The 71,859-nt window shown below is 44.6% G+C and overlaps 4 protein-coding genes across 5 annotated transcripts; 3 read left to right on the top strand and 1 right to left on the bottom strand.

Annotated features, from left to right (window-relative positions):
* Positions 1 to 31,674: 31,674 nt before the first annotated feature.
* On the top strand, positions 31,675 to 34,209 carry LOC123074780 (protein NRT1/ PTR FAMILY 1.2). Its single transcript, XM_044497532.1, has 3 exons — positions 31,675 to 32,158; positions 32,265 to 32,482; positions 32,568 to 34,209. The coding sequence occupies exons 1-3, from the start codon at positions 32,065 to 32,067 to the stop codon at positions 34,020 to 34,022; spliced, it is 1,767 nt and encodes a 588-aa protein (XP_044353467.1). The 5' UTR covers positions 31,675 to 32,064; the 3' UTR covers positions 34,023 to 34,209.
* Positions 34,210 to 43,325: 9,116 nt separating this feature from the next.
* On the top strand, positions 43,326 to 45,874 carry LOC123079243 (protein NRT1/ PTR FAMILY 1.1). The gene is made up of 4 exons (XM_044501973.1): positions 43,326 to 43,686; positions 43,944 to 44,161; positions 44,237 to 44,793; positions 44,878 to 45,874. Exons 1-4 carry the CDS (start codon positions 43,593 to 43,595, stop codon positions 45,761 to 45,763), a joined length of 1,755 nt encoding a protein of 584 aa, XP_044357908.1. The 5' UTR covers positions 43,326 to 43,592; the 3' UTR covers positions 45,764 to 45,874.
* A 519-nt stretch (positions 45,875 to 46,393) lies between these two features.
* Positions 46,394 to 54,550, bottom strand: LOC123079242 (probable CoA ligase CCL8). The gene is made up of 17 exons (XM_044501972.1): positions 54,228 to 54,550; positions 53,001 to 53,173; positions 52,057 to 52,236; positions 51,538 to 51,739; positions 51,236 to 51,324; positions 50,970 to 51,039; positions 50,515 to 50,567; positions 50,129 to 50,236; positions 49,949 to 50,047; positions 48,901 to 48,993; positions 48,728 to 48,805; positions 48,538 to 48,639; positions 47,793 to 47,883; positions 47,592 to 47,665; positions 47,135 to 47,314; positions 46,714 to 46,767; positions 46,394 to 46,633 (listed from the first exon to the last, which is right to left on the bottom strand). The coding sequence occupies exons 1-17, from the start codon at positions 54,421 to 54,423 to the stop codon at positions 46,595 to 46,597; spliced, it is 1,881 nt and encodes a 626-aa protein (XP_044357907.1). The 5' UTR covers positions 54,424 to 54,550; the 3' UTR covers positions 46,394 to 46,594.
* A 9,241-nt stretch (positions 54,551 to 63,791) lies between these two features.
* On the top strand, positions 63,792 to 66,468 carry LOC123079241 (pentatricopeptide repeat-containing protein At2g33760). Of its 2 annotated transcripts, none has more exons than XM_044501971.1 (2): positions 63,792 to 65,738; positions 65,834 to 66,468. In XM_044501971.1, exon 1 carries the CDS (start codon positions 63,856 to 63,858, stop codon positions 65,596 to 65,598), a length of 1,743 nt encoding a protein of 580 aa, XP_044357906.1. In that variant the 5' UTR covers positions 63,792 to 63,855; the 3' UTR covers positions 65,599 to 65,738; positions 65,834 to 66,468. The 2 variants fall into 2 exon arrangements, with proteins under 2 accessions (XP_044357906.1, XP_044357905.1); XM_044501970.1 differs by having other exon boundaries at positions 63,792 to 65,988; positions 66,076 to 66,468.
* The last annotated feature ends 5,391 nt before the right edge of the window (positions 66,469 to 71,859 follow it).

Below are 71,859 nucleotides of genomic sequence, written 5' to 3'. Positions count from 1 at the left end.
GATCTACCACGAGATCGTAATGGCTAAACCCTAGAAGTCTAGCCTGTATGATTTATCATTGCCTCTACGGACTAAACCCTCCGGTTTATATAGACACTGGAGGGGCCTAGGGTTATACAGAGTCGGTTTACAGGGAAAGGAATCTTCGTATCCGAACGCCAAGCTTGCCATCCACGCAAAGGAGAGTCCCATCCAGACACGGGAGGAAGTCTTCTATCTTGTATCTTCATGGCCCATCAGTCCGACCCATATCACACAGACCGGACGCCTGAGGACACCTCAATCTAGGACTCCCTCAGTAGGTCTGTCACCTAGCGGTGCATCAAGGACATAATTATTTTGTGCAGCAATGAGGATAATCCTCAAGTTATGGACCCAGTCCATGTAGTTTCTACCAGTATCTTTCAACTTAGCATTCTCTAGGAACGCATTAAAATTCAAGGAAACGGTAGCACGGGCCATTGATCTACAACGTAGATATGCAAAAACTATTAAGACTAAATTAATGATAAATTTTAGTTCAAATAATCAAATTACTAATGAAATCCCACTTAAATCAACATCCCTCAAGTTGCCTAAGTGATACATGATCCAAATCAACTAACCCATGTCCGATCATCATGTGAGATGAGGTAGTCTTCAATGGTGAACATCTCTATGTTGATCATATCTACTATATGACTCACGTTCAACCTTTCGGTCTCTAGTGTTCCGAGACCATGTCTGTACATGCTAGGCTCGTCAAGTTTAACCCAAGTATTTTGCATGTGCAAAACTGGCTTACATCCGTTGTATGTGAATGTAGAGTCTGTCACACCCGATCATCAAAGGTGCTTCGAAACGACGAACTTTAGCAACGGTGCATACTCGGGGAGAACACTTTTATCTTGAAATTAAATGGAGAGATCATCTTATAATGCTATTGTCGTTCTAAGTAAAATAAGATGCATAAAGGATAAACATCACATGCAATCAAAATATGTGACATGATATGGCCATCATCATCTTGTGCTTTTGATCTCCATCTCCAAAGCATCGGCATGATCTCCATCGTCACCAGCACGACACCTTGATCTCCATCATTGTGTCGGGGTCATCTCACCAACTGTTGCTTCTACAACTATTGCTAACACATAGTGATAAACTAAAGCAATTACATGGCGCTTAAGTGATTGACAAGCAGGTCATACAATAATTAAAGACAACCCTAAGGCTCCTGCTGGTTGTTGTACTCATCGACATGCAAGTCGTGAACTTATTACAAAACATGATCATCTCATACATCAACATATATCACATTACATCTTGACCATATCACATCACAACATGCCCTGCAAAAACAAGTTAGACATCCTCTACTTTGTTGTTGCAAGTTTTACATGGCTGGTACGGGCAACTAGCAAGAACCGTTCTTACCTACGCAAAACCACAACGGTGATTATCAAGTTGCTATTTAACCTTCTACAAGGACCGTCATAGTCAAATCCGATTCAACTAAAGTAGGAGAAACAGACACCCGACAGCCACCTTTATGCAAAATAAGTTGCATGTCAGTCGGTGGAACCGATCTCATGTGCGTGGACATGTAAGGTTGGTCCGGACCGCTTCATCCCACAATGCCGCCGAATCAAAATAAGACATTGGTGGGAAGCAATATGAACCTCACTGCCCACAACTCTTTTGTGTTCTACTCGTGCATATCATCTATGCATAGACCTGGCTCATGATGCCACTGTTGGGGAACGTTGCATGGAAAACAACAGATTTATACGCACACGCAAGATCTATCCATGAAGATTCATAGCTACGAGAGGGGGAGAGCACCGATGTAGCCTTGTAGATCGCTAAGCAGAAGCGTTTATCAATGCGGTTGATGTAGTCGTACACCTTCACGATCCGTCCCGATCAAGTACCAAAGGTACGGCACCTCCGCGTTCAGCACACATTCAGCTCGATGACGTCCTCGCCTTCTCAATCCAGAAAGAGAGGCGAAGTAGTAGATTAGTTCCGGCAGCATGACGATGTGGTGACGGTGGTGGTGAAACTATCCGCAGGGCTTCGCCAAGCACAACGGACATGGACGGAGGAGGAGCTAGAACTAGAAGGAGAGGGGGCGCCGCACATGGCTTGGGATCGTGGTGTGTGTTGCCCCTCTCCCTCCTCACACATATATATATAGGTGGAGGGGGGAGGAGGCAGCCCTTGGGGCGCCCCCAAGGGGGCCAGCGGCCGCCCTCGGCTCCTGCGCTGGCCGCCCCCTTCCTTCTTAGGCGCGTGGGGGGGGGCAGGAGGGGAGGCGCCCCCCTTTCCTTTACCTGCATGTGGAAGAGAAGGAAAGAGGGGGCTGGCCCTCTCCCCTACTTCCCTAGGGCTGGCGCCATGAGGTGGGGCACACCAGCCCCATGTGGGCCGGTGTGCTCTCCCTCGTTGGCCCGTTTGGCCCAATATTCTCCCGTGGCCTCCCGGAACCCCTTCCAGTGATCCGATAAATACCCCATGCATTCTGAAACCTTTCCAGAGACCACATACTATCATCCTATATATCAATCTTTACCTCCGGACCATTCCGGAGCTCCTCGTCATGTCCGTGATCTCATACGGGACTCCAAACAACATTCGGTCACCAAGTCACATAACTCATATAATACTATATCGTCAACGAACGTTAAGCGTGCGGACCCTACTGGTTCGAGAATGATGTAGGCATGACGAGACGCTTCTCCAGTCAATAACCAATAGCAGGACCTGGATGCCCATATTGTTTCCTACATATTCTACGAAGATCTTTATCGGTCGAACCTTTATGACAACATACGTAGTTCCCTTTGTCTGTCGGTATGTTACTTGCCCGAGATTCGATCGTCGGTATCTCCATACCTAGTTCAATCTCGTTACCGGAAAGTCTCTTTACTCGTTCCGTAATACATCATCTCGTAACTAACTCCTTAGTCACTTTGCTTGCAAGCTTCTTGTGATGTTGTATTATCGAGAGGGCCCAGAGATACCTCTCCGTCACACGGAGTGACAAATCACAATCTCAATCCATGCCAACTCAACAGACACCTTCGGAGATACCTGTAGAGCATCTTTATGATCACCCAGTTACGTTGTGACGTTTGATAGCACACAAGGTATTCTTCTGGTATTCGGGAGTTGCATGATCTCATGGTCGAAGGAATATGTATTTGACATTAAGAAAGCAGTAGCAATAAACTGAATGAGCATATGCTATGCTAACGGATGGGTCTTGTCCATCATATCATTTTCCTAATGATGTGATCCCATCATCAAGTGACAACACATGTCTATGGTTAGGAAACGTTAACCATCTTTTGATCAACGAGCTAGTCTAGTAGAGGCTTATTAGGGATACGGTATTTGTTTATGTATCCACACATGTATTTAAGTTTTCAGTCAATACAATTCTAGCATGAATAATAAACCTTTATCATGATTAAGGAAATATAATCATAACCACTTTATTATTGCCTCTCGGGCATATTTCCAACGCATACATGCTTGGCCTAACAGTTGGAGTCAATGTCTCTTGCTTGTGGAATTTTAGTACAATTCAAGCTACCATTCGATGCTCAACACCTCTCCATTTTCCGCCCTCTATGACCACGACCCTAGGCATCGGGAAATTGAGGCGACATCCACATTGACCCTTCACTCAAGGAATGGCTCGAGGAACGCAAGCTGATGCAACAAATTCTCACAAAACATCTCTACTGAGCTTACCACATCATGAAGGTGCAAGTAGACAAGCGGTGCACGTAACGTACCTTTGCCCATGGAGACTCCATCTTCGTCAAGTTGCAGCTTTATCCAGACATCGGTTGAGAAGCGCTCCAATCACAAGTTCTCGTTCCGTTACTTCGGCCCCGTCAAGATCCTATACACCGTCAATCTAGTCATTTATGGTATTTGCAAAAAAAAATCTAGTCACTTATGAACTCGAGCTCTCCGACAACTCCAAGGTGCACCCGGTGTTCCAAGTCTCGTAGCTGCGCAAGGCCCTCGCCCTGGGAACTACTCCTGCCACGGATCTCCTCGTACCAACCACTGAACCCACGATTTCAATCGAGATCCTCAATAGCAGATGGTGCCACACTCCTTCCGGCAGGCACGAGCAACTCCTCGTACGGTGGCCCGACTCATATGTCCTCGATGCCACCTGGGAAGACGCTGCCAGCATCCGCGAGCGCTACCCGGCGCTCCTAGCTTGGGGACATGCCAATTCTCAAGGAGGAGGGGATGTCGGCAGCACTAGACACTACCATGGCAATGAAAGCGACTGAATGAGCAACAAGAAGCGCTACCATGGCAGGATCCCACACACGGGGACCAACCAGCGAGAAGGGTGTGTCATCGCAAAGCCAGCCCAAATCGTGCGACCTAACAGGCGATACAAATTGGCCCTAACTGGGTTAATCACACTACGACTCGACCCGGCACATCATCCACAGCTATATAAGGGAGAGGCCACAAAGGGATGGGCATTCAGTAGAGCATGAAGGGCACGGCGGCGACATTTCGCTTTTTTTTTTCCTTCTTTCTTCCTTCCCAAGAACAAACCGCCCTCTATATAATCGGTATGAACTAGTGAGTGTATCTCGGAGTGAGTAAATCAATCGGGAACCTAATAGGAGATATCACCGAAATCTTGAAAATAACATCTTGAGGCAAATCTTGGGGCGGTGACTGGGAGACCCCGTTGCTCGCTTACATATCTTCATGGCTTAAAAATGGACCATCTTCGGAAAAAGAGTACTTTTTTTTCTTTTTTCTTTTTTGCGGGTGGGAAAAGGAGTACCTTTCTAGCTCAAGATGCGTAGATCTCGTTAACTTGTAGTAGGATTGCAACAATTTTGTGCTAAGCACACCTGCACAAAGTAGACGCCTCTTAACAACCACGCGCGTCACCACTGGCCAAAAGAAGAAGCGAGTTCAGCTACTATAGAGCGGCACAACTGAGTGGTACGGACGGAAGTGCCATCGAAAACAGCAAATTCAAATCCTGCCCGCAGTAGCCAAACGCCCAGGATAAGGCAGACACACATCAGCTCGGCTGATACGTCGAGCTCCTGCCCATATAATTCCACGACGAGGGGCGCGGACGCGTGCGCCGATCGAGGAAACCTGGACAGGACATGGATGGAGCCGTACCCCGTACGTGTGTGCATCATCGCCTGGCCCGGCGCGAGCACCGCACCGGAGGCGTGGGCGGCACGGGCGCTGCGGTTTGTTACGGGGTCGGTCGATGGCCTGGCCGCCGCATGACCGCACCGGCAGCGCGCACGCCGGGCATGCACGTGGTACCTCGAGCGGGATGGATAGATAGATGGAAAGACATCTCTCCTGGCATGGCCGAGTCAAAGAGGAGTCGCGCTCACACACACACACACACCGAGTCGTACGTGTTGGGATTGGCTGGCTGCAGCTGCATGCCAGCGGAAACGGCCGTCCGTACATACCGACGCGAGCGAGCGATGCTGTTTTGGATGCTGCAATCATACGGACAACGGCTGATCGGTGCCGTTTTGTGCCCAAACGCTTGCATGCATCACTCGATCGGTCGGATGGCCAATCGCACCACGATGCACGTGGTTGTATTGGAGTACTACCAGCAAAAGAGCCCGTGCGTTGTAATGGAAGAAAAAAATGACACACGCGCTTGACACAATAACTGTCACTCAAGACCATAATAGATCCACGTCCTTTAGTTTAATGGGGCATCATATTTGTTTTGCCACCTATCCTCCTTCTCACCCTCGCCAAACCAAAAAATATATTAGCAATTGTAAAAAATGTTTAATATTTTTCAAAAAGGTTGAAAATCTGAAGCTTTTTGAAAATAAACTTGACCTATTATTGTACCCATATAAAAAATATCGTCAATGGAAAACTTCCGGGGAAAAATATTTTTTTAGGACAAAAACCGTGAATAGTAACTTGTACTCCCTCGGTTTCATAATGTAGTGCATGTAGATTTTTTTTGAAAAGTCAAACATCACAAACTTTGAACAAGTTTGTGAAAAGAAAAATATTTACATCTTACATCTTGAATGCCAAACATATGTCATTAGATCCATGATAACATGTAGTTTCATATTTTATACATTTGAAGTTTCTCTATGAACTTAGTCAAAGTTTGACTTATCAAAAAATCTATGCGCACTACATTAGAGAACAGAGGGAGTATATAGTGTTGAATTTACTTTTTTTTCGCCCACAATAACAGACTTATTCCTCGGTGAATTTTTTAACACGAGTGCACCACTTGGTCATGTTTGTTGCCAAAAAGTTTCATGATCTTTTGACTTTTTTGCAGTTACTATTTAAAAATGAAAATCCGATGCACTGGCACCCAAGAGCCAAACATCTACCTCCAATCCTAGGAGGACTATTTGGAAACCGGAAATCACATAGAGTGAATGTTTTCTGGAGTGGTTTTTTGAGAGAACATTGCGTGATGCGTGTGATCCCATGCACGAATCTCAAAGCGGTGACATGTGGCAATTCCCGTCGGCACACCATTCACTCTCATGCACCCTCCCGAGAAAACGACGCAAGCGTTCCCTCCCACGCACCACCCCGAGAGAACGATGCAAGCGTTCCCTCCCACGCACCATCCCGAGTGAACAACCCGTGTTTAGCACGACATTCTCATATGATGTAGCATGACAATTACTGGAAGCATGTATGCCATCTTCTTTGCGTAGCATGGCTATTCGCCCTGCTGCATCATGGCAAATCCTAGATATGTGGGCAACTTCTCCTTTTTCTTCAACATGGCAAATCCCTCAAATGCATGGCAATTTTCTGTGTTGTAGTACAATAATTTTTTTCTGCTGTAGCACTGCAATTATTTCTTCTCAGCATGACTAATCTCTCTGTTATAACATGACCGCTATCTCTGTTATAGCATGAAAATTGCTGAACTGTTCCCTAGGAGAGGTTTTTCAAGGCAACACTCTATGGTGGCACCGTTCGCTCGAATGAGACACCCTAGAGCGAACAATCGTTTGCACCATGAATACAAAGGGAGGGGGCGTTCTCTCCCTATTAGGAGGGCTTTCTTGTCGCTGAATGAACTTTAGCTTTTCTAAATGAAAAATATGTGGAAGGTTTATTAGCAGGGCCTTCTTCCCTCAACTGCAGGGGGTGGGAGGCGAGCAGGTGCTAGGTTTGCTAACCGTCTTCCCTCGAGCATGTGACTTAGCTTCACTAGCTTCCATACGAGTGTCTTTGGATACTTCTAGTTAACTACAGTTTGGAGCTCTAAAGGCTGCCTAATGCTAGTGTTAAATCATTACAGATGCAATCTTAGAACTACGGAGAACTCAAGTTTTCAACTTGCAAGAGGAATTGTTGGCAACTAAAATGAAAAACTCTCACAGCTACAAAGTGATGATAGGAGCATTATATTTCATACCAGTTGAGCTTCAACTAATCTTCCTCATGGATGAACTGGTACCCATGGAACGACTCCATCTCATCCTCAGTTAGTCCATGTACACTACTGCAGGATGCTGCTAACGCGACACTACGATCAGAGACCCTTCAAGAAACTGTGTGTGATGCCATAATCGCAAGCGGTGCTGTATGAAAACCGTCAGAAATGTGTAAAACGTTTGCGATGACGGATGCATCAAACACGGTTCAGGTTTTAGTTGCGTGTGCGATGAAGGGTATACGGTTCAATTCAGTGAACTGTTTGCGATGAGGAGGAACAAAAGAAACGGGCAGCCAGATGGAGGCGTGTGCGATACACAACATACGGTTCACTCGGATGAACTGTTTGTGATTAGGCAACACAAAAGAAACGGTTAGCCAGATCAAAGGTGTGTGTGATATACGGCATGCCATTCACTCGGATGAACTGTTTGCGTTGAGACATGAGAACAGAAACGGTTCAACTTAACAAGATGTGTGTGATACGCGGCAAACATGTCTGTAATCAGAAATGTGTCTAAAGACCGATAAGAACACAGACGGTTGCTGCTAATAAGACGTGTGTGTCGTGCGATGGGATTGCATACAGAACAACAACATATATATATATACACACACACACTTATAAGGACATGCTTGCATAACCAAATTAAACATCCACTTACATAGGTGGCTACTACAACCATGGCATTTGCACACACCAAAGTAACTATTACATGCATAATTACATAGGTGGCTACTACACACATGACATTTCCACACACACCAATAAAGTAAACTATATATTACATGCATGATTAACTAGCATAAACGATCATTTGATCATCATCTACTTCTTGTGACGCTTGCTCTTCTTGTGGCTCGATCCGGGCTCGTCAATTTGGGTAACGAGGCACTTCCTCATGTCAACGATCCTCCTGTGCATCTCGTAGCATGTGTACACGCTCTTGGCCGCGAACCTGAGGTGGGGTTCATCCAGTTGCCGCATCCAGGCCTTGTGCAAGGATACGGGACTTGTTCTCTGGGCATCCTGCTTCATATTTTCGTAGTAGGGGTCGATGATGGCCGAGGTGAGTTCGACCAGGGAGTCCTACTTCGTGCTGCCCCAGTCCCTGTAGTGGTCACGGATTTCGACAAGGTTCTTGCAGGCCAAGCCCGTAACACTGAGCGCTTTTACATCGTCTTTGGTATTCACCGTGGCGAACTTGTAGGCGGTGCTGTTGACAAACCTGTTGAAATGGTCGCAAGGCTCTGTGGCCATGCAGTAGTGGTAGATGAGGACATGATGGCGCACGCACAACTAGGCGACGGCAACCTTCTGATCTATGCTGGGACGACTGGCGGTGTACTGGAGGTCGATGCCAATCACCTTGTACTTGTCTCCAGCAAGCAACTGCTCAACGCTGTTGATGTAGTCGTCCACCACGGCCGGGTCGATGGTGTACACCACCGAGAGATCTGTCTCCCTCGCGTGGGTCTCCACTCTATGCTCGCCGAACTCCATTGGAGCGCCGCCGGACATCCCCTCTCTATGTGTCATTGTGGGTGTGCTTGTTGTGTTGTGGGGCGCGATCGAAAGGTTGAAGAGACTAAGGTTATAACGGCCGCGGGAATTAAAGGAGAAGCCGGACGGCCAGGAATATCACCAGGCCCTGATGGCAGTTCTAATTTGCAGCGCGTAACTCCAGCGTGCCGCACGTAACTGCATCGTGTGGCAACACACGCGGCGCAACCGCATGCATATGGGCCCCCGACGTGATCGTGCGCACGCCCAACCGCTGGCAGAGCGCGCGCGAAGGGACGCGAGCAGAGCACTGTACAGTCGCCTCAAGGAAAAGCTGTCCACAAGTCGAGCGCGCCGACGGACGTGAGCAGAGCGCGCCAACGGACGCGATAGAGCGCGTCGCGGAGCCTAACGGTGAGCACAGCGTGCTGCGGCGCCTAACGGCGAGCAGAGCTTGCCGAGGGACGCGAGCAGAGGATGACACAGTGATACGTGGCAAATAAGACGAACTGTGCGAGCGATGTCGGAGACATCAAGCACGAATCATATTAGAGTTGCGTGTGCGATACGTGGCAGACAGTTGATCCATCAGAGCTGTTTGTGATGGAATAAGCCGTGTGTGTTGCGGGCAAACGCCTGCTGGTGTATAACCTTAAATTTAACCAAAAAAGTGTTAATGCATGTTACAAAAATTGTATAGCTGGAAACTATGTTCAAATACAACTCCAACGATATAATCTATGGCGACATGCATTCGTATTTTATTAGTTAAATCCGACTTATAAATCAGGACAGGGTATAGTAGGTAACTAAATCGCAAACGTTTTTTATTAACTGTATGTGGACGTGTCCTCACGTCCTCCTCTCGCACGTCTTGTCACCCCTTTGCGCAGACGGCTTACAGCGCAAGTTTGCGTAGCGCGCGGGGGCGTTCTTTTGGCCAAACGGTGGCGCCAATGAATCGTCGGTGAGCCCGTTCCCGCGCAAACTTCCCGCCCGACTCGGTGAAATCCCCCAAAATCCCAATGCTTACCGGCCTGCCATAAAAACCCTCACGGTCGGCGAGTCATGCGTCGCATTTTTCCCTCCCTCCATGTAGCTTATCTCGTCTGCTTCTCCCGCAATCGCCAATGGCACCGGTCCATCGTCGTCGCTCAGCCACTCTGCCGTCATCAGAGGACAGTGATGTCTACTATGCAACCTTCTTCTTGTAGACGTTGTTGGGCCTCCAAGTGCAGAGGTTTGTAGGACAGTAGCAAATTTCCCTCAAGTGGATGACCTAAGGTTTACCAATCCGTGGGAGGCGTAGGATGAAGATGGTCTCTCTCAAGCAACCCTGCAACCAAATAACAAAGAGTCTCTTGTGTCCCCAACACACCCAATACAATGGTAAATTGTATAGGTGCACTAGTTCGGCGAAGAGATGGTAATACAAGTGCAATGTGGATGGTAGATATAGGTTTTTGTAATCTGAAAATATAAAAACAGCAAGGTAACTAATGATAAAAGTGAGCGTAAACGGTATTGCAATGCTTTGAAACAAGGCCTAGGGTTCATACTTTCACTAGTGCAAGTTCTCTCAACAATAATAACATAATTGGATCATATAAATATCCCTCAACATGCAACAAAGAGTCACCCCAAAGTCACTAATAGCGGAGAACAAACGAAGAGATTATGGTAGGGTACGAAACCACCTCAAAGTTATTCTTTCGGATCGATCTATTCAAGAGTCCGTAGTAAAATAACACGAACCTATTCTTTCTGTTCGATCTATCATAGAGTTCGTACTAGAATAACACCTTAAGACACAAATCAACCAAAACCCTAATGTCACCTAGATACTCCAATGTCACCTCAAGTATCCGTGGGTATGATTATACGATATGCATCACACAATCTCAGATTCATCTATTCAACCAACACAAAGAACTTCAAAGAGTGCCCCAAAGTTTCTACCGGAGAGTCAAGATGAAAACATGTGCCAACCCCTATGAATAAGTTCACAAGGTCACTGAACCCGCAAGTTGATCACCAAAACATACATCAAGTAGATCACGTGATATCCCATTGTCACCACAGATACGCACATGCAAGACATACATAAAGTGTTCTTAAATCCTTAAAGACTCAATCCGATAAGATAACTTCGAAGGGAAAACTCAATCCATTACAAGAGAGTAGAGGGGGAGAAACATCATAAGATCCAACTATAATAGCAAAGCTCGCGATACATCAAGATCGTACCACCTCAACAACACGAGAGAGAGAGAGAGAGAGATCAAACACATAGCTACTGGTACATACCCTCAGCCCCGAGGGTGAACTACTCCCTCCTCGTCATGGAGAGCGCCGGGATGATGAAGATGGCCACCGGTGAGGGATCCCCCCTCCGGCAGGGTGCCGGAACAAGGTCCCAATTGGTTTTTGGTGGCTACAGAGGCTTGCGGCGGCGGAACTCCCGATCTATTCTGTTCTCCGAAGGTTTTAGGATATATTGGTATATATAGGAGGAAGAAATACATCAGGGGAGCCACGAGGGGCCCACGAGGGTGGAGGGCGCGCCCAGGGGGTGGGCGCGCCCCCCTGCCCCGTGCCTTCCTCGTTTATTCCCTGACGTGCACTCCAAGTCCCCTGGATTGCTTCCGTTCCAAAAATCACGTTCCCGCAGGTTTCATTCCGTTTGGACTCCGTTTGATATTCCTTTTCTGCGAAACACTGAAACAAGGGGAAAAACAGAAACTGGCACTGGGCTCTGGGTCAATAGGTTAGTCCCGAAAGTAATATAAAAGTGCATAGTAAAGCCCATAAAACATCCAAGATGGATAATATAATAGCATGGAACAATCCAAAATTGTAGATACATTGGAGACGTATCAGCATCCCCAAGCTTAATTTCTGCTCGTCCTCGTGTAGGTAAATGATAAAAACAGAATTTTTGATGTGAAATGCTACTTGGCATAATTTCAATGTAATTCTTCTTAATTGTGGTATGAATATTCAGATCCGAAAGATTCAAGATAAAAGTTCATATTGACATAAAAGTAATAATACTTCAAGCATACTAACTAAGCAATTAATATCCTCTCAAAATAACATGGCCAAAGAAAGTTCATCCCTACAAAATCATATAGTTTAGTCATGCTCCATTTTCGTCACACAAGAATGCTCTCATCATGCACAACCCCGATGACAAGCCAAGCAATTATTTCATACTTTAGTAATCTCAAACTTTTTCAACCTTCACGCAATACATGAGCGTGAGCCATGGATATAGCACTATGGGTGGAATAGAATATGATGATGGGGGTTATGTGGGGAAGACAAAAACGGAGAAAGTCTCACATCAGCGAGGCTAATCAATGAGCTATGGAGATGTCCATCGGTTGATGTTAATGCAAGGAGTAGGGATTGCCATGCAACGGATGCACTAGAGCTATAAATATATGAAAGCTCAACAAAAGAAACTAAGTGGGTGTGCATCCAACTTGCTTGCTCACGAAGACCTAGGGCACTTGAGGAGGCCCATTGTTGGAACATACAAGCCAAGTTCTATAATGAAAAATTCCCACTAGTATATGAAAGTGACAAAACAAGAGACTCTCTATCATGAAGATTATGGTGCTACTTTGAAGCACAAGTGTGGTAAAAGGATAGTAACATTGTCCCTTCTCTTTTTTTCTCTCATTTTTTTGGGCCTTTTTTTTATTCCTCACTTGGGACAATGCTCTAGAAAATGATGATCATCACACTTCTATTTATTTACAACTCAATGATTACAACTCGACACTAGAACAAAGTATGACTCTATATGAATGCCTCCGGCGGTGTACCGGGATATGCAATGAACCAAGAGTGACATGTATGAAAGAATTATGAACGGTGGCTTTGCCACAAATACTATTTCAACTACATGATCATGCAAAGCAATATGACAATGATGAACGTGTCATGATAAACGGAATGGTGGAAAGTTGCATGGCAATATATCTCGGAATGGCTATGGAAATGCCATAATAGGTAGGTATGGTGGCTGTTTTGAGGAAGATATAAGGAGGTTTATGTGTGAAAGAGCGTATCATATCACGGGGTTTGGATGCACCGACGAAGTTTGCACCAACTCTCAATGTGAGAAAGGGCAATGCACGGTACCGAAGAGGCTAGCAATGATGGAAGGGTAAGAGTGCGTATAATCCATGGACTCAACATTAGTCATAAAGAACTCACTTACTTATTGCAAAAATCTATAAGTCATCAAAAACCAAGCACTATGCGCATGCTCCTAGGGGGATAGATTGGTAGTAAAAGACCATCGCTCGTCCCCGACCGCCACTCATAAGGAGGACAATCAAAGAACACCTCATGTTTCAAATTTGTTACATAACGTTTACCATACGTGCATGCTACGGGACTTGCAAACTTCAACACAAGTATTTCTCAAATTCACAACTACTAAACTAGCACAACTTTAATATCACTACCTCCATATCTCAAAACAATCATCAAGCATCAAACTTCTCTTAGTATTCAACACACTCATAAGAAAGTTTTTACTAGTCTTGAATACCTAGCATATTAGGATTAAGCAAATTACCATGCTGTTTAAGACTCTCAAAATAATATAAGTGAAGCATGAGCGTTCATCTATTTCTTCAAAATAAAACCACCATTGTTCTCTAAAAGATATAAGTGAAGCACTAGAGCAAACGACAGACTACCCCGAAAGATATAAGTGAAGACCAATGAGTAGTTGAATAATTATGCAATTATGTGAAGACTCTCTAACATTTAAGGATTTCAGATCTTGGTACTTTATTCAAACAGCAAGCAAAGCTAAAGAAAATAAAATGACGCTCCAAGCAAAACACATATCATGTGGTGAATAAAAATATAGCTCCAAGTAAAGTTACTGATGAACGAAGACGAAAGAGGGGATGCCATCCGGGGCATCCCCAAGCTTAGGCTCTTGGTTGTCCTTGAATATTACCTTGGGGTGTCTTGGGCATCCCAAAGCTTAGGCTCTTGCCACTCCTTATTCCGTAGTCCATCAAATCTTTACCCAAAACTTGAAAACTTCACAACACAAAACTTAACAGAAAATCTCGTGAGCTCCGTTAGCGAAAGAAAAAAAACACCACTTCAAGGTACTGTAATGAACTCATTCTTTATTTTTATTGTTGTTAAATCTACTGTATTCCAACTTCGCTATGGTTTATAAACTATTTTACTAGCCATAGAGTCATCAAAATAAGCAAACAACACACGAAAAACAGAATCTGACAAAAATAGAACAGTCTGTAGTAATCTGTAACTAACGCAAACTTCTGGAACTTAGAAAATTCTACCAAAATAGGACGACCTAGATAATTTGATTATTGATCTGCTGCAATTGGAATCAGTATTTTATCATGTTCTGGTGATTTTAAACAATTGTTTTCGTGAACAGAAAGTTTCTGGAATTTTCAGCAAGATCAAATAACTATCATCCAAGAAGATCCTATAGGTGTTACTTGGCACAAACACTAACTAAAACATATAACCAGATGCTAGATGATTTATTTATTACTAAACAGAACCAAAAAGCAAGAAACTAAAATAAAATTGGGTTGCCTCCCAACAAGCGCTATCGTTTAACGCCCCTAGCTAGGCATGATGATTTCAATGATGCTCACAAAAAGATAAGAATTGAAACATAAAGAAAGCATCATGAAGAATATGACTAGCACATTTAAGTCTAACCCTCTTCCTATGCATAGGGATTTTGTGAGCAAACAACTTATGGGAACAAGAATCATCTAGCATAGGAAGGAAAAACAAGCATAGCTTCAAGATTTTCAACACACAGAGAGGAAAGATGGTATTATTGCAATATGTAGAAGCATATGATCCTCTCTCATAATAATGTTCAGTAGCATCATGAATGAATTCAACAATATAAACAGCATCTAAAGCATTCTTTTCATGATCTACAAGCATAGAAATTTTATTACTCTCCACATAAGCAAAATTCTTCTCATGAACAATAGTGGGAGCAAACTCAACAAAATAACTATCATGTGATTGAAAATTAAGATCAAGATGACAAGTTTCATGGTTATCATTATTCTTTAAAGCATACGTGTCATCACAATAATCATCATAGATAGGAGGCATGCTTTCATCATAGTAAATTTGCTCATCAAAGCTTGGGGGACAAAAAATATCATCTTCACCAAACATAGCTTCCCCAAGCTTGTGGCTTTGCATATCATTAGCATCATGGATATTCAAGGAATTCATACTAACAACATTGCAATCATGCTCATCATTTAAAGATTTAGTGCCAAACATTTTAATGCATTTTTCTTCTAACACTTTGGCACAATTTTCCTTTCCATCATACTCACGAAATATATTAAAAAGATGAAGCATATGAGGCAAACTCAATTCCATTTTTTTTGTAGTTTTCTTTTATAAACTAAACTAGTGCTAAATCAAGAAACAAAAAGATTCGATTGCAAGATCTAAAGATATACCTTCAAGCACTCACCTCCCCGGCAACGGCGCCAGAAAAGAGCTTGATGTCTACTACGCAACCTTCTTCTTGTAGACGTTGTTGGGCCTCCAAGTGTAGAGGTTTGTAGGACAGTAGCAAATTTCCCTCAAGTGGATGATCTAAGATTTATCAATCCGTGGGAGGCGTAGGATGAAGATGGTCTCTCTCAAGCAACCCTGCAACCAAATAACAAAGAGTCTCTTGTGTCCCCAACACACCCAATACAATGATAAATTGTATAGGTGCACTAATTCGGCGAAGAGATGGTAATACAAGTGCAATGTGGATGGTAGATATAGGTTTTTGTAATCTGAAAATATAAAAACAGCAAGGTAACTAATGATAAAAGTGAGCGTAAACGGTATTGCAATGCTTTGAAACAAGGCCTAGGGTTCATACTTTCACTAGTGCAAGTTCTCTCAACAATAATAACATAATTGGATCATATAAATATCCCTCAACATGCAACAAAGAGTCACCCCAAAGTCACTAATAGCGGAGAACAAACGAAGAGATTATGGTAGGGTACGAAACCACCTCAAAGTTATTCTTTCGGATCGATCTACTCAAGAGTCCGTAATAAAATAACACGAAGCTATTCTTTCCGTTCGATCTATCATAGAGTTCGTACTAGAATAACACCTTAAGACACAAATCAACCAAAACCCTAATGTCACCTAGATACTCCAATGTCACCTCAAGTATCTGTGGGTATGATTATACGATATGCATCACACAATCTCATATTCATCTATTCAACCAACACAAAGAACTTCAAAGAGTGCCCCAAAGTTTCTATCGGAGAGTCAAGATGAAACATGTGCCAACCCCTATGCATAAGTTCACAAGGTCACTGAACCCGCAAGTTGATCACCAAAACATACATCAAGTAGATCACGTGATATCCCATTGTCACCACAGATACGCACATGCAAGACATACATAAAGTGTTCTCAAATCCTTAAAGACTCAATCCGATAAGATAACTTCGAAGGGAAAACTCAATCCATTACAAGAGAGTAGAGGGGGAGAAACATCATACGATCCAACTATAATAGCAAAGCTCGCGATACATCAAGATCGTACCACCTCAAGAACACGAGAGAGAGAGAGAGATCAAACACATAGCTACTGGTACATACCCTCAGCCCCGAGGGTGAACTACTCCCTCCTCGTCATGGAGAGCGCCGGAATGATGAAGATGGCCACCGGTGAGGGATCCCCCCTCCGGCAGGGTGCCGGAACAGGGTCCCGATTGGTTTTTGGTGGCTACAGAGGCTTGCGGCGGCGGAACTCCCGATCTATTCTGTTCTTCGAAGGTTTTAGGATATATTGGTATATATAGGAGGAAGAAATACGTCAGGGGAGCCACGAGGGGCCCACGAGGGTGGAGGGCGCGCCCAGGGGGTGGGCGCGCCCCCTGCCTCGTGCCTTCCTCATTTATTCCCTGACGTGCACTCCAAGTCCCCTGGATTGCTTCCGTTCCAAAAATCACATTCCCGCAGGTTTCATTCCGTTTGGACTCCGTTTGATATTCCTTTTCTGCGAAACACTGAAACAAGGGAAAAAACAGAAACTGGCACTGGGCTCTGGGTCAATAGGTTAGTCCCAAAAGTAATATAAATGTGCATAGTAAAGCCCATAAAACATCCAAGATGGATAATATAATAGCATGGAACAATCAAAAATCATAGATACGTTGGAGACGTATCAGACAGCTCCAGCTAGGAGGCTACACCGCGGCGGCAGCGCAGTCCCCGGCGTAATGTAGTGCGTGCGGCGTCCCTGTTGGGTGTGCGCAGAACACCCACCACACACTCCGCCGCCGCTGCCCGTTGGCAGATGTTGCCGGTCGCCGTTGCTGCCACACCACCGTCGAAAGCCAGGGCCATCTCCCGCTCCGTCACCGCGGCCCGAAGGCGGGAGGTGGCCGTCGTGGCTGCCACCACACTGCTGGCCACCGTGGCCATCACCCGCTCCACCACCGCGGCCCGAAGGCGGGAGGTGGTGGTCGTGGCCGCCACCCCATCGTCGGCCACCGTTGATCACTTCCAAGAATGCCTTGAAGTCTCGTCTTCATGACTCTGGTGCTACTGATGTGAGTGACGATGAGCGTCTCCCGGCGGCTCCTCCTTCAGACTTTGGTTTTCCTTCGGGGCCTGAGTGGGCTGATTTCCTCAACGATGCTGGTGGTAGTGGAGCTCCTATTGATGATGATGATGATGACCTTTGACTGTCTGTGCGTTCTCTCTGCCCCTTTTGGGTAGTTCTTGCCAAGGGGGAGAACTAGTACTAGCTATCTATGTTGAACCATTATGCTTTATGCCGTGAGTGGGTGTATGACTTTATATCTATGTCTTATGTTGTAATGATGAACCACTATGTCCTATGAACTATGTTCTATGAATGTTGAGATATTATGATATTATGGTGATATGCTTTTATGATGATGGTTTTTATCAAGTTTTCTTGATATTGTGCTCATATATTCTTGATGGTTGTCTCTGTGAGGGGGAGCTCTCCATATAATGTTGCAATAATTATGGTTGAGAGGGGGAGCTCCTAAATAAATTTGTCTTAGAGCATAGAGCAACCTTTATTTCTTTTGTACTATGTGTATATTGTCATCAACTACCAAAAAGGGGGAGATTGAAAGTGCAATCATGCCCTTAATATTATTTTGATGTTGATGATAATATACTCATAGGGGACTAACAAAGTTTGTCAAGTATATCTCAGGTTTTAGTCCCCTCAGAATCAATTGTGTGTGGATTATATCTTCGGAAATATTTAACTTCATCAAGAACGAAGAAACAAGACTATATTTATGTTTATTCTTGAGTATAGGGATCCCGCACTATTAAGAGGGGAACATAGGGTCTTGTGAGAGTCTTGCTCAAAATCTATTTCAAAATCATTATCTAGATTTCATCTCTGTCGAACGACCGGTACTCACCATACGTCCGGCTCCTCCTTGACAGAGCCAAAACATCGGACGTCCGGTATTCACCGGACGTCCGGCAATCTTTCATCAGAGCCAAAACATCGGATGTACGGTACCCTCCGGTCATCCGGTATATTCTATACAGTGGCAAAACATCGGACGTCCGGTCCCTGTCGGTTGTCCGTTGTCTGCCGAGCCCTAGGTCGTCTGATATTCTTCGGTTGTCTGGTACTCTCTCCACCGAGCCTAAACATCGGACGTCCGGGATCCTCTGGTCGTTCAGTATCTTCTATACCGTGCCAAAACATCGGACGTCCGGTCCCTGTCAGACGTCCGGTGTCTACTGAGCCTTCGATCGTCCATTGCACATCGGACGTCCGACGCTGCAGTGCTGTTTTGAGCTCCAACGGCCACTTATTGAGGCATACTATAAATATCTCCCTCCTATCCCGTGTGAGGGTTGACCACTCACTTAAAATATCCTCAAGAACACATTTCACTCTCTCTCTCACTCTTCCACACCAAATCTTAGATCCCTAAGGGATTTGAGAGCATTTGAGAGAAGTTGTCCACTCAAGTGATAGATCCACTCCTTCCCCTTCTTTGCACCAAAGGAAATCGTGATTTGAGAAAGTCTTGAGCTTTTTCCCATCGTTCTTGTTACTCTTGGAGGTTGGAGACTCCTAGGCGGTAGGAGTCTTTCGGAGAGGAATCGACCATTGTGATTACCCCCGGAAAAGTTTGTGAGGGTTTGGAGACCACCCCAAGGTCTACCACTAGTGGTTGAGATACGCCTTCGTGGTGTTGTCTCAAAGAGAGAATAGGGTGAGCCTTCGTGGCGTTGGTGTGCCTTCGTGGTAACATCCACCTCTCTAAACGGTGACGTAGCTTCCCTCCAAGGAAGTGAACATCGGCATACATCCTCGTCTCTCGGAGTTGCAGTTATTCCTAACCCTAACTCTCTACTTGTGGTTACTTGTCTCTTAGCACTTACTTATATCATATTGTGCTTGCTTACTCACATATTTGTGTTACTTGTTTATCTTGCTTAGCTCTTAGCATCATACTTGCAATTGTTAGGCTCAATTTCCTATTCCGCATTACTGCCTAAAATTGCTAAGTAATAACTAAAATTTGTAATTGTACCTATTCACCCCCCCCTCTAGGTCCATCTCGATCCTTTCACCGCCGGCCTCTCTCCCCCTCCTTTATATACGTGGGCAGGGGGCACCCCAAAGGCACATCAATTGTTCCCTTAGCCGTGTGTGGTGCCCCCTCCACAGTTTACTCCTCTGGTCATAGCGTCGTAATGCTTAGGCGAAGCCCTGCGCAGATCACATCACCAACACCGTCGCCGTGCCGTCGTGCTGACGGAACTCTCCCTCGACCCTCTACTAGATCAAAAGTTTGAGGGACGTCATCGAGCCGAACGTGTGCTGAACACGGAGGTGCCGTACGTTCGATACATGGATCAGTTGGATCGTGAAGACGTTCGACTACATCAACCGCATTAACATAACGCTTATGCTTTCGGTCAACGAGGGTACGTGGACACACTCTCCCCTCTCGTTGCTATGCATCTCCTAGATAGATCTTGCGTGATCGTAGAATTTTTTTGAAATTGCATGCTACGTTCCCCAACAGATCCTACATGTAATTATTATGAGAGAGGAAAATATGGTTGTAGAAATTTTCATGTTACTAAATCACCTCTCTTTGTGTTGAAATTATTAATGCTTCCTTCTTCCTATTTGCATATGCTAGAAATTGCTTGTCTTGATAAATTGTTTTCCTATAAAATGCCTATGCATAGGAAGTATGTTATACTTAAATGTGTAGGTCACATGTTTTATGATGGCCTCTTTGTACTTCAATTCTTGTCTTTTATGTGAGCATCATTAATATCCCAAGCCTATCTTAATGGCTATAAAGAAAGAGCTTGTTGGGAGACAACCCAACAGTTATCTTTTCTATTTTTTGGTCTGCACACAATTATGCTACTGTTATGGTTGTGTTTTTGTGTTTAAATTAGTGTTTGTGCCAAGTAAAGCCTTAGGGGTGATTGGGATGACAGTTGATTTGATTATGTGAAAAAACAGAAACTTTTGCGCCCAGTAACAGATTGTTTAAATTCATTGGAACGTGCTTTTGATCTGAATTATTTACACATGATTGACATACAAATTTTCCATGTTTTCCTATTTTTTCAGAACTTTTACAGTTCCAGAAGTATGAGCATAATTCGGGTTAGATTGTTCTGTTTTTGAGAGATTCTATTTTCGCTGCATTGTTTGCTTGTTTTGATGAATCTATGGATTGTATTACGGGGTATAAGCCATGGTTAAGTTAGAATGAAGTAGGTATAATGCAATAATAAAATATGAACGGGTTTACAACAGTACCTAAAGTTGATAATTTGATTGTTATACTAACGGATCTTACGAGTTTTCTGTTGAGTTTTGTGTGCTGAAGTTTTCAAGTTTTGAGTGAGACCACGATGGATGAAGGAATACGGAGTGGCAAGAGCGTAAGCTTGGGGATGCCCGAGGCACCCCAAGGTAATATTCAAGGAACTCCCAAGCATCTAAGCTTGGGGATTCCCCAGAAGGCATCCCCTCTTTCTTCTACCAATCATCGGTAACATTACTTGGAGCTATATTTTCATTCATCACATGATATGAGTTTTGCTTGGAGCGTCGTGTATTATATGAGTCTTTGTTTTGTTTTATTTTTAGTTTGTCACAATCATCTTTGCTGGCACACATATTTGAGAGGGACATACATTTTTCGTGAGTTAGGCAGATGCTCTAGTACTTCAGTTATATCTTTTAAAGCACGGCGGTGATTATATTTTGAAGAAATAGATTCATTCTCATGCTTCACTTATATTATTTTGAGAGTTGATAATTGAAGGAAATATGCCCTAGAGGCAATAATAAAGTTGTTATTTATATTTCCTTATATCATGATAAATGTTTATTATTCATGCTAGAATTGTATTAACCGGAAACTTAGTACATGTGTGAATGCATAGACAAACAGAGTGTCCCTAGTATGCCTCTACTTGACTAGCTCGTTAATCAAAGATGGTTAAGTTTCCTCGCCATAGACATGTGTTGTCATTTGATGAATAGGATCACATCATTAGAGAATGATGTGATGGACAAGACCCATCCATTAGCTTAGCATAAATGATCATTTAGTTTCATTGTTATCGCTTTCTTCATGGCTTATACACGTTCCTCTGACTATGAGATTATGCAACTCCCGAACACCGGAGGAACACTTTGTGTGCTATCAAACGTCACAACGTAATTGGGTGATTATAAAGATGCTCTACAGGTGTCTCCAATGGTGTTTGTTGAGTTGGCATAGATCAAGATTAGGATTTATCACTCCAAGTATCGGAGAGGTATCTCTGGGCCCTCTCGGTAATGCACATCACTATAAGCCTTGCAAGCAATGTGACTAATGAGTTAGTTACGGGATGATGCATTACGGAACGAGTAAAGAGACTTGTCGGTAACGAGATTGAACTAGGTATGATGATACCGACGATAGAATCTCGGGCAAGTAACATACCGATGACAAAAGGAACAACGTATATTGTTATGCGGTTTGACCGATAAAGATCTTCGTATAATATGTAGGAGCCAATATGAGCATCTAGGTTCCGATGTTGGTTATTGACCGGAGATGTGTCTTGGTCATGTCTACATAGTTCTCGAACCCGTAGGGTCCGCACGCTTAACATTCAATTACGATTTGTATTATGAGTTATGTGTTTTGATGACCGAAGTTTGTTCGGAGTCCCGGATGAGATCACGGACATTACGAGGAGTCTCGAAATGGTCGAGAGGTAAAGATTCATATATTGGAAGGTTGCATTCGGACAACGGAATGGTTCCGAGTGATTCGGGCATTTTTCCGGAGTACCGGGAGGTTACCGGAAACCCCCGGGAGAAGTATTGGGCCTACTGGGCCTTATTGGAGGAGAGGAGAGAGGCCACGTGAGAGGGGCGCCCCCCTTGCCCAAACCGAATTGGACTAGGGGAGGAGGCCAGCCCCCTCTTTCCTTCTCCCTCTCTTTCCCTTCCCCTTTTCCCTCTCCGGAGGAAGGAAGGAGGGGGGCCGAATCCTACTTGGACTAGGAGTCCAAGTAGGACTCCCCCTTGGCGCACCCCCCTTGGGCCGGCCTCCTCCTCCCCCCTCCTTTATATACGTGGGAGGGGGGCACCCCAAAGATACACCAAGTCTTCTCTTAGCCGTGTGCGGTGCCCCCCTCCACAGTTACACACCTCGGTCATATCGTCATAGTGCTTAGACGAAGCCCTACGCCGGTAACTACATCATCACCGTCACCACGCCGTTGTGCTGACGGAACTCTCCCTCATCCTCAACTGGATCAAGAGCTCGAGGGACGTCATCGTGCTGAACGTGTGCAGAACACGGAGGTGCCGTACGTTCGGTACTTGGATCGGTTGGATCGTGAAGACGTTCGACTACATCAACCGCGTTACTAAACGCTTCCGCTTTCGGTCTACGGGGGTACTTGGACACACTCTCCCCGCTCGTTTCTATGCTTCTCCTAGATAGATCTTGCGTGATCGTAGGAAATTTTTTGAATTACTACGTTCCCAACAATAATAGTAATGGCAATATGCACAAGATATGAATTTGGTCCTAATGTGATGGATATTCTAGAAGGATATAATAAAAAATTTCATGTAGATCACTGAATATGATAAGATTGATTCCTTGCAATAGTTTTACGATATGAAGATGATAATATGTGGGTTGTACTAGTGATTAATTGTGGTTTAGTGAGAATATTGGTGTTAAGGTTTGTGATTCCCTATGCATGCACGAAAAGTCAATAGTTATGCAACAAAGTTATATCCTACTTATGGTGCATTATTCAGTGTTACTTATTCTCAATGCATGTTTATGACCGTTTTCATTTTCTGGTTAGTCGCTTCTTAATCTACTTGCTAGCCTCCATTTGTAGTAAGCGGGAATGCTGCTTGTGCATCCAATTCCTTAAACCTAAAGTTGTGCCTTATGAGTCCACCATACCTACCTATATGCGGTATTTACATGTCGTTCCAAGTAAATTTGCATGTGCCAACTCTAATCATTCAAATAATTTTCCGTTTTGTGTGCTCGTACCGCTCATGGAGCGATAGGGGGTGGTCAATATCTTTCATGCTAGATGGGTTATTCTCACGATGAGTGTTTATTTACTTGTCATTGCACGAGAAAGTGGCAGGTAATAGGGATGCCCAGTCCCATAATGAATCAAAATCAAAAATGAAATAACCCCCCCTTGAAAGTTGAAAGTTTTGAAGGCACCCATGGATACGGCTAGCCATGGATTGTGAAAGAATGGTCGAGGGGGAGTAAAACTTTATTTTCTATTTGGGAACCACATATAATGTGTCTAACATGGGAGATATTGGAAACATTCGGTCATGACGTTGACAGGAAAAGCACGTCTCTCAAAATAATTTATCTCTGTTTTAAGCTTTGAGCTCTGGCACCTCTGCAAATGTCTGTTTCCCTCTGCGAAGGGCCTATCCATTTTACTTTTATGTATTTTTATTTTTATTTTGAGTCATCACCTTCTCTTATAAGTACCAACTGGAGAGCACTATTATCATACTTGTGCATTGGGTGTAGTTAATATTGAGTGTGTTTCATGAATGGATCAATGATTGAGCATGACGGCATAGGGATAACTTTCTTTAGCATTGATATTTTGAAAGACATGACTATTTGTTGGTATGCTTGAGTATTGATGTCTTCATGTCAAATTATAGAATATTGCTTTGAATCATTCGAATCTTAATATTCATGCCACAAAAGAAAGATTACATGATGAATATGATAGGTAGCATTCCACATCAAAAATTCTTTTATTATCATTTACATCTCGAGGACGAGCAGGAATTAAGCTTGGGGATGCTTGATACGTCTCCAACGTATCTATAATTTTTTATTGTTCCATGCTATTATAGTATCAATCTTGGTTGTTTTATACGCAATTATATATCATTTTTTGGGACTAACCTATTAACTTAGTGCCAAGTGTCAGTTGCTGTTTTTTGCCTGTTTTCGGTTTTCCAGAATATCAGTACCAAACAAAGTCCAATTGCCACGAAACTTTTTGAAGAATTTTTTCTGGACATAAGAGACCCTGGAAGCTTTGGGAGAGGGCCAAAAGATGAAAGAGTGACCCACAAGCCACCAGAGCGCCCCCAGGGGGTAGGCGCGCCCTTGTGCCCTGTGGGGCCCTCGTTCCCCGTTTGACCTAATTCCAGCTCTATAAATTCTCTAAAATCTGGAAACCAACAGTGAGCCATCCGAAACCCTTTTTTCGCCGCCGCAAGTTCCTGTTCTCGAGAGATCCCATCTGGGGGCCCTTTCCGACACTCTGCCGGAGGGTGAATCAACCACGAAGGGGCTCAACATCAACCTTGTTGCCCCTCCGATGATCTCTGGGTAGTTTACCACGGACCTACGGGTCCATAGCTAGTATCTCGATGGCTTCTTCTCTCTCTTTAATCTTCACTACAATGTTCTCCTTGATGTTCTTGGAGATCTATTCGATGTAATATTTTTGCGGTGTGTTTGTTGGGATCCGATGAATTGTGAGTTCATGATCATATTATCTATAAATATTATTCCAGTCTTCTCCGAACTCTTTTATGCATGATTATTATAGCTTTGTATTTCTCTCCGATCTATTAATTTGGTTTGGCCAACTAGATTGATTTTTGATGGGTTCGATCTTGTGGTGCTCAATCCTAGTGATAGAAAGGGAAATGACACATATTTGTATCATTGCCACTAAGGATAAAAAGATGGGGTTTATTCATATTAATTGAGTTTACTTTGTCTACATCATGTCATCTTGCTTAAGGCGTTACTCCGTTCTTTATGAACTTAATACTCTAGATGCATGCTGGATAGCAGTTGATGTGTGGAGTAATAGTAGTAGATGCAGCCAGGAGTCGGTCTACTTGTCTCGGACATGATGCCTATATACATGATCATTGCCTTAGATATCATCATGATTATTCACTTTTCTATCAATTGACCAACAGTAATTTGTTTACCCACCGTATGCTATCTTCAAGAGAGAAGCCTCTAGTGAAAACTATGGCCCCTGGGTCTATCTAAATCATATATAAAAATCAAAAAATATGTTGCTGCACTTTTATTTACGTCATTTTATTTTGTGTTTTTATTTATCTATCTATGACTACGAGATTTAATCCTTGCAATTAACCGCCAAGGGATTGACAACCCCTTGTTTGAGTTGGGTGCAAGTATTTTCTATTTTGTGTGTAGGTACTGCTAATGAGTTGTTGCATGGTACTCCTACTGGACTGATAACCTTGGTTCTTAACTGAGGGAAATACTTATCTCTACTATACTGCATCATCCTTTCCTCTTCAAGGAAATCCCAAGGCAGCTCACAAGTAGCATTGCGAGAGGTGTAGATCGTGTCTTCGTCGTTGTCCTTGTTGTTAGAAAACAAAATTAAATCCGCCGTGTTGACACTGCAGCCCGAGATGGATTCGTAAATGAAGTAGTACTCCTAGGTGTGGTCGATCAAACAGTTGTTGCAGACCATGGCGACCAACTGTGAGGTCGGGGCGGGCTGGTGGAGATGTGTGAGGTTGGCGCGGTTTAGTCCTCGATGCCCAGAAGGTGGGTGCAGGTGCTGCTGGTGCATTGTGGCTATTTCTTGAGCTTGCGTTGGTTTTCCCCTTGAAGAGGAAAGGGTGATGCAGCAATGTAGAGATAAGTATTTCCCTCAGTTAAGAACCAAGGTATCAATCCAGTAGGAGGAACACACAAGTCTCCAATAGTTGCACCCACAAAAACAAACAAATACTTGCACCCAACGCGAAAAAGGGGTTGTCAATCCCTTCAAAGTGAATTGTAAGGATGAGATCTGATAGAGATAGGTATAAAAGATAAATAAAAGTGCAACATAAAGTAAAGATAAATAAATTACAGCAAGGTTTTTTTTGTGTTTTTGGTTTATAGATCTGAAAATAATATGATGACAAATAGACCCGGGGCCATAGTTTTCACTAGAGGCTTCTCTCTTGAAACAAAGCATACGGTGGGTAAACAAATTACTATTGAACAATTGATAGAAAAGCGCAAAGTTATGACGATATCTAAGGCAATGATCATGAATATAGGCATCACGTCCGTGACAAGTAGATCGACTCCTGCCTGCATCTACTACTATTACTCCACACATCGACCACTATCTAGCATGCATCTAGTGTATTTAAGTTAACAAGAATGGAATAACGCCTTAAGTAAGATGCCACGATGTAGAGGGATTGATCCGATCAATATGGTATAAACCCCATCTTTTTATCCTTAATGGCAACAATACAAATATGTGCCTTGCTACCCCTTCTGTCACTGGGTGAGGACACTGCAAGATTGAACCCATTACAAAGCACCTCTCCCATTGCAAGATAAATCAATCTAGTTTGCCAAACCAAATCAATAGATCGGAGATAAATACAAAGCTATCTTAATCATGCATAGAAGAGTTCTGAGAAGACTCAAATAATATTCATAGATAATCTGATCATAAATCCACAATTCATCGGATCTCAACAAACACACCGCAAAAGAAGATTACATCGAATAGAACTCCAAGAACATCGAGGAGAACATTGTATTGAAGATCAAAGAGAGAGAAGAAGCCATCTATCTACTAGCTATGAACCCGTAGGTCTGTGGCAAACTACTCAGACATCATCGGAAGGGCAGCAAGGTTGGTGTAGAGGCCCTCCATGATCAAATCCCCCTCCGGCGGAGTGCCAGAAAAGGCCCCCAAGATGGGATCTCACAAGAACAGAAGCTTGCGGCGGCGGAAAAGTATTTTTGGTGTGCCCCCTAGTATCGTGGGAATATTTGGGTATGTATGGAGCTAAGATTAGGGTTAGAGGAGCCACGAGGGGCCCACAAGCTCATAGGGCGCGCCTGGTAAGCTTGTGACTCACCCATGGGCCTTCTGGACTCCTCCCGAAGCTTCCTAGGTTTCTTATGATCCAAGAAAAATCGTCAAAAAGTTTTGTTCCGTTTGGACTCAATTTGGTATTGATTTTCTGTAAAAGACAAAAACAAGGAAAAACAGTGACTGGCACTGGGCACTAGGTTAATAGATTAGTCCCAAAAAATGATATAAAATAGCATAATAATGCATATAAAACATCCAAGATGGATAATATAATAGCATGGAACAATCAAAAATTATAGATACGTTGGAGACGTATCAGCTGTCATCGTCGGATTCAGAGATCGGAGACGAGGACGTTGAGTAGCCCAACTCGTCTGACTAGACGTCGACCTCTTGGCTGATCTAGTCATACATTCATTCAAGGATGACCTGCAAGTATGTGGGTTCAATGTTCTGGAGCCCAAACGGGTATGAGAGACCCAAAGTTGGTGGCGAAGATGCCACGATAGTCGATGGAGATGTCGGCGCGATCTGCTGGATTGGCGGTAGGCACATACGGAGGTCATCGTGGTTGTTGACATGGCACCCATGTAGATTGTGCGTGCAGGGTGGGTCGGTGGATTTATGTTGACCTGGGTCGCCCCATTAGTGGTGAAGGTGAGGGAGCCAAAGGTGAGGCTCTGCCCCGGCGGGGGCCCACTGGAGGCTGGGGAAGATCCGATCTGAGATCGATCTCCAGCCGACGCGCCCCCTTCTTGGCACGCCAACTGACGGCGCGGAAAACCGTCAGATCCCTCGGTAGGGGTCCAAGCTTAGATAGAGTCTTGGATCGAAGGTCGCACGGGGATTTTACCCATGTTTGGGCCTCAAGAGAATAATACCCTACATCCTACTTGCATTTGTTAGTCATGGTGGAGGGATACCTCGTGCGAAGGGTCATAATGGTGTATGAGGTTGCTACTGAGAGTTTGTCTATCTAAGAATAGATGGGATTGAGAGGCCCCTAGCCCCCCTTATATAGACGGTGGAAGCTAGGGTTTTACAGGAGGATAGATGTGATCTACGCCACCGCCGCCCTTTGCTTGGGAGGAAAGATGGTCGTCAGGACACTATCTTCTCATTAGGGCTCCCTCCTGTAGTTAGGCCTTGTGCCCCCCTGGAAGGCCTTATGTCGCACTCCCCTCGTTGAGCCACCCCGGCGTATGACACCATCAACGATTGATTCTTGGTGCGGCTCCACTGCCTGCTTGTGTGATCATGGTCTTCACTTGCGTAGCATCTCACACCAATACCGTGCGATGAATGTATTTGTTGGGATCACGTAAGTGATGGTGACAACACAGATGACTTCGATTTGGTGGTGCTTCTCAAGCATCGGCCTGAGCTCCGTGGTGAGAATCTGAGGTCTGGCCCTTACTAGTTATATCCAACAATGACAATGTTTCTTGTGTAATTACCTTGTTTAAGGCATTTCTTGGATTAGCTCGAACTTGTACTTCAGGGGAAAACCCATGATCTAATCATCGGTGGTTAGATCCGGTGATGGTGGCCTTTGAGCATCGTTCCCTTCTTGAAGGCGTTGTTGTTGGAGAATCCTTCTCGTTGTACTGGTGATTCAAGAGATGGTTGCTACATATATGGTTGTTGTTGTAGATTGTTGATCATTGTTTTGATCGCTTCAGAGTTTTTCCTTTTAACTCCACCAAGGCATAGCTTTGGTCTCATTTGACTTGTTTAGTTGTCGGAGTGATTTTTTTGTATGTGTGTTGGTGTTGGTGTTTGTTGTGTGCATCCTAGCTTTTTTCCAAAAAGGAGAATATATTAATATCACGAAGATATCAATTATACCCAGCCTCTGCAACTAATGTCACAAGACATCCAGGATGCACACATCCAAAGGAGAAAAACAAAAAAAAGAAAGGGAAAACAAAGGTCTCGCCACAACGATCAACTCCTCTCAGCAGTAGCACACCAACCACCACCAAATATAACACCCAGAAAACATAAGAGGTCTCCAAACGCAATGCCTTCAAGAAGGGAACAATGCACAAGCGCCGTCATTGCCCAATCCAGGATCTTAGGTTTTCACCCTGGAGGAAGTCCGAGCACTCAAAACAATTCCTTCAACAAGGCAATTGCCAGGCACAACCAATGAAGGTCGGACCTTAGGCTTTCACCCCTTTCACCCTGAAAGTCACGACTCGGCACCCAAAGAGCACCACCAAAATGAAATCCTGCAATGCTGCCGCCCCCCATTTATCAGTGCTGCTTCTGAGAGTTATCAAACACCTGGCTAACTCCATCGCCACCAAGGCCTGTCCGACTAACTAATCCTCCGATCTCAGCCACCATGACCTTCTCCTTCGCTATCTACTCCATGGAAATCGAGAGGCCAGCATGTTCCATGGTATCAACAAACTCCAGAGCTTCATGCTGCGCCCTCAGAACCTCATAGGCTGATCTGGACGCGCACGACCGGATACTATCTGATCCAGACCTCCTGGGCAAGATAACCGTCAGCAGTTCTGGAACCCATCGATGACCAGATCAAGGAGGGCCGATCATGCCGGACGTTGCCGTGTGCATCCTAGCTAAGCAGAAGCTGGGTGTGTGCTCATTGTGTTTATATCCCTTTGATGCTCCATTTTGAGCGAATAAAGTCCAGCCTTTTCGAGACAAAAAGTAAATAATTGGTTGGTCTATTGTAACTCAATGGATTCTACTTTGGAATTTACGATTCCCAAGAATCCAATTTCAGCTCTTGAATTTTTAGTCCAATTCATGGGAGGCGAACAAGGTGCTAGCGAATTTTCTTGGAAGTTGAATTAGGCTGGTTGAAACCCATGAATTGCATTTTTGAGAAGTCGTGTAAAAAAATCTGAAACTTGTACAATGTTATAATACCTAGCTAACTGTTCGTGCGTTGCATTAGGGGTATACATATTCTAATGGCTCAACACCAGTCGTGTCTGCGAACTAAGCGTAACTCAGATGGTTACTCCCTCCGTGCCATAATGTAGGACGTTTTTTTACACTACTGTAGTCAAAAAAACGTCTTACATTACAGGAGGAGGGAGTAGATTCCGTGTGGTGGAACCAACCCACCAAGGTTCAAGTCATAGACTTGGCATTGGTGGTCGCATTTTCCTGGTTTTATTCCAGGTCTTCCGGTGAAGTGCATTCAGTGGGAGGAGATGTTTCCATCGACTACGAAGGCATTCGTAGCGACTTCGTCAACCTCAAGATGATGTGCCAGCTCAGTCTCTCGGAGATGCTCATAGGGATAGCGTGTGTGTGCGTGAGTTCATAGGGGTGAGTGTATGTGCGTATGTATGAGCATCTGTGTCTGTACTGTGTTAAAAATTAATGGTGTCCAGCATATACCTTACACCCACCATATTCAAGATTTTGGTAAGATTTGATTTTGAGTACAGTTAAGAAAAGAAAATGAAAATGTTTGATTTAGTTTAGGTGTTATTAAGATTTGAGTATAAGTAAGGAAAGACAATGAAAGTATTTGATTTAGTTTAGGTTTTGTTAAGATTTGATTTGATTGATTATGTGTTGGGAAGGCAATGAAAGTTTGATTTAATTGAGATTTTGATTTGATTTGATTGAGCTAATGCAGGATTTTGAGAAGATTTGAGTGAGTTAATACAGAACATGGTTTATAGTAGGACAAGGAAATCAAAGTATATATTTTTATTTCAAACCAGAGCGACGTGGAAAGGAAAAAAAAAAACTAAGGTAGAAACCACGGGGGAGGAGGTGAGGACAACTTACCAACTCTCTTTTAATAGTTGATTCAGTAGCTATAAAAAAATCATCTAAAAGCTACTATTATTTTCAAAAGTTGTCTAGGATTATTTTTAAAGTCATTATGTGTGGAGAAAAATGTTATGCCGTCAGAAAGAGTCCACGCCGGGACAGCGTCTGAAAATGACCGTGCGGGGCTTGCTAAGCGGGCGACCCCAGCTACGAGAAATCTTGAAAACGTAGATCCTTGAGTCCGTCGACATCAATCTCACATTGCTATAGTGCAATGCTACAAGTTTGACGATGTAATTGCGCAACCAAATCTCTCGTCTCATGGTTGGCTGGCAAGGGAGGGGATACGTTGACGTACGAGTACCTGCATTCCAACGACATGCATACGCATGCACATCTCTGCCGAAGCGACGTGTCCGGCATGCCCCAAAGCTTCTCTCAAAAGCCCCATCAGATAGATCGTCCGGCCGGGGCTCAAAGGCAGGGCCGGCCGTTCCCAATCTCCGCCGGAACCTAGGCAGTTAGCGATGGTTCACAGCTAGCCCGCACACTACTAGACTAGCGTACGGAGTGCTGAGCTACAGCACTTGTCTCTATCCCTCGTGCCCAGGAGCTGCTCAGCTGCTTCTTCTTCTCTTTTTCTAATCCCTTTTCATGTGCATCTTCGGTGAGCTTTGATGTCATCACTGGTCAGCTGCCCGTATAAATCGCCTCGCTCGGCCTCTTCTTCTTGTTGCCTATACAAAGCATCTCCCGGGATCTTCTTGTTGCGTCTACAAAGTATCTGTGTCTATATATCTTGCTCTCTCCGTCGTTGCAGTTGGATTGCAGGAGCACTTGCTAGCTAGGCAGAGAGCATGGAGGTCTCGGCCATGGAGGAAGCAGCCGTCCCTGTCCCTGTCCCTGCGGCGAGGAGGAAGGGCGGCCTCAGAACCATACCGTTCATCATCTGTAAGCAAGCCTTGCATCGATCATGCACCTTAGTTAGCCAACTTCCCTTTGCTGTACGAATTAACACGCTCATGAGATGACACCCTCTGATGGACTGGAATCTCAGCGAACGAGATCTTCGAGAAGGTGGCGACGTACGGGCTGCAAGCGAACATGGTCGTATACCTCACCAAGCGCTACGACATGACGCCGGCCACCAGCGCCATGGTGCTCTACCTCTGGTCCGCCCTCACCAACTTCCTGCCCATCGGCGGCGGCGTGCTGTCGGACGTTTTCTTCGGCCGCTTCCCGGTCATCGCCGTGGGATGCGTCGTCAGCCTCTCGGTAAGCAGATCACAGTGCACCCCGCCCGTTCCTCTTGCACCGATCTTGCAGCCTAATTGATCTTGTTGGTGTACGTTAATTGTAGGGGATGTGCCTGCTATTGGTGACTGCGATCCTGCCGGTGTACAAGAAGACTCCGGGGTGCGACCCGGCGAACCCGAGCGCGTGCACGATGCTGACGTGCCAGCTGCCGCTCCTGTTCACGTCGTTCCTGCTCATGTCGCTCGGGGCGGGCGGCATCCGGCCGTGCGCGCTGGCGTTCGGAGCGGACCAGCTGGACAAGCGAGACAATAGCACCAAGAACGTGAGGAGGCTGCAGACCTTCTTCAACTGGTACTACACCGTGCTGGGGATCTCCCTCGTCGTTGCGGTCCTCGTCATCGTCTACATACAGGACCACATGGGGTGGGTCGTCGGCTTCTCCGTGCCCGTCGTGCTCATGCTAGCCGCTCTCATGCTCTTCCTGGCCGGCTCGCCTTTGTACCTCAAGGCAGAGGCCGACAGGAGCGTGCTGGTGGGCATCGTGCAGGTGCTCGTCGCCAGCTACAAGAACCGGCGCGAGGTGTTGCCGCCGGAGACGGCCGAGGCGTCGTGCTTCCACAACAAAGCTGGCTCCAGGCCCAGAGTTCCCACCAAGAAGATGGTGTCCATGAACCGGGCGTGCGTGCTGAGGAACCCGAGCAAGGAGCTCCACAGCGACGGGTCGGCGTGTGACCCGTGGCGGCTGTGCACGGTGCAGCAGGTGGAGGACGCCAAGGCCGTCATCCGCGTGCTGCCGATATGGTCCACGGGGATCATTCCCGGCGTGATCGTCGCCCAGGTGATGTTCCCCGTGCTGCAGGCAGGTACGATGGATCGGCAGATGGGCAAGGTGGAGGTCCCCGCCGCCTCCTACAGCGTCTTCGGCATCATCACGCTCACCGTCTGGGTGGCCTTGTACGACCGCGTGCTCGTGCGGCCCCTCTCGCGGCTCACCGGCCACGCGCGCGGGCTCAGCCTGCGGCAGCGCATGGGAGCCGGGCTGGCGGTCTTCGTCGTGGCCATGGCCGTGGCCGCGCGAACCGAGGCCCTCCGCCGCGGCGCGGCCATCGCGGAGGGCTTCCAGGACCAGAAACACGCGGTGGGGCACATGTCGGCGATGCGGCTTGTGCCGCAGCACTGCCTCATCGGGCTCGCCGACGCGTTGAACCTGATTGGGCAGATCGAGTTCTACTACTCCGAGTTCCCCAAGAGCATGTCCAGCATCGGGGTGTCGCTGCTCGCCCTCGGCATTGGCTTCGGCGCCGTGCTGGGGAGCGCCATCGTGGGGATCATGAACAGCGCCACCGGGAGGGACGGGCGCGACAGCTGGTTGTCCAGCAACCTCAACAGGGGCCGCTACGACTACTACTATCTGGTTCTCGCGGCGCTGTCCGTGGCCAACTTGGTGTACTTCGTCTGGTGCAGCTGGGCGTACGGCGAGGAAGGGCAGATCAGAGTGATGGCGTTGGCGGCTGAGGAGGCGGAGGAGGAAGAGACCAAACAAGAACAGCACAAATGATAGGCAAGGCATTCGCCGGGCAGTGACGCAGTGTGCTGGTGCGCTCGTTTGACCTTGCGCGCGCCTTTCTCTCTTGCGAAATTGCTGAATTGTGAATTGTGATATTGATGTGCTACGTTAGTGTAGAAACAACGGATACACCCGGTCTATATCATCATTCATCATTCGGTCATGTTACATGTTTCTAGTTGCATCCTCCTTTGTGTTGAGTAAATTAGCAATTTTCCATTGATTTAACCCATAAATAACTTATGATGATGGCAAAAACAATATTAAGCTTATATTGATATGTAAACATGAGCAGCAAGTACGCCTAGGACATAAATAGGAGATGAACATATTATATCTTCCAGTAGGCCATGACAAAGTCACGGCGGTGGCGGCGGCGTTTTGCTCGGCCTGCTTATTGGCAGCTTCATAGTTTTCATCAATAGTAATGCGGAGAGTTTCGAGGATGCAGTCGAAGTAGAGGAACAGTAGCGAGCATCAATGGTGATGGCGTTGGCGGCTGAGGAGGGGGAGGAAGAGACCAAGCAAGAACAGCAGAAATGCTAGGCAAGGCATTCCCCGGGCGGCGTGCTGTGCTTTGACCTCGCACGCGCCTTTCTCTATTAAAAATTGGTTGCAATGATGCTGAGAAATCCTCTATTATTAGAGACATGATCACGAAAAAAGGTTTCCCCCGCTTTATATATAAAGCACCAACACTTACATCCAAGCAACCGATACAAACGCACGCCACACAACTCAAGGCAAGATACAAGAATGCCGGGCACCGACACACAACCTCAACGACTACCAAGTATCAACAAAATGAGCAAAAGAACCGCTTGTAGCCGACGGAGACCACCATCAAGATGAGAGATCATCCGGGAAGAAGTGCAACGGACAACGCCGGACCGAGGGCTCCAAGACGATGCCTCCAAGAAGGGCACGACCACAGACCGTCGCCATCGTCCGACCCAAAGATCAGGTTTTCACCCGGAACAAGACGGGAGGAGTGAGAGCACCACGACGGAGCCTGCAAGGAGGAACATGACGTCCGCGGACGCCGCCATCGTCGACCCGTGTACGGACAGGTAAGTGATGAACCCCGGTGTTCCACCCTTCCGCTGCATCCCCGGTACGCCAACCACCTGCAACCATGCCACCCAGGCGGCCATGATTGCTCGCCCGTATCCGTGTCGCGCAGTCCGCCTACAACCAACGCGACTCCCACCTCCAGGGCCGCCGCCCCGCCCCCAGACCACCCCGAGAAGCCCCAAAGGTCACGCCTTGGACAAGATCCACGAGCCCAACCACCTCAGAACCACCGGCGACCACTACCTCAAGAGGAACCGTGCCCAGTCGACCGGGGGAAGGGGGAGGAGGAGGAGCGGCCTATGGCTACGACCGGCACCTCTGCGCCGGCGACGAGGTACGCAACGGCGCACCCGTCCCCCCTACCAGCTCCCCCGAGACCCCCTGTCTCGCCCCCGAAGCCGAACGCCCAGATCCGCAAGAGAGCGCCGGCCACCGCCCGCTGCCGAGGAGGAGGGAGCACGGAACCACCGAGCCGCAACCATGAGAGGTCACCAGGGAGGCCCTCCCGCGCCGAGCGCCGCCGTCCAGCCGCAAGGGCCCGGCTGGACGGGGCCGCCCACCTCCACCGCTGCCGCGCTGCCCCTCCACCAGAGATCCACGGCGAGACGGGCCGCCCGCAACCCGCAGTGCCAGATGTGGCGCCGAGGCGCTGCTGCGAGGCAGCCGCCGCCACCCGCCGACCTGCACCACCACCATGCCGCCCGTCGCCCGACGCCACGCCGCCATGGCTGGCCCACTCCGGAGCACCGCCGCACCGCTACGCCCGGCATCAAGCGCAACATCCCCGCCGGCGAGATCCGGCCCGCGCCGCACCTCCCGCGCAAGGAGACGAAATGGCCCCGCCGCCGCCAGCGACAACCAGGCTTCGCCCGCTCGTGCCCCATGGCGGCAGCGAGGGAGGAGAGGGAGAAGGAGGGGGTGGCGGCGGCGGCGCTAGGGTTGCCTCCCGGACGCCCGCGGGAGGGGAGGGGGAAAAACTTTTAGCCAGTGGAGGTGTGATTGGCAATCGGAAAAGACCATTAGAGACATGATTAGGAGTGAGACGAACAATATTTAAATTTTTCTCCTCAAAACCCTAAGAGTTCCTTATCTGAAGAATTAGTTGATTATGTACTAATTTTGGAGTTTGTACTCCTAAAATTGTTATATCTACTAACTACAAACACCGGGTACTGTTGGTTCTATAGCTGATGTAGATATTGCTCTCAAATCTAGGCTTTGTAGCCTATCCCACCCGATGTCATAATGGTGTTTTTTGGAACATTACAGGTATGACCTGATTACTAAGTTCAAACCTGACTTTGTTGGGTTCCAAGAGACTAAAGATTCTTTTCTCAACGCCTTAGCTGGTTCTATCAGTTATTCTTGGCATATTTTATTTGTTGTTGGTCTGTTGGTGGCCTCCTTGTAGGCATTAATGAAAATACTTTTGAGTTTGGTTAAATTTTTACAAAATATTACATGATTCTTACAGTTAAAACAGATCTGATGGTTTTGCTCGCATCTTATTGTAGTTCATGACACAACTTATGTTGTAGGTAAAGTTGATTTTATTGCTGAATTTCATGACACTATGAGTGGGTTATCCTATCATGTGATGTTTGGTGGCGACTTTAATTAGTTAGAGAAGCTAAAGACAAATCCTCTGGAGTGGTTAATAATTCTTGGTCCTTTTTTATTCAATTACTGGATTAATAAATGTGCCCTCACAGAAAGTAAACTAGCTAATAGGGTTTATACCCGGAGTAATAATCAATCTCTTCTTTGCAACGATTGATAGAGTTTTCTCTTCCACTGATTGGGATAGCCATTTTCGTCTAACCACCCTATGTACCTAGGGTGAGAAGTGATCATGTCCCCTCCTCCTTGATATTGATGTTAGTAGAAGATGTGTTGGCAAGCCTTTCATATTTGAAAAATGGTGGCTATGGCACCCTAATTTTGTTCCATTGGTTCATAAAATCTGGTCCACTCCTTTCCCCTTTTCTTCTGCAATTGAGACTTGGCAATTTAAAGTTAAATTATTTAGATAGAAATTTAAAGGGTAACATTCAAAAGAAAGTTAAAGGGTGGAATATTAATTTGGAAGCTGATATGAAGAAAGACAAGAAATAAGCTTTACTCCAGGAATTTGATATCTTGGATGTTTTCTTAGAGCAACACTTGGTATCTTCTGAGGATATCGTCAGGATGAGAGAAAAAAGTCTGAGTTGCAGGATATTTGGAAGAAAGAGGAGACTGTCATGTGGCAGATCTAGAAATAGGAAAATTTTAGAGGGTGATAGAAATACTGCTTATTTTCATGATGTAGCCAATCAACATAGAAGGAAAAATCACCTCTCTGTCCTGGATGGGCATGACGGGTCTGTGTACTCCACTAAAGATATGCTTGAGGTTGCTACTAAGTTTTATAAAACTTTTTGGGTTTGAACCTAGACCTAACATTCACCTGGGGGGACCATTTTTGGTCTAATGAGGAATTGCTAATAGTGAAAACGAACTTATGGAAAAGGCTTTATCTACAAGGAAATTAAAGAAGCCATCATGGCGTGATGGACTGTCTTTTTTACCAAGATTTTTGGGAAGTTATTAAGAATGATTTCATGGCTTTAGTTAGAGACTTTGAGTGTGGGGCTTTAGATATTCAAAAACTTAACTATGGTATTATTACTCTGATTCCTAAAGAGCCAGATGGTACGAATATGAGAAAGTTCAGGCCTATAAGTCTGAGTAACTGTTCTGTGAAGATTCTCAGCAAGGTTACAACCAATAGAATTTCTCCCATTGGTCATCGATTATTGTCTCCCTGCAAGCATCCGTCCACTGGGGGCGGTTTATCCTTGAGAGTGTTGTCACAACTCATGAAACTATCCATGAAGGCATGAACTATGCAATTCTGGTGAGCCTGGAGTTATCCGCAAACTTTTTTCGATAAAGGGCGCTTTTATTATCTCAAAATGTAGCATCAAAGTGATACAAAGCATTAAGAGTATCACCCGGCCTCTGCATAACTAGGATGCACACAGCCAAACACCAGTAGTCTGATAAACAGAAAGATAAAAGACCGACAATTCGGCAACAGTAGAGTCCATAGACCGACACTGTGCCTATGTCGAAAGAGATGGTGGACCTACAGCTTCTCGGTGGCGGCAGAAGCACCTCCACTGAATTCCTACCATCCCAGCAAACTCTTAAGTCCCCATGAACTTTGTTTTATTTGTGACGAATTGTGTTGAGTTTGTTGAATTTGAGCTTATCAATTCATGAACTATGTACCAATTAGTACTATTTGTGTTTTGTTTTTTAGGATTCATTTGACATGAATTTTAATGATCATATCATGATTTGTTTCAATATGTATGCAATTTTGGAGAAGAAAGGTTGTTGCGGTCATGTAAAGTCTTCTCTATCCGTCCCTATAAGGGTTTTTACCCTAAAACTGGCTTGATTCAGTGCTTGTAGTCGTCGCTAGGTGGTATACGAATCAAGATGTAATTTTTATTATTTCTTATGTTCGTTGTACTGGCATGATTGAATATTAATATCTCAGAAATTTTCTCGCAAAAAAAAAAGAACAAGCATAGTTTATATCTTGACCGTTACAATAAACTCCAAAACCCGAGGGTTTATCCAACCGCTGACAACTTAGGCGATCACCGTTGTTACTCAAGTTGATATTGGCTTTGAAGCTACCTAATCATCGATGTGTATGTAGGAGAGGGGCTTTGTAGAGCCATTGGCTACCTAATCGTCGATGTGTATATAGTTCCTTCATTACAAATTAATTGAAATTCTAGCTTTGTCCTAAGTCAGATCTGTCTTTCTAAACTAGGCAACAACGACATCTTGAACTTTGCTCTCTCTTGGAGGCATTGCCCTAGAGATGTGATGACTTTTTTGGGCACCTTTTTCTCCTTGATTGTGTGTGGTATCATTAGGGAGCCATGTTAGCTCTTCAACCATTAGTCTTGTCTTGCAGGTGAAAACGCATATTTCTTTTTGAATTGGGCGGTAACCGACATCTTTAATGTTGCTCCCTCCCAGAGGCGATTCCATAGAGATGTGAGCCATCAATTGGCACACGGGACGGCTTTGGAATTGTCAGTACAAGGTCAACTGCTTCAATTTCATGTTTAGCTCTTTAACCATTAGAGTCTCGTCATGCAGGTGAAAATTTAGATCTATCATTCTGAATTGGACAATAACCAGCATCTTGAACATTGAGCCCCTTCGGAAGCTTTGGCACTGTTGGCACGATGTCAATTGCTTCAATTAGGTCGGTGAATGAGCGGCGTTAAGGTCAACTGCTTCAATTTCATGTTTAGCTCTTTAACCATTAGAGTCTCGTCATGCAGGTGAAAATTTAGATCTATCATTCTGAATTGGACAATAACCAGCATCTTGAACATTGAGCCCCTTCGGAAGCTTTGGCACTGTTGGCACGATGTCAATTGCTTCAATTAGGTCGGTGAATGAGCGGCGTTGGCCAAGGTGGCGTGGCTTGTCATTTCAACAAATCTAGAGAGGTACAAACCGCTTTTCTTTAGTTTTGGCTTTTCTCTTCGGCTGTGGAAAACCGATGGTTTTATTATTTTTGTATGTTCATGTCTCAGTACTATGGCTCACGATTTTCTCTCGGTAAAGGACGACTACATTATTCCTTTATGAATATGCCCATGTGGTCTCAAGGTAAAATGCCCTGCACTGTAGTGGTTGAAGTCATGACTTTTTCGCCGGAAATTATAGGAGCAAACATTCCCTCACTATGTTTAGCGCGACGGGATGTTGCCCATGGAATTAAAGTGTGTAGAGCATCTTCATGGATGCATGCTTTTTACGAGCAAGGCAAGAGCTCTACTGATTTCATTAAGATAGGAAAAGAAAAATACATAGCTGAACTCTAAAGTTGCCATCCCACTATTGTTGAAGCTGACATTGTATTTGTACTGAATTTACCAATGTGTTAATACCAAAGTTCGGTTTACATGAGAATTTCATAAAAGCAAAAAAAAATCAGGTGGCAACTTTGAAAGCAAAAAAAATAATGTCGAAAAGACGTAACAACATGGGTCTAATTTCAAAGATCTCATCGAGACAAGAACGACAATGAATCCGGATTGTAAATCGAATTAACGGTATGAGAGCTAAAACATACTCCCTCTGTCTAGGTGTGTAAGTCACCTTACGAAAACCGAATAATTCTAAAACACTTAGGCACGGTACATTAACTCCCTCCTCGTTTCTTATTTCGTGACATATCAACCAATAAGAGATGTGGGCCAGTGTGGGGGTGAACATGGGTCTAATTTCTTGTTTCTTTTCTGGCGAGCATGGCACGTGAGAAATGATTTAATCTTTGGAAAAGGGCAAGAATCCATTGCTGCTTCTGCAATTTTTGTGGTAAACTATTGGTCTTTTTTTATGTCCTGTCACGACATTGTCGAGGTTGTTCCTAGTAACAAAGGTAAAGGAAAAATGGGAGGTGCTACACCAGTTTTCGCAACATCACAACAACAGGTTGGATGGAAACCTCCACCAGAAGATTATATCAAGATCAATGTCGATGCCAGCTATGTGGAGAGTATTAATGCGGCCAGTGTGGGGGTGGTTGTTAGGAACTCATCTGCCGAAGTAATTATATCTTCGTGGGACTTTCTGGGTCAGTGCTACAGCGTGAATGAAGCTGAGCTGTGTGCTTGCCTGGCAGGCCTTTATATAGGTATTACTCTTCACCAGTCCATTATTTTGGAGACTGATTGTGCTTTTGTCCGTTCTTTCCTTGCAAATGAGAATCATGACAGGTCCTCGCTAGTTGATCTGAAGAAAGAAGTCTTGAGTATATCAAAGATGCTTAAGAATTTTAAAATTGCGAAAATAAATCGGAATGCCAATAAGGTGGCTCATGAAATTGCGAAGTTTAGCTTTATAAGTAAATCTGATCTGATTCTTCTTAATAGCGTTCCGCCCTGTGTGGCGAATTTTGTAATGAACGATTGTAATAACATTATTAATTAATTAATGTGTGGGGTTTTTCAAAATAAAATAAGAGATATGGGCCGTGCATGCTTTTAATGACTTGAGACTAATAAACATGACATGCAGTGGTTAGTTCATTGTATTCAATGCTATTAATTAGCAAAAAGACATTAAGTTCTCTCGTTTTCCCTCCGCCTTGGTCGTGGTGCGCAATCTAAGATGGCTTAGACTACCCACAATGGGAGTACTATAGGTAGTAACATCACACATATCTAGATAAAATAGATAATGTGACAAGCAATAAATGAAGAAAGAGAGGCATGTGGTAACATAGCTAGTTACTACTAGTATGAGTAACATCACACATATCAAGGCAAGATGAGTCTATAGCTTAATAAATGAAGTGTTGCATGTTACCACACATATGTTACTCCCCATTATAGAGGTAGTAACATAGAGTAGTAACATGCACATGTTACTACCTTATATTACTACCCATTGTGGCTAGTCTTTATACACCTAGACGGAGGGAGTATTAAAGTTTCAAGAGAAACATTTAAAGTGCCTAAATTCTTGTTCGTGCACGCGCGCTTTTTAGTTAGCGCGAGCGGCCGGCCGGTATGCGTTGCCAGATGCCATTTGGTCGGAGTCTTTCTCCATCACGCGGTTTAAAATGTCTGTCGTTTAGTAGGGTATGCGCTGTGTGTGTCAGGATAACATGCATGTAAGGTAGGTGGGCAATGGATTTATTATTGCATGACAAAAATTTAAAAGGACATAATTTTTAAACCGCGCGTCGGAATTCAAATATGTTTTCACTTTTGGAATCCACACGACGAGATCTTCGAAACTAGATCCCACATGGGTATGTATCGACAAAATTTTTCCGATGCCAACTTTGGTGCTATATAATGCAACTCTATTACTACATGGTGCAACTTTAGTACTACGCCGTGTAACTTTTTTTAAAACCAATTTTGAAGCTCCATGATCCAATTTCCTATGAGCTTTGCCCCCTAGCAACGTGGACAACCAACTTTTTGTGATGTGTAACTAGTCTGCAGCCCCGGCTAACTACCTAATAATCGATATACTATTCTCCTCCGTACATGTGGATGTGTAGTTTTTACTGTTGGCACACTGTTCCCTACCAATAATATGTGCAACTCAGTCTGTTGTTCCAGCCAACAGTCTAGAAGTCCATGTGCAACTTCTTCACCTCCCTATATGTGGATGTGTAGTTTCAGTTGGTAGAGGCAACAGACGAAGTTGCACTACTAGGCAGTTGGTCGGGGTAACAGACGAGGTTGCATATCTCACTCACAAGGGATTATTGAATGGTGAAAAACTGCACACCCATGAGGGTAAAGAAAAGTTGCCTAAAGAGGGGGGGTACAATTGCACATCTCATTAGCAGAGGTGGTTGGGAAGGGATGCTAGCATGAAAACCACACATCCACGAGGTACAAAGGAAAGTTGCACATCAACTATTAGTCAGTTGGCTAGGGCAGCATCCGAAGTTGCACATCCACTGCTAGGCAGTTGGTCAAGGCAACAAACACTTAAAATGGGCATCTACAGACATGGGAAAAGTTGCACATCAACTACTAGGAAGTTGGCCGAGGCAGCAGACGAAGTTGCACATCTCACTGGTAGGAGGGAGTTTGGGGTGGAGGTGCCATCAGTGAAAACCACACATCGGGAGAAATTTGCACATCAACTATCAGGTAGTTGAACATCGACTATCACACAGTTGCACCTAACGGGGCCTAAGTTGCACACAAAAAATTTCGCCGAAACATACACATGCGGGATCTAATTTCGAGGAGCACGTCGCAACGATTCCAATAGTGAAAACGGAACTTAATTTCGATGCACGGTTAGGGAGTTATGACTTTTTGAATTTTAAAACCATGAATTAAATGCACAACAGAACAAAATGCATGGGCAGTGGGATGACCGTGGATACATTAGCCAGTCGTGAAAAAAGTAATCAAGTGAAAAGCTTTCCTAATTGAGGAAGAGGACAAAAAATTTCTAAAATGATCGGCCGCTCCATGGCGCTAGCGGGCAGCCGTTTGCCCGCTAGACGCGTCCTTTAAAGTGATGATACATGCATACATGCACCGCGCGTTTTCACTATCAGCGTCTTTTTAAAAACAACTTTTCCTCCTGTGTGTTGGTTTTATTTTTATGCAAGAAGGTCACGAGTTTCTTCCCCTTCTCCTACCTTAAATGGAAGAATGTGTGGTATCTTGTAGACGCCCCTCGTTTCCCCCCTTCACCTATCCCATTCCTGGCCCCTTTCTGCCAATTTCCAAGGAGAATGCAGGAGCATGTTCTTTCCTTCGGCGATCTCAGAGTTGCATTTCCCAGCAGGCATCCTGACATAGTTTGAAACTCCATCACCTCTCGGCAAGCAACAACGGATACGATCCAGCACGGGAGCTGGTGCTGTTCACCGCCCCCAGCTACCTACCTGCTGCCGACCTTTATCTCTGCAGAAGATCGATGGAAACCCAGGAAGGCGATGCGCATAGGTCCGAATCCGATGCTCACAAAGTGAAAGGGAGAGGTGGATTCGTAGCCCTGCCGTTCATCATAGGTATGTACTAATATTTTCCCCTTACTCTGCCCCGGCATGGACTGGTAGGTGCAGCACTGCCGTAGGAATAGGACACCCAACTGAGAATGATCATTGATGAGACAAGAAAGTCCCCTGGATAAACATGATTTCCTTCAATCCATGTAGGATACCCAACTGCTGTTCATCCATGTAGTATTTCCATATATTTTCACTGACTATACATCCCTTCAATTTGTAATGGTACATAGTGTTCTCTCTGACCTTTGCATCCGCAGCAAATGAAATGTTGGAGAAAGTTGCGGGGTTCGGGCTCAACACCAACATGATCATGTACCTCACCAAGCAGTACCACCTGAGCAACGTCACCGCCGGAGCGACGCTCTTCGTGTGGGCTGCGGCGGCAAATTTCGCGCCCATTCCCGGCGCGCTCATAGCCGACATGTACACAGGCCGATTCATGGCCATCTCGCTAGGCTCCATCGCGTGCCTAACAGTAAGCGTAAAAGCTACTCCCAAATAAGACCGTGTCAATGCTTCACTTGCGCTAAATTTGAACCACTTACTGCAGGGGGTCGTTTTCCTATGGCTGAGCGCCATGATACCCGGAGCACGGCCACCGCCGTGCGGCGTCGGCCTTGCCGGGGAGCAGTGCGCGCCCCCGGGGCCGAGGCACCTTGCGTGGCTGATCGCCGGCTTCACGTTCCTGTCCATCGGCGCCGGCGGCATCCGGCCGTGCTCCATGGCCTTCGGCGCGGACCAGTTCTCCCGGCACCCCAAGGAGAGGAGGTCGAGGATCCTGCAGGCCTACTTCAACGCCTACTACGCGTCCATCGGGGTGGCCTTCACGGTCGCCGTCACCGTGATCGTCTACGTGCAGGACAACGTCGGGTGGAAGGCCGGGTTCGCCGTTCCGATGGGCCTCATGATGCTCTCCGCGGTGAGCTTCCTCCTGGGCTCCCGCCTCTACGTCAAGGAGAAGGGGTCCAAGCAAATGTTCGCCGGGATAGGCGCCGCCCTCGTGGCGGCGATCAGGAACTACAGGGTGCAGCTGCCGGCGAAGACGGAGGACGGCGTGTACCATCATCTCAAGGACTGCAAGCTCACTGTCCCCACAGACAGGTTGAGGTGAGTGCAGAGTGAAAGGCATGATCGACTCAATGATTGTTCATCTGTGACATATATGGCGATGTTTGATTTGAATCCGCTCAGGTTCCTGAACAAGGCCTGCATCATCAGCAACAACGGGGGCGTGGACTTACCCGGCACTGGCGCGGCGGCCTCAGAGCGTGATGGCAACGTTGGCGGCAGGAGGCTGTGCACGGTGGACCAGGTGGAGCAGCTCAAGTCGGCCGTCCGGATCCTGCCGATCTGGTCGTCCACCGTGTTCCTGGCGCAGGCCATGAGCCAGAACTACGCCGTGCTGCAGGCCAACGAGATGGACCGGCGCATCGGCGTGGGCCAGTTCCGCGTGCCGGGCTGCTCCCTCACCATGTTCAACATGGTGACCATGTCGCTGTGGTCGGGCAGCTACGACAGGTGGATCGCGCCGGCGCTGCGGCGGGTGACGGGCGACCCGCGGGGGCTCACCATGAAGCAGCGCGTCGGCGTGGGCCTGCTGCTGGCCACCGCGGCGATGGCCGTGTCCGGCGCGGTGGAGGGCGCGCGGCGCAGGCTGGAGCTGGCCGGCGGCGGCGGCGCCGGCATGTCGGCGTTCTGGCTGGTGCCGCAGTTCGCGCTCATGGGGCTGGCGGAGGCGTTCGGCGTGATCGGGGAGCTCGAGTTCTTCTACACGGAGCTGCCCAAGAGCATGGCCAGCTTCAGCATGGCGCTGCTCTACATGGCCATGGGGGTGGGCAACCTGGTCAACAGCCTGATCGTCAAGGTGGTGGACGACGCGAGCAGGCGCGGGGGGAGGACGAGCTGGCTCTCCAGCGATCTCAACGCGGGCCACTACGACTACTACTACTGGCTGCTCGCCGGTTTGGGCGCCGTCAACTTCGTGTACTTCCTCTGGTGCGCCTGGAAGTACGGCGAGGAGGGGAAGAACGTGGAGTGGGAGGAGGGTGAAGGTGAGAGGGAACGGCCGATGGCCTAGTTTTGTAATGCTGAGCTCGGGTGTCACAATGAGGCCATTTTTAACGTGAGTCTGAACTCAGAGGGCAAAAACCGCAGGTTGCGGGGTTGGTTCTCCCTTCTCTGAACCAAACTGCTCTGAACTGTGGTTAATGTTTCAAAGTTCCCCGGGCACGGAAGAAATCTGTGCGGCTCGCCTTGCCATTCATCAGCAAAGCCGGAGTATACACGGTTCTTTCTTTTTTGCAAATGTTTACCTCATTCTTCTTCTCAACAGAGAGGCTAGTTCCTCAGAAAAAAAAACCTTCAGCCATCTAATTTCAACTAAACAGCACACAAAAATATTTATGCTTATGATTTTCCCTCATGTTTTAGACATCACTAAGTCTTCCCTTATTATGAGCAAAAACTTATATAGATGGTAAGTTTCAGCATATCATATAATGGGGACGGCGACACTAAATAAGTACTCCCTCCGTTCCTAAATATAAGTCTTTTTAGACATTTCAAATAGACTACACGTATGTAGACATATTTTAAAGTGTAGATTCACTCATTTTGCTCCGTATGTAGTCACTTGTTGAAATCTCTAAAAAGACTTATATTTAGGAACGGAGGGAGTACATAACATGTATGCTTATGCGTTTCCCTATGGCACATGGAACTTCTAGTTATTTCACATTCTCGCTTTTAAGATATCATAGGATAGTGTGCATTATTTACTTGCACATTTACTATAGTTGCTCTAAATTATCATTATTGTCGAACAGAACAAAATTATTAGCTGACACCACTATATGTCTGCCTCGCAGAAGGGTGCGATTGAAAAATAGGTACATCAATGTAAATATGGCTACACCTCTAATAATTTCTTAAGCTCCTTCTTGTTAACCTGAAATAAGCAACAATGAAATCAGTAGCAAACTCAACATAGATGCTCCTAAAGATAAAGCATATTATATATTTCCGCACCTTTCCCATGGCATTCCGAGGAAGAGAGTCCCATACGTGCAATCTCGTCGGAATCTACCAATGCGTAGAAAAAGAATTAACTCTATAACGAGAAAACTTAATGTGTTCGGGCTGACAAGATAGTAGCTATGAACATGTACCATATGTGAATTTCTTAAAAATTATCAGATAAATATTTGTTGGCATTACTGAAACTGAATGTTCATTAACATAATTAGAGGATTAATAATTTTAGAATTAGCAGATGCGATTGTAAATATAATTCAGATGGGAAACCACCCTTTGCATAGACCAACACGCAAATTGCGAACTTGATAATACCTGGCAAAGAAAGCTACAGAAAACAACTAGGCGGCGAAAACCATCTAAGAAAGCAATACTGTAAAGCAGCTGGGGAAAAATGGAAGTTCTGTAGGCAAACCTTGTATGGAGCAAGTTTATCTTTTGACCAACTTGTCAATTCTTCTAAGGTTAGTGCTGGCTTCGAAGACTGTTCAGCCCTTTCCTTCGCGTCCTCCTTGGGCACAATTATTGTACATATGACCTCCCCATAAGCTTCATCAGGCAAGCCAAGAACAGCACACTCTAGTACAGTGTCATGCTGAACAACAAAGCAAACCATATAAAGCAAGATGAGTAACGTAGGACTTTAATCAACTGCACCAAGAATCCTTTGGCGAAGCTTTTAGCATAACATTGTCTACTGTGGAGAAAGCAAAACGTTCATTGTCTACTGTGGAGAAAGCAAAACGTTACTGAGAACGGAGACAAATTAGAGCTTCATAAATATCAGCAGTTCTTTCAGTGCAGTAGCTGCTCCAATTTTTCAAATATTTTAGACACTTGAAGAGGCAGTTTTCAGTAAAATGGTAATTTACCTCTAACAGAACCGCCTCAATTTCTAACGCTGACAACTTGTAACCACCAACTTTCATGATATCAGCATTTGTGCCTACACAATTAAAACAATTGAGGCTGAGAATCCCAATATTCTTTTACTGTAGCCATAATATCACTGTCAAAATGAAAACAGGAAACCAGAAGAGCATGCAACTGCAGGGCTGTAAAGTGGTACTTACGCCCTAGAATTATGAAGTATCCGTCCTCATCTACGGTTACCGTATCACCAGTCTTGAAGAACCCACCATCAATAAATGATTCTGCTGTAACCTGCATCAGAAATTTGTCATGTGAATAACAAAGCAATGGTATTAAATTCACAACAATGAATCCTTCATTTGGTTCTTTATAGGTAAGAAAGTATAATAACTTCATATGGTGTAACTTAGAAGTAGAGTACATGCTAAAGCACCTCATAAGTTATATTAATAGATAAGATCGTATTTAAACAAGAAAATGTGCATTTTAGCAAGTGGACTACAGATTGGCTGAACAAATGCAACAATAACATCCTGTAATTAGTAGTATCTGGGGGAAGGAATCATATGATGGCACTGTAAAACTTGTACACCATTGAAGAAACCATACCTATCAGTAGTGAACTAAGGATGCAATCATCAAACTTTATCTACAAATAACGAATCTATACAAAAAAAACGTGAAAAGGAATCCAGTTTCCTTACATGCATCAAAGAATGTAATTAGCATCCGAGGGAAGGAATATATGATGGCACTGTAAAACTTGTACACATTCAAGAAACTGTACCTATTAGTAGTAAACTAAGGATGCAATCATCGGACTTCCTCTACCAATAACTATTCTTATATGATAGAAGTACGAAAAGGACTCCAGTTTTTTTTCACATGCATCTAGAAGCTAATGGGTGATGAATTAGCAGAGGGTTCTTTGAACTGAAATTATACCTCCGGTCTTTTCCAGTACTCCTTGAAAAGGGACGGACTTTTAATACAGAGCTCACCGACTCCAGTTTTAGTTTCAGTACCATCATCCATAATGATCTTGGCCTGAGAAAAAAGATGCTTAAATGCCATGAAGCAATACAGAATAAATCAGTTTGACTATATTCCTAACTACAATGGAGTCATAGCATACCTCAACACGTGGAAGAGGTTTACCGACTGTACCTTCTTTCCGTGCACCATGCAATGGATTAGACAGTGCCATGACAAACTATAACCAAATAAGCTGTTAGGAGCCATTACAAAATTCATATTAAACCAAAGTTAGTGTGCACTGATTTCAGATGGAAGAGTTTATGCTGTAACCTCAGTCATGCCATAGCGTTCCAAAAGACGGTGGCCTGTCACTTCCTGCCACCGTTTCATGAGTGGGGAAGGAAGTGCTGATGATCCACACATCTACAGCGATTCAGTGACTGTTAGTAGCACAGATATAGAGAACTCGCGTAATATCAATGCAAATCAAGATAAATATCAATGCAAATCAAGATAAAGTTAAGTTGTTAACAAAGCGTGCAGGCTAAAACTATTAAGGGCCTCTTTGAATAGTAGAAATGAGAAATATAGTAATAGGAAAAACACCAGAATTCGACACAAATGCAAGTGCAAAAAAGAGGGCTGCAGAGAACTGTCTTCATCGCTCGAGACGGCAGAAAATAAACTTTGGTAGAAGCTCTGGGCAATGCAGCTTGGATCAAGGACATTGAACCCCGTTAACAATCACAGTTGCATCAAACCCTGTTGACAATCAGTCTTCATCCAGGTTCTCAATATCTTTGACATGGTACAAGGAACCACGCTTAACCCTGAAATTCAGGGTTCTTGGCCGTGGAAATGGGAAGCATTGGAGTAGTATTCAGCTAAACCTTGCAGGGAAGATTGTCGGGTGTGGAGTGATCAATGTTAACTATGGTGAAGTGCTCAACTGGCGCAATGTGATCACAATTCACTCCACTATTTGGTCTTCCTTTGAAGATTGGTGGACAAAGTCAAGAGAGGTCCCTCAAGGTCGTAAAAGAAGCAGCTTTGACAACCTTGTTATTCTGGTAGCGTAGAGAATTTGGAAGGGAAGGAATATGATTGAGTTCTCAATCTCATTTATAGGGAATTGTTGACCTTTTCAGGTGGAACATATCAGGGATAGGAAGATATATTCTTCTTTCTACCTAAACAATAGAGATGCAGTGGTTTGCATGTACAGATGTACTCAGCAAAGAAAGGAAGTGCAAGACATGATAAGATTAAGCCAGATCATTAACAAACTTTACAAGGGGCATTCAACATTCAAATTTCAATGCTGAAACCAAGATAAGGGAATCAATATAATTAGTGACAACGTATACATGGGACTTACCATTAGTCTCAGCTGCTTTGCGGCATAAGAACAGGCAGACTGTTGATCAGGATTCATACTATCGTACCCTTGCAGTAGGCGTGTGTACACTGTCGGAACCTGGCATTCAGGACGAATCAAATCACCCTAACAACTCAACCAATTTGACGACGAAAATATGTATATGCCATAGAATCGTACTCCAGTAAATACTGTAATAGCCTCATCATTTTTACTGCCGTCGTTGGGATATGACTCGCGCCATCTCTGCCATACTCCCCTCACACTGAATTTTGGCAAAAATTCGACCTGTAATCAGAGAAAATGTGTTACTAACTTACCATGAAAGCAACTCCACAGATGTGCTAGAAACAATTAATCTTACGTGGCTAAAGAACAAATAAATAGACACATTAAGTGACCAGAAAATAGTTCCAAGAGCTACAAAAGATGACAGAAAATAAATCCAAGAGCTACAGAAGATGGTTCACCTAAACCAAACCATAATACCTATTGATCAAACAAACCATTGTAGATTCCTAGATAAAGCATTTTACGTAATACAACAAGTAAATGAGGGTACTTACCACTGATCCTGAATAGAGAGGCGCAAATAGAGCATTGAAAAGACCATGCACATGTAATCGAAGTTAAGGACCTCATAAAATTGACAAAGCAGAATGGTTCCTCCAAATATAATAATCAGAAGTAAGGGTGTGAAAGCTGTCTAATTGCAATCAGACATTGTGAGTTAGATGAGGTTCTAACTACTATTCTAGTGCGTGTGCTTGGCATTTTAAACCTGAAAAAAAGGCGTGATGACTACAGTATGGGAAAGCTTAACTAGTTAACTGAAGATATGAACCATTTCCCAAGGAAGAAAAGTAGGAGATATCATCCAAACATGTATCTGTATAGCTGAATACTTGAATAAATAACAAAAGAAGGTTCTTGTTTGGAAATCATGCGAATTGATATGTACGTGTAGAATATGGTCCAAGATCCTTATATATTATTTAGTATTAGCATTTGTTGTGGATATGGTGCAGTGGAAGACAGTGGAGAAACTGATCTTCACTTTGATATCCCCATGCCTCTGTCAGAATTTGAACCTGCGAAACCAGTAAATAAAATGGTATGTATATTAAAGACTCACAGACCAGTTCAAATAAATAAAAGGATCATGAAAAGAGTGCGGAAATATCAATAATAGGCTCATAGCAACAGCAAAGTAACCAAAAGTGTTAATTTCAATTAGAATGTTTCTAAAACTGTACGATAGATCTACTTAAAGATGATAAAATGCACCTGAGAAAGTATCCCCTCATGAGTGTGGACTACTCCTTTCGGTTTACCAGTTGTGCCACTTGTGTAAAGGATAAGAGCAGGATCATCTCCTGCATAACAAAATTCCAGCATAATTAGGTTTATAGCAGGAGGATACGACATATTTGGAAAATAATATTAACTGTTGAACATATGTTCATGGTTAACTGTTGAACATATGTTCATGATTAACTAGTGAACATACTCCACTAGTGAAACATCAGCGTAAAAGCAGCAACATAAATGAAATATAAATTTGCGGTAAAATAAACATTAGTAATCACCTTTAATTTTCTTTAAAGTGTCAATCTCAGCCATTAAGCTAGAAACTGATGAAGTCACTACACTACTTAAAGGCTCTTGGGCATCTATCTTCGGAGGTATACTTTCCACAGTTGGAAGAAGAGAATAACGAGTGGAACATTTGGTAGAGATGCTTTCCATAATGCCATGATGCTCTTTTGTGCTTAACACCATAGAAATGTCCTGTAAGTTACGGAAGTTAGAAACAAAGACACATCGGATAGTCCATTGTACTGTAAACATATGTGCGTATACAACAAATTTTTAAATCTAGATATGCTACAAGATGTCTAGGCTCTAGACAGCCCCTCTATGGTGCATTTAAGGAACACCCCTTGCTACATGACCTTCTGTAACTTTTATTTCTAAATTCAACCCTTGCTGACAACAGCAATGTGAAAAATAATACATAATATCCCACTAGAAAATAAAAATGTTTCATACTTAAGCTGATATATTAAAGAGGGGGGGGGGGATACTGCAATAAATTTGGAACAAACCGAGTCATTCATGACATGCAGAAGTTCAACTTCAGGATAGCTAAGTGCAAGGGGTACTGCAACTCCACCAGAAAGCCAGGTTCCAAATATCCCAGCAACAAATTCAGGAGAGGGTTTAGCCACGATGCCAATACGAGCACCGCAACCTTTTGCTCCATTGACAGAAGAATCTTTACCATCCTGAGCCATTAAAAAGAACAGTTTAACCGAGTTTTCTCTAAGGCATTATCAACATGCATCGGACAGTTAACAGAATGATAAGTTAACCAAAGCTCAGTCGACTTATATATCTTGGTCATAACAAAATTGAATGGTGAACTACCATATTTTTGGGAAGTAAAGGTGGAAGCATAAAAAGAGTAATGACTGCACATGTCCTTCATTAACATAACTGGAGTTTGACTAGAGCTACTAAAAAAACTCGGCTGCACTTTGTAAAGGCTAACTTGTGCAGTCCAGTCATCTTTTTATGGAAATGATAGGGAAGAACCCTATTGAACACTTGTGCAACTTTTGTGACGCCTTCTAGCAAACATGCAAGGATAAGGCAGGGCAGACTAATAGCTTAAGTAGTTATACCCTCCCAGTCTCAGACCCGCACCCTAACCAAAATGATTGTCCTTTTGTATTAGAAGAGGAATGACCAGAAGTCCAGAAGGCACTCAACCTACCAAGAGTGGTTCAGCTAAATCATAAAGTTTGAAGTTGCACTTTTTGGGGAGCTTGAACTTGCATATTATCACGTCAACCCAATTAGTTGAAAATTTCAGTCCCAGCCTTACGAAAAAAGTTATAACAACAAAAGGAGAAGGGAAACTAATAAACTATCAATTTCAGGACCTAGAAATAAGGTCAGGATAGTCATCCTAATCACCTCATGGCTAACGGACATCTCAAGTGAATATACACAAAAAACTACGATATGGAAAAAGGATTGGTGGTACATGTTTTCTGCACAAAATATTGTGGACATCCAGTGCAGACGAAATAAGCTGGACAAGGCTGTAACTCTTCTGGTCAGCTCTTATAGCCGCACGGGCACCATGTGCAGAGCCATGCTTATAGACTTCTCGAACAACCTCCATAAACGTACGAGAACTCTGTCTGGTGCTGTCAACTGAGGCACAAGCAAGATAATAGAAACATCAGGAAAAAAAACTAAATGGAAAATGTAGTCCTATGCTTCAAACTATAACCAGATATTGAGATGAATGATCAACTGCCTTTGCGTGCCATAGAAAGCAGTAAGCAGTAGTTGGTTTGAAAGCAAATGGGAATAGAGAGCCCAATAGTCCTAGCCGACTACCACAGTACCAAAATAAACCTGATCCCTGTGGCCACTTCTTTGAGAAGTATGCTTACAAACCACAATGCAACATCCAGTTTGACCACACACACAAGAGTAACTATGAACTGCTGCATTGCCAAAGTCATTCTGGAAGCGGCACGGCTGCACAATTATAACTAGTTCACTACTCCCTATGATTTACCATGCAAGTCGTTTAGCCTCTCCAGCTCTTATCAAAATGTAAGTGCAATGCATTTTTGCTCATGTTGTCCTATTTAGCCCCTCGTCGTTTCATCAATAATTGGCCCTCCAAACTGTAGTAATGGGAGCAGTACTAGCTTAACAGTTAATGCTGCATAGTTCTAGAGAGAACGTGACATCACGAGGCCCAAGAGGCAGGTTCTGAATCCATTAGGACTATTAATCCGTGCTACCATCGCAAGGGCTCCAGTGATCATTTTGTTTTCTTTAGAGAAACAGCTCGAGTGATCACTGATGAGCATATCCTACTCGAATTCGGGCAGATGTACACCGAATTCCTTGTGGAAGCATCAAAATTAGAACGCGGACGCCTGAAGGGACCACCCCGTGAATCGGCGGCTACTGCTACTACTCTCCCCTCTCTGCGCCGGCATCCAGTGAAGCTGAACAGCGGACACCTTCAGCTCCGACAAATCAGAGCAGGGAAGAGTGGCGCACGGATCAGCTTCAGCGCGGAGCGAGCGATGCTAAGCCAGAGCAACGCGACGGCGAGGGACCGCCGACGGCAATTCAAGACAGCCGGACGGCGCGCGGGGTTGAGGCAAAAGGACGAACACCTTGTGCGAAGGCGAAGCAGAAGGAGGGCTGGGAGGGAAAAGGAGCGACGGACGGAGGGGCTGACCTGAGGCTGGCGAGGTGGAGGAGTCCGAGGCGAATTGGCGTCGGAGGCGAGAGGGGAGGAGGCTATAAGAGGAGGAGCGGAGCAGCAGCAGCCGCGGCAGCAGCAGGTGGGGGGAGGAGGCGTGGGCCGTGGGGCAATTGAATGGCGTCATCAAGCGCGCCACCGCCCCCCCGCGCGCCCACGCCTGCGCGCGCATTTACGGGCTGCCCCGGTAGGTGGGGGACTGGGGGTGGAGTGGTGCTGGCCGTGGGGAGGATGCGTCCTACGAGGTTGCTCGTGCCAAGCGGGGAGGGGGCCGCACGCCGCGTAGCTGGTACTGGTGCCGCTCGCGGGTTTCTCCGGTGTGGAGTTGGTTTGGTGCGGCTGGCTGGTCCGCTTGATCGGCTCCGTCGGGGGGTCACACTGACTCCAGGTACCTGGGCGACATCGACATCGTTGTACTGCTTCCGTGCACGACTGCAGCGCTGATGGATGATGTGGGTTGCGCCACGAACAGCACAGGTCGTATATGATGGACAAGGGAGTACTGTGCAATAGAACACGGAAGCAATCATGAGTGTGCAAAAATAGAAAAGGCAGTTTCAGTCGTTGGATTTAGCATGGATTTCCCAGATTAGCCGAGGTGATGGAAGCTTCATGTTCATTTTGCGAACCCCCTTCGCTAATACTCCCTCGGTCCTGAATTACTTGTCGGAGAAATGGATAGTGCGGCAAGTAATTCCGGACGGAGGGAGCAGCTATATACAGATAGATCCTTTCACTATGTGGTTGAGGTTGACTCTTTTTTTTAGAGAGAGATGATTGACTGACTTAAATTGGGTGATTTAAAATCATTAGGCCATCTGAAGGGCTGGCTCACACATCAGTGACCCAAAGTCACATGACTTACGTCAGAAGATCAGCGCCTCTTTCATGTGTCTCATGTTGAGTCTGAAACATACATGCGAGAACCGACAACTAAGGTTTTTTTTCTTTTTTGCAGACTAAGACATATGTTTTCTTCGTGGTCTTTCTTTGATGGACAGGAGGAAGCGTGCACGCTGATGCGCCATGTGTTCTGACCTAAAATTGGCGTTCAAATGTTTAGTATTTCAATCTCTTTCGCGCGAGGCAAATCCAAGTGCAAGAAAAGAAAAGGACAAAGGTCAAAACCTGCAAAATGATAAGAGTTGTAAAGTGGACGGTTTTAGCAAAAATACGAAGATGAATATGGGTACTTACATCACGTGAATAGTAAATTTACAAAAAAAATACTAGGAAAATTAAAAAAAATGGGGTATCAAACTTTGCAAACCATTTTACTCACGTGTGAAGTTTAGTGAAGTATTGACACACATATTATTCTTAGGGCATCTTCAACGGCGGCCCGCAAATTTCCTCCCGCATCCATCCGTGGACAGGGGGACTAGTCCGTGGACACAAATGCGGGAGGCCGCCATCCAACACTGCCCGAATACATTTCAACCCACATTTGAACTAATCGGACGAAATTCATGCAAACCGGCCGATATTCATCAAAGTTCGGATAGAAAATATCACAAATCATCCATACATAGCATGCAAAATTAAGTCTAGTATAATAATGTCTCAAATTTGACTAGATTAACCGGATGTCCAACAAGTTTTTCATCAACGGATCATGCCCTCCCACACATGCTCCCCATTCAGCTTCATACAACAGTGTGTGTACATAAATGGTCGGTCTCTGTCTTGTGGTACATCACGGCAGCGCGTGCGGGCTACAGAATGTGCACGTCAACATTGAGTGAACGAATCAATCAACAAGTTGAGCAAGAGGAAACAATACTTACGATCTCATCATCTGCTACGTGCAATGGCCACCTTGCCTCTAGTTGACGAACCATGTTACATAACTTGGCGACGCTGGTATGAATAGCATACCGGCGATACGATGATGACCTCACATTACGTTGTTAAATGATATATATGCCGTAGAGCGTAATGTGTTTTCGTGCGTGAAACAATTCATGCACTTGCTATCAGAAGGTCCTCCCTCTGCTCCTATCTACGAAATCTGCAGATACGACCAACCACGCATCGCACAACAAATGACATAGCGTTCGAAAATAAGCTCAATGACATTTGACCGAACACCTGCCGAGTGTGGTGTCCGCCAGGGGGCCGTCTAAAGGGCGGCAGAGTGTACCTGGGTACAAAAGGCTCCAGGGTGGACAGCGTCGTCGTGTTGGCGAGCGGCGCGTCAGTGCTGGTTGCAGATGTCCGACAATGCCTATTTGGCGGCCAGAGGCATGCAGTAGCGGCAGCGGAGGTGGAGGGTGCGGATGCAAAGCAAGGGGGAGGGACGGAGTGGAAGGAAATGGGATCGAGGGGGGATTGGGTAGGCCGAGGGTGTCGGAGTCTTACGTGTCTGCTGTCCGGACTCCCACAAAACTTCCCCCACTTTATCTCCAATTTGCGGGAGAAAACACATCCTAACCGCTCGGCGGACCGATACAGGTTCGCGTTGGAAGGCTTTCACGGTCCAGACAACGCGCTTTGGACGAATGCGGGCGGTTTGAGGGTCGGCGTTGGAGAAGCCCTCAGTGAACAAAATACAATTGAGACCTTACCATTCATCAAACGGTTTTTTCTAATAAAGCTTCAATTTGTCATTTTTTTCTCATAATACAATGGATGCCATTTCTTTGTAAAACATCATGCGGAGCTAAAGCGGTCGACTATGTATGTTATAAAAAAATTGGTTGTTTCTTTATTTTTCTAGTTTTTTTTAATTTACTATTCATAAGGGGTGGGCGTGAAACCATGTTCACCAGATTCGCGTCTGTGTCCATGTCCAAGGAAGGGACCACCTAGTAAATGTTGACTAAAAAAGTTGAAAATGAATCTAAGGAATGCTACTCTTCTTCTTCCTCCTCCTCCTCACGTTGCCGCCTAGACCGGAACCAATCTAGGTCCACCCCCTCATCTGCATTTATGTCATGGTGAGTCGCGTTGTCACCACCTCCGGTGAGATTCGACGATGCGGTCGGTTATGGTGTCCTGTCTTGAGCTCGACAGTTGTCTAATTCAACCGGCGATCCAAACAAAATATCTCAGCCCCACCCTCCCTCCCCATCACCCATGAAGCAATCCCGGGTTGCGATACTCTCTTTCATCGTTGTCTCTCCTATAGCTAAATTGAGAAAATAGTTGCTTGAGGAATAACAATTGTGTGAAATGAATGAAATTAGTTTTTCAAGTTCGTGATGAGGACATCAATACTAATGTTACACCCACAGCCCCTGCTGCTATATATACTGGACCAATTACTAGAGCTCGCGCACGCCTATTAAATTATCACGTACTTTCGTTTCTTGGTAATGATTCTAATGTTCATGAGAATATGATGCTGCCTAAATTGGATACATTTGTTTTGCTTACAAATGAAGGGCTTGGCATGGATAAGAGGGATGAACACTGGAGCAAAACCAAGCATGGAGATGATGGCATGCTCAAGGAGAACAAGAACGGAGTTACAAGTGATGATTTCAGGACTTTGAAGCCACCATAAGGAGTGCAAGAAGCCTTGGACGAAATATACAAGATGCCACTTCATAAATTTCGTCCAGAGGCTATTCTAGGTGCTGCGTCACCTTATTATTGGGTCAAGCCCATGTAATTTCGAAATACTTAAGTATAGGTTGTTTTTAGAGTCCGTATGTGTGGGGAAACAAGAGTTAGGGTTGGTTTCGGACCTCTCCTCCGAGGGCCATGAAATCCCCCCTCTTCCTCCATATATACAGCCCTTAGGGCGTCGTTTAGACTTTGGGTTTTGTTTAGATTAAAGTTCGCCATAGCTGCAACTTCGCGTACTTCGTTTGTGTTCAACGACCAGACAAAGGCGTCACAGAACCCCACCTTGATCAATAAATATTTCCTCTTATATTCGCAATATCCAGATTGCAATCTTAGTTTCTTGCTTGTTCTTCGTTTGCCTGCAGGAAACAGACATTCGTGGTCAGGTTGATCGTGCTCCGGTGTGGTCAATAACCTCTCGGAGTTGGTTTAGCGATTGTTAAGGCGCGACGTCCTCGCACGTTCGTAGTCGGATCATCAAAGTCGACTTCCTCCAAAACGATAGCCACCATCTCATCGAAAGACGGGACACCTCTGTCTCTATCAAGTGGTATCAGATTTTCAGGTTGCTCGGTGAGATTTTACAGTTTTTCGTAGTTTAGATCGAGTATGTTCTTCATACCTACAGTCCACGAAAAAGCCACAAAAAAATTAGGGTTAGTTCATCATATCCAAACCAGTCTGAGTCTTCGCATAGTCTTTTCAGTATTTTGCTTTGTTGAATTTGCGGTTGCATCGTCGTGTCAAGTTGATAGAGGCAAAGGTGTCCCGTCTTTCGATGAGATGGTGGGTATGAGTCCGCTAGTGACTATGATGAGGAGACTTTGGCTCTTATTACACGTGAAGAACATGGTGGAGATGATTCTGATCATGAGACGCAATACATGGCTCCTGAAGATGCTGACAGGTATGAATCTTTGGTTGATCGACGTGTTTTGAGTGTGCAGGTTACACAAGCCGAGCAAAATCAGAGGCATAATGTGTTCCATACAAAGGGAGTTGTGAAGGAACGTTCTATTCACGTTATCATAGATGGAGGGAGCTGCAACAACTTGGCTAGCATGGAGATGGTTGAGAAGCTATCTCTTACCACAAGACCACATCCACATCCTTACTACATCCAATGGTTCAACAACAGCGGCAAGGTTAAGGTAACACATACTGTTCGTGTGCATTTTAGTATCTCTACATATGCTGATTATGTTGATTGTGATGTGGTACCTATGCAAGCATGTTCCTTATTACTTGGTAGACCAGGGCAATTTGATAAAAATTCTGCACACCATGGTAGAAACAATCAGTATACTCTTGTTCATAAGGATAAAAATATTACTTTGCTTCATATGACTCCTAATTCCATTTTGAAAGATGATATTAATAGAGCTAATAAAGCAAAACAGGAGAAAAATAAGAGTGAAAATCAGATTGTGGCAAAAGAATTTGAGCAACAAATGAAGCCAAATAATAAACCACTAGTGTTGCTTCTGAAATTAAATTGAAAAGTGCATGTTTACTTGCCACCAAATCTGATATTGATGAGCTAGATTTTAGCAAATCTGTTTGCTATGCTTTTGTGTGCAAAGAGGCATTATTTTCATTCAAGGATGTGCCTTCCTCTTTGCCCCCTGCTGTCACTAACATTTTGCAGGAGTTCGCTGACGTCTTCCCACAAGACGTGCCACCGGGATTACCACCTAATTCGAGGGATTGAGCATCAAATTGACTTAATTCCCGGTGCATCGCTACCCAACCGTGCACCATACCGTACCAATCCAGAGGAGACAAAGGAGATTATGCGTCAAGTACAAGAGCTGCTCGACAAATGTTATATACGCGAATCTCTTAGTCCTTGTGTTGTTCCTATTATACTAGTGCCTAAAAAGAATGGTACGTCGCGTAGTGTGTTGATTGTATAGGCATTAATAATATTACTATTCGTTATCGTCATCCTATTTCTAGGCTAGATGATATGCTTGATGAATTGAGTGGCTCTACAATATTCTCCGAAGTTGATTTGCGTAGTGGATACCATCAAATTCGTATGAAATTAGGAGATGAATGGAAAACAACATTTAAAACTAAGTTTGGTTTATATGAGTGGTTGGTCATGCCTTTTGTGGTAGTCTATTTTGATGATATACTGATTTATAGCAAATTTTTGGAAGAACATTTGGAACATTTACGTGCTGTTTTTATTGCTCTACGTGATGCACGTTTGTTTGGTAACCTTGGGAAGTGCACCTTTTGCACCGACCGAGTATCTTTTCTTGGCTATGTTGTTACTCCATAGGAAATTGAAGTTGATAAAGCCAAGATTGAAGCTATTGAGAGTTGGCCGCAGCCCAAAACGGTCACACAAGTGAGGAGTTTTCTTGGACTCGCTGGTTTCTATAGGCGTTTTGTGAGAGATTTTAGCACCATTGCTGCACCTCTCAATGAGCTTACAAAGAAGGATGTGCCTTTTGTTTGGGGTACCACACAGGAAGAAGCCTTCACGGTATTGAAAGATAAGTTGACACATGCTCCTTTACTCCAACTTACTGATTTTAATAAGACTTTTGAGCTCGAATGTGATGCTAGTGGAATTGGATTAGGAGGTGTGTTATTACAAGATGGTAAACATGTTGCATACTTTTCTGAAAAATTGAGTGGGCCTAGTCTGAATTATTCTACTTATGATAAAGAATTATATGCTCTTGTTCGGACTTTAGAGACATGGCAACATTATTTATGGCCCAAAGAATTTGTTATACATTCTGATCATGAATCTTTGAAACGTATTAAAAGTCAAGCTAAACTGAATCGTAGACATGCTAAATGGGTTGAATTCATTGAGACTTTCCCTTATGTCATTAAACACAAGAAGGGTAAAGAAAATGTTATTGCTGATGCATTGTCTCGTCGCTATACTATGCTTTCACAAATTGACTTCAAAATATTTGGTTTGGAGACCATCAAAGATCAATATGTTCATGATACTGATTTTAAAGATGTAATGCAGAATTGTAAAGAAGGAAGAACATGGAACAAGTTTGTTATTAATGATGGCTTTGTGTTCCGTGCTAACAAGCTATGCCTTCCAGCTAGCTTTGTTCGTCTTTTGTTGTTGCAGGAGGCGCATGGTGGAGGATTAATGGGACACTTTGGCGTGAAGAAGACGGGGGACGTACTTGCTACAAATTTTTTTTGGCCAAAGATGAGACGGGATGTTGAGCGTTTTGTTGCTCACTGCACTACATGTCAAAAAGCTAAGTCACGACTCAATCCTCATGGTTTATATATGCTTTTGCCTGTACCTAGTGTTCCTTGGGAAGATATATCTATGGACTTTGTTTTAGGTTTACCTCGAACAAAGAAGGGGAGGGATAGCATATTTGTTGTCGTGGATAGATTCTCGAAAATGGCACACTTTATACCATGTCATAAAAGCGATGATGCTGTTAATGTTGTTGATTTGTTCTTTCGTGAAATTATTCGCTTGCATGGTGCGCCAAATACTATTGTTTCAGATCGTCATACTAAATTTCTTAGCCACTTTTGGAGATGTTTATGGGCTAAGTTGGGGACTAAACTGCTTTTTAGTACTACATGTCATCCCCAAACTGATGGACAAATTGAAGTAGTCAATAGAACATTGTCTACCATGCTTAGGGTTGTTTTGAAGAATAACAAGAAAATGTGGGAAGAATGCTTGCCTCACATTGAATTTGCTTATAATCGGTCGCTGCGTTCTACTACTAAGATGTGCCCTTTTGAAATTGTGTATGGTTCTCTACCTCGTGCACCTATTGATTTGTTGCCTCTTCCATCTTCGGAGAAGGTTAATTTTGATGCTAAACAACGTGCTGAATTGATCTTTAAAATGCATGAGTTAACTAAGGAAAATATTGAGCGCATGAATGCTAAATATAAACTTATTGGAGATAAGGGTAGAAAATGTGTTGTCTTTGCACCTGGAGATCTTGTTTGGTCACATTTGCGTAAGGATAGGTTTCCTAGTTTGCGCAAATCAAAGCTAATGCCACGTGTTGATGGTCCTTTTAAGGTGTTAGAGAAAATAGATGATAATGCATATAAACTTGAGCTGCCTGCAGATTTTGGGGTTAGTCCCACTTTTAACATTGCAGATTTGAAGCCTTATTTGGGTGAGGAAGATGAGCTTCCGTCGAGGACGACTTCATTTTAAGAAGGGGAGGATGATGAGGACATCAATACTAATGTTACACCCACAGCCCCTGCTGCTATACATACTGGACCAATTACTAGAGCTCGCACACGCCAATTAAATTATCAGGTACTTTCGTTTCTTGGTAATGATTCTAATGTTCATGAGAATATGATGCTGGCTAAATTGGATACATTTGTTTTTCTTACAAATGAAGGGCCTGGCATGGATAAGAGGGATGAACACTGGAGCAAGACCAAGCATGAAGATGATGGCATGCGCAAGAAGAACAAGAATGGAGTTACAAGTGATGATTTCAGGACTTTGAAGCCACCATAAGGAGTGCAAGAAGCCTTGGACGAAATATACAAGATGCCACTTCATAAATTTTGTCCAGAGGCTATTCTAGGTGCTGCGTCACCTTATTATTGGGTCAGGCCCTTTTGAAATACTTAAGTATAGGTTGTTTTTAGAGTCCATATGTGTGGGGAAACAAGAGTTAGGGTTGGTTTCGGACCCCTCCTCCAAGGGCCACGAAATCCCCCCCCTTCCTCCATATATACAGCCCTTAGGGCGTCGTTTAGACTTTGAGTTTTGTTTAATTAAAGTTCATCATAGCTGCAACTTCGCGTACTTCGTTTGTGTTCAACGACCAGTCAAATGCGTCACAGAACCTCACCTTGATCAATAAAGATTTCCTCTTATATTCGCAATATTCAGATTGCAATCTTATTTTCTTGCTTGTTCTTCGTTTGCCTGCAGGAAACAGACCTTCGTGGTCAGGTTGATCGTGCTCCGGTGTGGTCAATAACCTTTCGGAGTTGGTTTAGCGATTGCTAAGGCGCGACGTCCTCGCACGTTCGTAGTCGGATCGTCAAAGTCGACTTCCTCCAAAACGATAGCCACCATCTCATCGAAAGACGAGACAACTTTGCCTCTATCAGTTCGGGATGTAAGGGCATCTCCAAAAAAACCACTGCATTTGCCCATTTTTTGGGACACGTTATACCATGGTATCCAAGTGAGTCCCCACTTGTCCATCAATTTTGTTTAAATTATCATTTTGCAGTCTATTTGTTCCATTCCACCAAATAAAACAACTTGAAAAATAAATATTTTATCACAAACATTTCCACAATTTTTTTTTTAAAATCAAGCAACATAGTGTTCCAAGTTCACACGAGTTGAATCAAATATAGTCTAATAATCATGCACAATTTGATTGCATGATCAAATTCTGGAGTTACGCTCATTGATGTTGGTACGCACAGTATTGATCCAATTCTATTGGTTCGCCTCCATGATGCTAGTGTCAGTAAACATGACTTTTGAAATCCTCGATGAACCTTGTGAGCCCAGCTTGCTTGGTCTTTGTTGCCTTTCACGTCAACGACAATCCCCCTTCTCTCTCTCCCTCTTTCTCTCTATTTGGGTTGTATCTTCATGTAGCCCTTAAACCTTTCACCCTTCTTTTCCTCCTTCCTCTCTTATTGCACTTGGGACCATGCATGGGAAAATATTCGTCATTCTATTGTTCTACCTCTATTCAATAAACATTTTGCCAATATACACAATCAAATATAATACTCCAAAGCGCTCTTATATTATGGGACGGAGGGAGTAAGTCGTATGTGTTTAAATTTTTGATTCATGTGTTATTAATCTAAAATTTTGTAATCTGCACAATTCAAGTCTTATTGAAATTCCCCACAAAAAAATCTTATTGAAATATTTCAGTTCACCATGTTGAGAAGGGTATATCTGGTTGCTGAAGCGAACCCTTCCACCGTGTGTGTATTTACCAGCTCCCGCCCGAAAGGGAATATTCAATTCCTCAATTCTGTTCCAGGCTTCCAGCCCTCCGGGATGGACTCCCACCACCCCTCGCCGGAATACAGCTCGCTCCTCCTCGCCGGCCCTCGTGCTGGCGCTCTGAAACAAGCTCACGCGCGCATCATCGTCACAGGCCACAGTCGCTCCCTCCCCTTCATCACCAAGCTGGCCACGCTCGCCGTCGCAGCGGGCGCCGCCCCGTACGCGCACCTCCTCGCGACCTCCCACCCCGCACCCGACTCCTTCCTCTTCTCCTCCCTCACGCGTACGGCCGCGCACCACGGCCTCCCGGTCGCCGCTATTGCCTTCTACCGCATCCTCCTCTCCGCCGCCCTTCCTTTCTCCAGTTTCACCTTCACCGCCGTCGCCAAGGCCTGCGCCGACCTGTCCGCTATCCGAACCGGCACGGCCATCCACGCGCACTCCATCCTCCTCGGGTTTGGCTCGGACCGTTTCGTGCTGACGGCGCTTCTTGTGCTGTACTCCAAGTGCGGCCAACTGGGTGTTGCACGCAAGCTGTTCGATGCAATTCGTGATAGAAGTGTTGTGGCTTGGAATGCAATGATTTCTGGGTACGAACAGAATGGGCTTGCCGAGCGGGCGATTGAGGTGTATAAAGAGATGCAGGCGGTGAAGGCGGTGCCTGACTCCATGACGTTTGTAGCCACGCTCTCTGCTTGCGCACAGGCTGGTGCACTGGACCTGGGGCGTGAAGTGGACAGACGTATTGTTTCTGAAAGAATGGACATCAGTGTTTTTCTTGGCTCTGCTCTTGTCAACATGTATGCCAGGTGTGGTGTTGTGGACAAAGCTCGCAGATGGTTCGATGCGCTCCAGGAGCGGAACGTGGTTACATGGACTTCCATGATCGCTGGATATGGAATGCACGGCCATGGTCATGAGGCGATCAAGCTGTTCCATTTGATGAGACGCGAGGGGCCGCCACCCAATCATGTCACGTTTGTTGCTGTTCTATCTGCATGTGCACACGCTGGGTTAGTTATGGAGGGCCGTGATGCTTTTGCTTGCATGAAGAGGATCTATGGACTGGTCCCTCGTATCGAGCACTATTGTTCTATGGTTGATATGTTTGGAAGGGCTGGACTTCTTGACGAAGCAATGCAATTTATAAGCGATTATATGCCTGGAGAGCCAGGGCCTGAAGTTTGGACAGCAGTACTTGGGGCATGCAAGATGCACAAGAATTTTAATCTTGGGGTGGAGGTGGCTGAGCGATTGATTGCTCTCGAGCCTGAGAATCCATCTTACCATGTTTTGCTTTCTAATATTTATGCTCTGTCTGGTAAAATGCACCATGTTGAGAAGGTGAGGAATACCATGATCAAGAGAAGATTGAAGAAGCAGATAGGATTCAGCTTGATTGAGCTAGGAGGTACTTCCCATTTATTTCGCATGGGTGAAAAGTCTCATCCACAGACTACAGAGATTTACCAGTACTTGGAAGAACTGATTCATAGGATTAGTGCTGCTGGCTACATGCCTGAAACTGAGTCAGTTCTGCATGAGTTAGAGGAGGAGGAGAGAGAGGGTGCACTTAGATATCACAGTGAAAAACTGGCAGTAGCATATGGGCTCATGATGAGCGTTGGGAGCACCACTCCTATCAGAGTAATAAAAAACCTGAGGATATGCGGGGATTGCCATCTCGCCATCAAGTTTATGTCATCTGTGGAGAATCGAGAGATTGTTGTCAGGGATAAGCACCGTTTTCACCATTTTAAAGATGGCAAGTGTTCGTGTCTGGAATATTGGTAACAAACTCTCATCTGTCGTTAGGTACAGTTGCCTGGTACTAATAGTAGTTTCTTGGAAATGAACAACTACATTCACATACACTGCCTGTCCTGGAATTCTGCCATCAGTTATCACCAGTACTAGAAGATAACCTCTTCAGGGTATTCTACTTCAAGCTGTGGGGTGATTTTTGTGATACACAGTCCTGATATTGCATCAAAATACGATTGCTTACCTCCATCCATTTCATTGTCAGATGGGTCCAATGCTTCTCATTTTGCTGAACATCCACAATTCCAGCGACCTACATATTTCTGAACTCCGAACATAATTTAAAGGGTCAGGATGCTGAAAGACAACAAAACAGCTCTGGTATTCTTTGCTAGCTCATCCGAAAGACTGAAGAGTGAGGTACAGTGCATGCATCCAAGTACCATTCTTATGTGGTCGGACTTTTGCTTTCGATAATTCTGTCTCGGTCCTCAATAATGCCTGCAGGTGAGGGCACATCAAGTCCAACACCAGTTTTCTGAAGCAAATTCATCTGTCTAATCGATGCAGCAGGTTGATTCTTTGATGTCCATCTGCCATGTGAATACATTTCTTATTTTCTTGTGCTCGGAGTTGATTATGTGCCTGACTCATTGCGCTCGGAGAATTATCATGCAAAAGCTGTGTATAATCGACTACATTTGAAGCTTTGCTCTGAAGATTGCCCACATTGGTGAGTGGTGACTGACAACCATTAAGGTCGTGTGTAAGTTTGTAAATTGCAACTGCTAAACGGCCAAGACCAGAAGATTATTGAGTTTCATGTACCAAACTTTATATTCCGTTGAGGAATAATGAGCAAAATACACTTCACTTCAATGGAGACTGCCCTTGTAACTTGTGAGCATGGACTTACTTTGTCATTGTCCTTTGGGAAGTACATTATCTTTGTCACTTGCAATCTTGCATGCTACCAGCTTTCATCAGAGCAAATCATGGACACCAGCACCATCACCAACATGGCCCCCTCGTGTAATTGGGGTTGGTGCTTATTGGATGGTTCGACTTTCTTGTCATTGTCGCCAGATGCCGTAGAAAACCTGATGAGGAGCAATAGAGAAGGAAAAATAAAAATAAAATCATAAGTCAAATCCATTTGACTACTTCTACTTCTACTCTAGTATAGTATTTTCTTGTTTCTTAGTTTTAGTTACTGTTTTCTAAAGTCTTCTAGCTATGAGTGGAATATTGTATCTTAAGCAATGTTTTCTAGAGTGTTCTAGCTATAAGTAGAAGTTGAGATGTGAAGACTTCTCAAAGCCTATAAATAGAGATCCTCGTCTCTAGTTTGTATATGTACCCCACTATCTATAACAGAATTTGGTGTTCTTATCTAAGATCTAGGACTAGATCTTGTGCTCTATGAGTTTATGATTGAACTCTTGCTGACATATCAGCATATGTTTGCCTCTAGAGTGATATCTAGCGCGTCACCTTGAAGTACCTCCTTCAAGTCTAGCGTTGTACGCTTTGCAGCGAAGGTGGAGTTGTTCCTCCACAACCTTGTGTTTTTTTATGACACTTTAAGATCCAGTTTGGATTGCACAAAGTCCCCTTACCTTTTCCCCAAGGAGTAACCTTGGGTGTCGAATCCATGGAGGATGTACTCTATGACAAAGATTCAAACAAGTTATTGTTCTCGGCTTCTTGCAAAATGTTCTAGTTTTCAATCGGACCTTTTATCAACCTTTTGGATGTAAACAATGATATGGAAATAGGCATGGGTATGAGGACTTACACTCACAACCATGTACTTGTGCTTGTGGTCTCATCTTGATAGTAAACATAGTCCCGGAAGACACCGTTACGATGTGCTCACAACGCGATAAAGTGGGGGGTGCGTCCAAAGTACGTCACGACCTGCAGTGGGAGTTGGTTGTCCAATCGCTCTCCCTTACCGTCAAGCGGGGTTACCTTGGTTATTAAGATTATTTCAGACAAAAGTATTGGACGTTTAATGACTACACATCATTTATTCCCAAGGAATTGCTCTCCGCTATCATACTAATTCTTTATGTCACTGGTTTTCATAATAGTGTTCCACGCATCCTCGCCTTTTACCTCCATGATCGATCTACGGGATCATGTGTACCTGTAGGGCCTTAGAACGAGAAGAAGACAAAAGATAACCCCGTTGCGAATCACACAGACGAATAACATCAATCAAGCAAAGTCATTCCAATGATCCCATGCAAAAATGCATAGGTTTGCAAGACCTTGTCTCAACGTGTTGCCTTAAGAAATTACTCACACATTGTGATCGGATCGTAAGAAGAAATCATTGAAGATGTCATAAAGATGAATGATTGATTGATGAATAGTCTTACAATACTTGCCGACTGCGTTACTACGATTACAATATGGCTAAATCAGGAGAGAATGACTACGGCGGTGATAGCTATGGAGATGAGATGGAAAATGGCAGCGGCTAGGGTTTGTTGATGGCTTATGGTTCTATGTTTTGTCAATGGCGGCTCTCTCTTGTGAATTAGACTTGGGCCCTTTTATAAAGTGTGCTTGGTTGGACGCAACGATGTTGATGGCGTGTGGTATGACCGATGGCACGAGCGCGTAGTCGTATCGTGTGTCGTCGTTTCCTCTGTTGCCTTCCTGGCGAGTGGAGAACCCAATTGGCTTGGCTTGGCTACCACACTTGGTGCTTCTTTCCCTGTGATGTTTCTCTTTCATGTCTGGGTCCATTTCCTATGGAAACACATTAAACAAAGGATTTCGCAATTTCTTGCATTAATTAGTCATTAGTGGTAGTATCTAAGTATTCTCTCAGATATTCCGAAATTATCTGATTTAAACAACGGTGTAATTAGTGCAAAAATATCACTCATCAACCCCACCAAGCTTAAACCTTGATCGTCCTCGAGCAAGATACAAAATCAACCACAAGGAACTCGACTGTTTAAACAAAATAATGGGAAGGCTTTTGTTCACTAACGGTCCGTACACCTCCTTAACCTGAAAACTTAGTATAGCTGTAGCGGTGGCATGGTTATTATGCAAGCACTACAAAAAAATACACTTCCGTGATGATACGTGTTTGTCACAGTAGGTCACGTTTTCTGTCATGCATGTACATCCATGACAAATTTATGACAGAATCAAGATAGTCATACCTGTGCTGTCGTAGAAGTGTTCCATGACATTACCAAAATTATCATCACAGAAGTCTCCACTTCTATGACGATAAATCGCGCGTCACAGAAGTGCTTTCGTCAAGGGTGACCGACACGTGGCATCCACCGTAACGGAACGCCGTTAAGCTAGCGGGTCCGGTTTTGGATCCGATAACCCGTTAACAGCCCCGACCAATGAGGGTTTTCCACGTGTAAAATCATCATTGGCTGGAGGAAACACGTGTCGGCTCACCGTTGGGACAGATGTCATCCACTCATTGGACCCAAAGCGCCTATGATACGTCGACACGTGGCACGGCCCAACAGAGGCCCAGGCCCGTTTGACTTGGTCAAAAGGTGGCGGGACGGCCCACGGCAAGCCTGTTAACGGCATGTTCGCATATAGCCCATTTACAACCCGCTAACCCAGGGCCCGTTTACGGCCTATCCGAATTAGGCCCAGTAGCGTCATCTGGGCCGTCCAATATAATTCCAGCCCGTTTTAACTTCCGGCCCATGTATGGCCCATGACGTCTTTTGGCCCATATGAGGCCCTTAGTAACCCTCGGCCCATTAACGACCCATGGTAAAACTGGCCCGTAATGAACAGTGTATCACTTTATACCCATTAACGGCTCATTATTCCGTTGGGCCGTTTCCAGCCCATGATATATTTCGGCCTTCTCAGGGCCCATTTATTCTTGGGCTCATTTCCAGCATTCGGTTACTTACGGCCCGTTACTGTCATTTTCTGCTTGTGGGCCAAATTCAGCCCGTGCTTATAGTCAGCCCGTTTGTGGCCCGTTAATACGTTGGGCCGTTTTCATAGCGTTATTAAATACGACCGATTAACGACGGCCCATGAACGGACGATTCCAACTCTAGCCCGTTTACGGCCATAAAGAGGTATGTTATTGGCCCATGTTTGGGCAATCGATCATATGGCCCGTAGAAAGCCCATTGATGATATGGCCCGTAGAAGGCCCATTGTTTCTACGCCCCGTAGAAGGCCCATTGTTTCTACGGCCCGTAGAAGGCCCAGTGTCACTACAGTAAATATGTAGCCCATGGTTATTGTGGCCTAGTTTAAAAAAAAGGTTATTGCGGCCACTAGCAAACCGCGGAAAAAGAACAGCACTGACTACAAGCAAACAAATAAACAAGACAACAACGAAATAAATAAGCAAGCAACTTACGCTAGGCTATCACGGCTATTACACATATTACATCCACTGGGCATCAAAGTTCGCCACCAGTGCAAATATAGGGAACAAAGCAACATATCATATACACTGGTTGTCAAAGTTGGCGACCAGTGCAAATAAACGCCGCAGCAAAACAAGTCCAGAACTGAAACCACTTCAGAAGATCTCAAGAAACAATATCCTGGGTACCCATAATGCTGGCAAGATGCTTAGCAAGCTTATTAACTTTCTCTTGTTTGGCGCTTAAATCCTCCAGCGCTTGCTGTTGCACCAAAAATTATGCATCTGAATTCTGCACGGACTTCCTCAATCCTTCAGCTTCCTGTCGCAACACATCTAATCGATGTCTTTCAACTTGAAGCTGAGACTCAAGAAGACGAACTGATTCAGGCAGCGAGTTCGAAGAGCTTGTGCCAGCAGTAGTGGCCAGTAACTCGAACACTACATCAAGACAGGACTTATGGGTTCTCTCACTGTCGTCAAGGTAGTTTTTATCGGCTTTCTTGGAGACCAACAGGGATGTCTCACTATATTGAACCTTATCTGCATTACTTCCTTCACCATTGCATAACGGGGTACTGTTCTCCAATATTTTGTCCGCATTCTAAAAGAGAAACAAGCAGACACATCACAGGTTTACCATGTTGTATATGAAACTCATTTTGGTAAATTAGTTCAGTAGTAAAGTGCACAGGATAACAACATGAAACAAACATATATCTATGTACCATGGTCACTTTATGGTCTATATCATTCTAGTTTTTGTTGCCAAATCAAGATAGAGACACAGTTCAAATAATATTTGTTCAAGACAAAGCAGAATAGACAGAATATAAGTGTGGGAAACCATAGAGACACTTGTAATGTGCATGACATGAGAACATAATTGTTTATTCAATTGAAACTGAAATCAATATAGAGCAAGTTACAACAGCAAACCAGTTAAAGAAACAAGTTTAAAACATACCTGTTGCGCCATTGGAGTTTCAATTCCATCCTTCAAATTTGAAAATAGTTGGTCTGAGTAAATACAGTGATGCAAGAGCAAAGGAGTATGAACCATAGCTACAGAACCTGACCTGAGAACAATTCTTCTTCTCCTTTAAGCGTTGAGTTGGGATTCGGAGTGGTGGTCCTTGTGCTTTGGGCACTGCAGTTCCCTTACTAACTGCTCGTGTTTGGGTGCTCTGTGGTGGAGACGGTGTTGTGTCAACTGGAACCGGGTTACTATCTGCTGGGGTTGGGGTTAGAAGGGGTGTAGCTGGTTCTCTGTCCAACTGGGTAGGGGTACAATCTGCGAGAGTCTGGGTTATGTGTGGTGGGGCTGGTTCTTGGGCAAGTACAACCGTGGTTCTATCCGCATCAACTGGTAGCACTATCTTTTCTGAAGACCGTGTTGTTACTCCCTTAGATACTACCATCACCCTCTCCAATTCAAATGGCTGATAAACAAGAAAAGTAATTGAATGTACAGACATTGTATGATAGACAGGTGCAATGGATAGTGGGGAATAAAAGAGGGCATGAAATAATTCACATTTATGTTGTCTAACCAAACAGGATAGCATGACACAATTTCACATATATGATGGCTAACTAAACAGGATAGCATGATACAATTTCACATTGTGATGGCTAACTAAAAAAGATGGAAAGAAATAGTTCAAAATATGATGACTATGTAAACAGGATGACATGATATAACTATATAATGTGTTTATTAAATAGGTTGGCATGCCATAATTCACATACATGCCGCCTATGGAAACATGATAGCATGATATAATTCCCGGATAGAATGACATAATTCAAAATATGATGACTGTAAACACTAAACAGGATGAGATGATATAACTATATGATGTCTTTATTAAATGGGTTGCCATGCCATAATTCAG

The sequence above is a fragment of the Triticum aestivum genome, chromosome 3D (genome assembly GCF_018294505.1).
Source record: "Triticum aestivum cultivar Chinese Spring chromosome 3D, IWGSC CS RefSeq v2.1, whole genome shotgun sequence".
Lineage (NCBI taxonomy): Eukaryota > Viridiplantae > Streptophyta > Magnoliopsida > Poales > Poaceae > Triticum > Triticum aestivum.
Note: the sequence above shows the minus strand (reverse complement) of the source record. Positions and strands in the feature narration are given on the sequence as shown.

Bases quoted from the DNA above. Each gene is read 5' to 3' on its own strand.
- LOC123074780 (XM_044497532.1), top strand. From the start codon at position 32,065: ATGGAGGTCTCGGCCATGGAGGAAGCAGCCGTCCCTGTCCCTGTCCCT. The intron at 32,159-32,264 runs GTAAGCAAGCCT...CTGGAATCTCAG, and splicing joins AACCATACCGTTCATCATCT to CGAACGAGATCTTCGAGAAG. The intron at 32,483-32,567 runs GTAAGCAGATCA...CGTTAATTGTAG, and splicing joins GATGCGTCGTCAGCCTCTCG to GGGATGTGCCTGCTATTGGT.
- LOC123079243 (XM_044501973.1), top strand. From the start codon at position 43,593: ATGGAAACCCAGGAAGGCGATGCGCATAGGTCCGAATCCGATGCTCAC. The intron at 44,162-44,236 runs GTAAGCGTAAAA...CACTTACTGCAG, and splicing joins GCTCCATCGCGTGCCTAACA to GGGGTCGTTTTCCTATGGCT. The intron at 44,794-44,877 runs GTGAGTGCAGAG...GAATCCGCTCAG, and splicing joins GTCCCCACAGACAGGTTGAG to GTTCCTGAACAAGGCCTGCA.
- LOC123079242 (XM_044501972.1), bottom strand. From the start codon at position 54,423: ATGCGCGCGCAGGCGTGGGCGCGCGGGGGGGCGGTGGCGCGCTTGATG. The intron at 50,048-50,128 runs GTACGATTCTAT...CCTGAATGCCAG, and splicing joins CTATTACAGTATTTACTGGA to GTTCCGACAGTGTACACACG. The intron at 47,884-48,537 runs GTATAATTTCAG...TTTCTGATGCAG, and splicing joins AGTACTGGAAAAGACCGGAG to GTTACAGCAGAATCATTTAT.
- LOC123079241 (XM_044501971.1), top strand. From the start codon at position 63,856: ATGGACTCCCACCACCCCTCGCCGGAATACAGCTCGCTCCTCCTCGCC.